Consider the following 52796-nt stretch of genomic DNA (forward strand, 5'->3'; position numbering starts at 1 on the left):
GTAGCAAAATTGGGAAAACAATTAAAAAAAGCAAGTTTATCTTGTAAATTTGTTTCTAATGCGGCTATTATTGAATCTTTAATTCTTAATAATTTCATCTCTTAATAATATTAAAACAAGTAGATCTACTTCTATTATGTAGTTTGGTTTAACTGCTAGTTGTATTAATCCTAAATGAATAAAGTTGAATCCATCTTTTTTATGTTTTTATATCAGTTGATCTTCTAATAATTGAATTTCTTTTCTGTTTTGAATTTCTAGATATGAATACTCAATTTTATGAATTTCCTCATGTTTATTAAAAGACCATAATGACTATGTTCTATAGACATTTTTTTCTTTGACAAATGGTATTAACCAATTATGTAAGGATTTTTCTATTTCATCTATTGTGATTTGTTGTGTTGTTGTATTCGATGTTGAAGCTTCATATTTAGACATTTCCCTTTTTATTATTTGATTATTATGTCCTAAGTTTAATGTATTCACAGTTCTTAATAATTTATCCATTCTAATAATTTAGATCCTTATGTGACGGGAACACCCTAACTGACCAACGAGTTCATTACCATTCTTATGGACTTAGTACCAAGACTACTATTTGAGCATACTAACGTCTAAACAGCTCTCATGCTAAACTTAGATCTAATTTATTATGAATAGTAAATTATCAAAACTATTAAAGCTTAAACTTAACAAATAATCTTCCTCCCCTCCCCCTCTAAATTAGAACCTATTTTTAGGCTCTAATACCAAACGAAACTGGATCGAGCATAACATTCTGATTTAAAGATAATAATAGTTTTTGATAATAAATAAGAATAATAATAATCATAGAAGAGATATATAGACTTTACAGAAATCTTGACTGATATTGATATTGAGATACAAAATATTGAAAGCTTGGCTTTGATACAAAGATAAAGAAAATACAAAAAAATATTAGAACTTCTCAAGATGATTCAAGAGTTGTTCGAGAGTGGTAGGATTGCTCATGCCTTCTTTTGATATTCTGTGATGCTTTTGTAGAGAGATTTTTTTACTGTTGGAAGATGCCTTCTGATCTTATCTTGCTGCTCCGAGATGCTTTTGGTCTTGTCTATCTTTTATTATTGTCCTGGTCAATCTCTATTTCAACTCAGATATACTTTTAGTCTTGGTTTTTTTTTAGTCACACACACACACACACACACACACACATATATATATATATATATATATATATGTATGTATAATAGATATATAAATAGAAGTAATAGTTAAAAAGGATAAATTTTTATTTTAAAATAACTTTCATAAGGAGGATAAAAAAGACCTTTATGTTAATTTATAACTTTTATTTAGAATGAGCAACAATTAGTCTATTTATATTAGTAGAAGAATAGATAAAAAAAAAAGTTAAGGATTATCCAAGATGCACAAAAATGATTGTAGTAGTATTTTACTTTTATATTATTAATACATTGTGTCTGTGTTAGGTGTCATACTTGACATGACACTTAAATATTCTTATAATTTTAAGAAAATAAGATTTATTTTTTATGAAGTTAGCAACATTTTTATCAATATAATGTTGTAGCAACATTATTATGTTGGCGCAATGCAGCCATTGGATGCCACTGCCACTACCATGCAAATGTTTTTTTCATCACTATGGTCACGCATTGTTTATGATCGGAATAAAACACACATCGCATGATATTGTGCCCCAAAGGGGAAACAATGAGAAACCTTTTTTTTTTCAAAATGCATTGTTTTAAACTTTTTTAAGGATAAAAAGGACATATTGTTCTTTATGAAAAATATACAAAAATGGAGAAGATTATAGGAACTCACTCATTCGTCATTTGTACAAAAAGCTAATGGCTTAAGCGATTAATTCCTTCCTCACCCACTCAATTTCACTGGAAAGATTGCCTTCTTTGGTGTCTAACCATTTTTTTAGTAATTGTGTAATAGTATTTGTTTGAGCAACTCTTTCTTTTTCTTTTTTTACACTTTTTTCTTTTTGGTCTTTTTCACTATAATCCACAATCCACACTTTGTTTTGTTATTCTAGTCCCCCTTCCATGGCATATTACTAGTAAGGAGCTTTTGTAACATTTGTTTGTGGCTTAGTGAAGTCAATTAAAGAAAATCTTGACATTTTTTTGGCAATGAAATAGCCTTAAATATATTAATAACTGAAGCATTCTTTGTGACTTCTATTTAAAAATCACAATAGAGGGAATTACAAGAGTAAAAAAAACACTAAATAGAGATAAGAGAATATGAGTGCTTGTAAGAAAATTCCATTAGAGATCAAGAAAAAGCTCATTAAAGCATACAAACAAAAAAAAAAGGCTGAAAATGAAGAGGATATAGCTACTTAGTTGAAGGAAAATTGAAGATAAGGTAGAATAGGTTTGAGAAATACACCTCATTCGAGTTTTTAAAAAATCATTTGAATTTGATACTCAAGAAGAAGCCAAAAGCGTAAATTAAATTGGAAAAAGTTCAAGGATACTTATGATAAAGAAGTAAGGGTAATAACAATCTAATGCATTGCAAAATTCTTCAATAGATATTCAACCTCATTTAATATGTAAAATTGAAACTTATGATTCCAACTTAAAGCTACCAAACTATCATAAAATAAGAGTTAATTTGTTAAAAATGGAATTGAAACTAACAAATGAGATGATAAAATATTTCAAGGTAGAACAATTGAGCTTTATTTGCTCTATTATGTTAGATGAACGAACAAATGAAAAGAATAGGACATCGATTAATTTCTTGGTAAATTATTCACATGACACAATATTCATAAAGAGTGTTAATGATTCTTCATTCATGAAAATTGGAAAAAAATTGTTTGAGCTTTTCAATTCCTTTGTAAATGAGATTAAAAAGGAAAATGTTGTCTAAGTAGTGACTAACAGCAGTAGTAACTATGTTTTGACCAATAAGAACCTAAACTTAAGTTCTTAAGTAGTATATACTATACACAAATATTTCTATTACCTTTGTCTTATATAAATTCTTTAAATATTTACAAATAAGTAGACTACCTATTTTAGACTCTTTATGTTGAAGGACATTGTGAAGATTCTAAAAGTCAAAAAGACCATACAAAGGGGTTGTTCTCTTATAGGACATCACCTCAAGAATTGGTTAGGCATGGAGTAACCACATTCTCAACACTATTCTTCACTTTGCAAAGGTTGCATAAACAAAAAAGCAACCTTAAAAAATGTTCACCTCAGATAATTGATGGAAATCAAAGACAACCAAAGAGACTAAGGGTAAGAAGGCAACAAACATTGTATTGATGCTTACATTTTGGAATGAAGTTTTATACATTCTTAAGGTGAGAATGTCAACTTCATAACCCATTACATGTTGTAGGCCATAACTTAAACCTTCAATTCTACTATTTTAATCAAAGTATTGAATTTAATAACAGACGTCATGTAATACACTATTTCACTATAGCAATTTTAAGGATTAACTGCTATTTGTTGCTATCCAAGATAAATAATTATGGCTAGCAAAGAACTTTAATTTGTTAAAGAGAAATGATAGCAACACACTTTCTAATATTTTTTATTTTTGTTAAAATTTATTGAAATTATAAAAATCTTTCACTATTAAATTAATGTTTCTCTCACATACTTTTGAAGTTTTTAGTAAATTTTAATGAATAATTAATAGTGCATTGTTAACATTAATATAAATTATTATTTACATTTATTTAAGTAAACCAAAAGCATGAAATTAAGGAGTGAAGTGGCAATTACAATCACCAATAAATGAACAATCAAACAACAAATTGTAGATTAATGTTTCTCAACCACACTTAAATTAATACAAATAATGATACTTGGCATGGAGGTGACATATCGATAAGCAAATCTTGGTTCAAAATGTCACAAAATTTTATAAGGTAGCAAAACCAAAGGTTGCATTAACTTCAAATTACGACATACAACATGATGAAATAACACACATGCAAACTTCAATACATGGATGAATTCTATGGTACACCAACGTTTGAGAAGGTTAACTAACTCTGCGGATATGGAGCAATTAAATTAGTCTATGTAATAATTGAATCCCATGTTGACAATTAATTAGAGAAAGGTCCTTAATGCTTAACAAACTTGATTGAAAGCAGTAACATTTAACCCTAACTTGCAATTGCATAGTTTTTAGAAGTGATAGATTGTTCCAATTTTATGTATTTTGATAAAGTGTTGAAGGAAGGTGAATGGTGAACTAAATTGTCATGCAATTTGGTAAAGGATGTGGTAGAAATCAATGTTGATATATAAATGTAAAGGCTTTGCAATTTCAAAATTGTAACATTCATGACATTGAATTATTGATAACGAAGGGTACTATATTTTGTAGGGTTGGATATGCAATAGAGATTGAACTCAATTGTCAGTTTTAGAGGCCTTGAAGGATCAATGGCCCATATATTTTTATTGTGTGGCTTAAATTTGATCCAAATGTTATGTTTAGTATTCTCAAAATCATTTTGTTATAAGATTGCTTATGGGCTATATGCTTTTATTGAAAAAGTTCTAATGAGTTTATCTTTGTTTGTGTTTTGTTCTCTTAGTATTAGATTTTGGAAAGATAACAAAGTCTACAGTTTGGATTTGCTTTTGTTGGGATGTACAAGCAAAATCCCACATTGATTAGAATTGAGGAGGATTAAGGGCTATAAGTATAGTAGATCTCCATTAATATGAGGCCTTTTGGTTGATGTCTAAAATCAAAATTATGAGAACTTAGACCCAAAGTAGACAATATCATACTACTATAGAGATATAGTAAAAAGTTCATAAACATAGGGCCAACTGCTTTCTTTATCTCGCTTGCCGTTAGTCCGTCTAGCACCTTTCTTTCAGTTGGGGTCCGTCCCGGGGACCGCTTGGGTTCTTTTTTTTCAAAGGCAGTCAACGTGTCAGCCATTCCTCTCCCATTAGACTTGTAAATCCTTTGCTCTTTTTCCTTCTCTCTTCCAGTTCTCTCCCTCTCATTTTTTTAACAGGGGCGGAGAAAGGAAAAATTCGAATATGAAATACAATCTTAGAAATACAGCATACCAATTTTTTTTCTACTTAAGGTTTCAATATATTTCAAAATCGAGAAATTTCAAGTGTAACGAGTGATATTCGAGAACAATTAGCCGAGATAATATAAGATGACATATTTTTTTAATTTCAAGTTAAAATAATATATTATTTATGATAATAAATGTAGGATTAATATATTAAATTTATGCCTTTTCTCTACCCTCTAAAATCTCTATTCCCAAACAACTCCCATAAAATATGCATGAGAAGTGAATTTTAAAATTTTAAAAGTAAAAAATATATTTTTTAATTTTAAATTAAAAAATTATCTATCATTTATAATAATAAATATATTAAATTTATATATTTTATTATAAAAATATTACTTTTGAATATATTTATTTAAAATACAACATTTGTATTCTCTTTCTCTTTAAAACCTTCTTTCCAAATAACTCCTTATAACTTTTAGTTAAACATGAAATCTAAACTTGATGGTGGTGATGATAGGCCATTAGGTGCAATATGGTAGATCTCTGTAAAAAGTTATTGAATATTATTATAAGAGGTGTGAAACTTTTTTTTATTATTCCTTTTATACTTTTCTAAAAATAATTCACTCACTATTATTCTTAAATATAATAATTTTTTAGCATTTAATGTTTTGTATTCATTTTCTGAAATTTTTCTATTTTTTAAATATTTAATATTAACAATTTTACTATAGTTAAATAAAATAATAAAAATTACATTATTAAAAACATTTAGAATGAATGAGTAAAATAAGAATTATAAAATATAAAAATATCATCGTCGATTTATAACTTGAATTTAAGTCCAAAATAATAATAATAATAATATATTTTTCTTAAAAATATTTATATATATATATATAAAATAAAAATTATTACTTTTTTTGCAAACTAAAAAAATTAAAATATAAATATGAAACTATTTTACCATTAAATTGAAAGACTAAAAAAAAGTATTACTTTTAACTAAATCTAAAAGGTAAAGTTAAAAAAATAGAAATATTAATTACAAAACAATAACAAAAGAAGCATCTAGTTAAATATGTCATTGATTAAGTGTAAAACTTGTTCCTAAAATCATGTAAGCTTAATTATGTTTTTTGTCCTTATAAATATAAATTGTTTTGTGATAAGTTTCTATAAAATTTTTTTGTTAGAATTGAGTCCCTGAAAAATAGAAAATTTTGAATTTAATCTTTGCCGTCAACTTCCATCTGTTAAGAAAATCAGCTCAATAGTCCTATGTGGCACCATATAATAGGCTATGTCATTTATTTTTTAATTTTTATTATTTAAAATTACATAAAAGTCATTCTATTTTCTTTTCCCACATCATTTCTCTCTCCTTCTCCATACCTTCTTCCCCGTTCACCTCTCCATCCCCTTCCAACATTCTTCCTCCACCCTCCACTCCCATTCTCCCAAACACATTCCCTCAACTCTAAACCTCTCCTATAGCCCATCTCCTAATCTCACTCCCTCGTGTCCAAACTTTCCCGTAACTCCTATCTATCCACTTCCCCTGATTTCACTCCTTCAACTCTAAACCTCTCTCTTTCCCATATTCCCTCTCCACCACCTCCACCTCCCCCAACCCTAAACCTCTCCTATAACCCTTCCCCAACTCCAGTTCCTCACCTCATATCCTTAATCCAAAACCTCTCTAGTAACCCCTTTTTTACTCTCATTCCTCGACCTCAAACTTCTCTTGTAACCTCTTTCCATTTACCTCTCGTAACCCTACTCCTTCAATTTCTTCTGTTTTCTCCATTCACCTCCCCCACCCCATCTCTTAACTCCACTTTCTCACCTCATAACCTAAACCTCTCCCATAATCTCTCTTCCACTCTATCACCCACAACTTCAAATCTCTCTTGTAACCCATTCCCCCTTCACCTCCCCTCACTCCTTTACCTTCAACCTCAAATTTCTCCCAAAACTCCTCCACCTCCCCATACCCTTTTCCTCCCTCTCTCGTAATCTCTCTCTTCCCACACACTTAACCCCACCCTGCACTCCTTTCTTTACTTTCCCTCCCAGCCCCACTTGACACCCCCACCCTTAACCCTAATTTCTCACCTAATTACATTAATTGAAAGAAAGTCAAAACTCTTATGTTTTGACCTATAATTTTGGTGGACTCCAATATTTAACGTATGGTGTATAAGTCATGACTTTCTTATCAGTAATATGCATTTAATAAACAAAATTTATAATCTTTCTACTTGTTTAGTATGTTATCTTCATGTTTTGAGCAAAATGTCTCAATGCTCACTACTTGGAGAAAGGGATGTCGGAGGGAGGTGTGGAAAGGGGTAAGATTGGGAGAAAGGGGAGGAAGCGAGAGAGAAGGGGAAGGGAGTGAGAGTGGAGGTTAGGGGGATGAGGAGTGAGTGGGGGTAAGGGTGATGGTGGAGGTTAGGGGTAGGGTGAGGTGGGATTGTCGGGGAGGAGATTGATAGAGGAAAAAGAAGATTTTATTTTAAATAATAAAATATTAAAATAAATGACATAACACGAGATAGTGCTAAATTTACTTTTTATTTGTCAGCTCAGCACTTAAGAGGAGTTAACAACATATATTAAATCCAAAATTTTTAATTTTTTAAGGATTTAATCATAACATATCCGAGAAAGCATATTAACAAATGAATACATGTCAATTTAAATTAAAAATATAAAAATATGCATAAAAATAATTAATATAACCTTAATTTTTAATGTATGTCTAAAAATATGTAATAAAACTTTATATATAATAGTTCTTTACTAAATTAAATGATATTATAAAAAATTTAATATATTAATAATATTAAATATTTAATTTTTAATAAGAAATTATTATTTATTCATCTTTTATTATATATCCTTAAAGATATATTAAAAGAATATTATAACGGTGGATCCCACCATTTTCTAGTTTGAGCAAATAGAAGGGCAAAATCATAATTTTAAAATCGAGATTTTCTTTCTCTCTCTAAATTTTCAACACGAGTAAACAATTATAGAAAACATTTTTCTCACATTTCAAAGTTCAAAACCCAAAATACGAGAGAACAGATTCTCTCTATATTTTCCTTCACTTCCTCTCTTCTTCTTTATCTTCTCCTTTGGTCATTTTTCGAACACTGAGAAGGAAGCAGAAGCTGGCACGAAACGACGTCGTAGAAAGAAGCTCGTGTCTCTCTTCGCCTCAACCCTTGTAAGTCCTCTTCTGGATCTAACCCTCACTGTCCCTATAAACGTTGTTCCCTTTTCAATCGGAAAGCCCAAACTCACTTCCTTTTTGGAATTTTCTCTAATTCGAAACCAACAAAATTTCGCATGTTATACAAAGGGGATAGAAGAAGAACATGTGTACTTTGTCAGAACGTATATTTAGCTTGTTTGTTTCAGCTTAATTTTGGGTATATAATCGTTTTTTCACTCCCAAAAGCTATATTATTGTTATTCTTATTGTCATCATGTAAGTCAATTCGAGCACGCAAGTTAATGTTAATACTGCAAATCCAAAAGTTGGGGATACTGTAGTGTGGGTATCTGAATCTTTATAGGTATGAATATGATTTTTATTTGACATTATAGGGTAGAGTTAGTGAAAACTGTATTATAGATAAAACAAGTGCGGGCATGTTTGAATACGGAAATAATCGTTTATTTCTCAAAAGCTGTGAGGAAGATAGTAAAATAAGCTGAATCAAACCTAGAGTCTACAGCTGTATGTTACTGAACTTGGGATGATGAAAAGTGAAGAGAAAAAAGCATAAAAAATTCTGCTGAGTGAAAACTTAGAATGATTTTTGTCTGAAATATCATTGAAAATGGAAAATCTTACTGCAATCCTCTATTTATAGAGGAGTATGATCAACTAACTGAATCCGCCAGATACAGTCATTGTAGCCTAACTGTAGATGCTGTTCAAACAATACAGCTAACTGCCGGTGCCAGCTACATTGGGTATACCATTAATATAACTAAACTGGTATAGTGCATACTGCATAGGTAACATAGCACGGTGAACTACATGAGTGAGTGAACTCCTTATTAAATGGTTTTTCATGATGAATTTTTATGATTCTGATTATACCATTTTGTTTCATTCTATGTGCATCAAATCCCTGATTCTGTAAATTATAGGAAATCTCCAGGATATGTGAAACTTGCAAAAAGCAGCATGGGGAATGACGTATTTGATGGGCAGATATTAGCAGAGAAGTTGTGGAAACTCAACAATTCTCAACAAAGCATTGAATGTATCCAGCATTGCACACTCTTTTGTTTGGTTGTTTTCATGACAAAGTTCCTTTCTGTTATTTCTGCATTATCTAGCTACCAGCAGGCATGTTATGGTGTTGAAATCTACCATGGAGCTATTGGTTCATTACAATGTATTCAGTTACAGTAAAACTGCACAGTGTTTTCTTTGGATATAAAAAAATATGTTTACAAAATGTCACCATATCCTGTACTTTTTATTTTCTTACTTGATGCTTGCCATCTCAACATTTAGTAAGTTTTCATTTCTTGTTTAACAAGTAAGATGGTATGTTTATTAATTTTTTATTTTTGAAAATGAAAGTGTAGTTATATAGATAGCATGTAAATAATCAAGTTCACTCATATCTTCCATTTTGCTAATTAATGAACATAACGCGAGAAAGTTCACTATGAAGCTAGTCTTTAGGTGTTAACCTTTTACTCTCTTCTTTTTCCTGTTTAAATGTAAAATATCTTGTTGCATCCAATAATTTGCAGTTGTATAAACATCCCTGTGTTGAAATAGCATCTCATCAGTGTACTGAATATGTATTCCTGTATAAACATAAAGAAGCTGCCTATAGAGTGGCCAAAACAATCTTTTTAAGGACTTGTTTGAGATGAGTAATGTTAACCTTCTGTGCCAGATTTATCAATTTATCAATATGATGGTTGCATGTTGTAATTTAGAAAATGGTAATAGACATTTTACCTGATTTTCCCCACCAGCTGAATAATTTCCGAAATTAATATTTTCTCAATATTGATGATGTGAATATGTGATTTAATTTTGTTGATCTGGTGGTTTTCACAGTTCCCCCTTCCCTTTTGGTTCGAGTTTGATTTGTGTATTGCAATATGTATTTCTTAAACATTCTATCAGCATTATCCCGCTTGTGTGTTTCTCACCGGAAGAGAGCAAAAGAGATAGTTGAAACATGGGATAAATTGTTCAGCTCTTCGCAGAAAGAGCAGCGCATCTCTTTTCTATACTTGGCGAATGACATATTGCAAAATAGTAGAAGGAAGGGCAGTGAATTCGTTAATGAATTCTGGAAAGTTCTTCCCACATCTCTCAGGCGTGTTTATGAAAGCGATGAGCTTGGAAAGAAAGTAGTAACCAGACTTGTAAGTCCTATTCTGACTCCTGAATCAATTTTATTATAATGCACAATATACTAAATGTTTTCCATTCTCTGCTTATATTTTAATGCTATATGGATTTGTGGGTTCCTGGCTTGGGTGATCTAAAAGAATGATTTGCTTACAGGTTGAAGAGCCAATTCTCTATGTATGTTGTATGATTTGTTTGATTAATATGATTTTGTCAATGATGTAGATTACTGGTGTAGCAACTGTGATTATTAAGCAGAGCAAAATTCTTGTTCTTCTAGATATGAAAATCTTTCCTGAAAAATTTTACACCTACCACCCAATAGGCTAATGCCTTTCCTGTATTTGTGAGACCTGAACTGAAATTCTGGTAATCCCTATGTCTGTGTTTGAAATAACACCCTTATTCTCATCTCTGTTCCTATTTAGCATGTTACAAGTGTAGAAGTTCAGCTCATTTAAAAATAGAACCAACATTGTTCTGTATAATAATCATGTGACTTAAACACAGGATATGAAGTGTCTTTATTAGTAGTATCTGGGTCTGAATCATTTTTGGCAGTGCTGTCAACATTGTTGTTTGGGTACATTCTCCAACCAATTTGAGTGTTAATATCCTAGCAAACCTCTATATAGCTGTGTGAAGAGCTCCATTCAAGGTTCTTTCATGTTTTCTGATATCTTAATTGTAATCAATGGTAATGGGAGATAATGGTAGAACGTATCTTTACTTTTTAGGGTTCTGATCTGCTATGGGATTAATTCTCTTTTACTGGCAATTTCTTTGCCAACAAACATCACTGTGGTTAATATGTCTTTGGCGTAGGCATATCATAACAATTATCTGCAGATTTCTGTTTTATCTAGCTATATTTGTGTGTGTGGGGGTATTATCGTGGTTGTAAGTTTGTAACAGTCCAACATTGTTTGTTGTAGTCATTGTAATTAGTGTAAATTATTTGATACTAAGATAGTTTAGTAGTTACTGTGTCTTTAACTTGGCTCTTATTCTACTAAGTCAGTAATTAGCATTTGCTTAGTTTTGCCTATATATTATACTGTAGTGTACAGCTATGAAATTATTTAGAAGTAATATTATTCTCTTCATTTAAGTTAGCATAAAAGCTTCAAATCTGGGAGTCTCTATTTCTGTGCCTTAACACTATTCTGCCTCCACAGCAACCTTCATTGCTGTTGCATTGGTTCCTTTCTTGTACCTTCATCGTGCTTGAGATCGTCTATTGTTACCACCATTGTCATTGTTGCCACTGTCAGTGTCACCACCTTCTTTTTGAATACCAACCCTACTTGAAGAACCGATGTTTGCAGAACTGCCAACCATTGTGAGCCCACCTCTAGTAGTCAGCACATGTGCTTTCATGCGTTGGTTTTCCTCTGTGTGTCAGTCCACATGCCTCACTTTCAGCACTACATAATGGCATGTTCGGTCACTGTCTAGCCTGCTGTTTGTTCAATTTATCTTGACTTTGATCTCTGCTATCTCTGTATCTTACCTTCAGTCCAAGCGACCCTACACCCCAAGTCCTCCTTCCAAACAGCTATTATGCACTAAAAAATCCTCGTGATCTGTATCCAATGATTCCAGCTATTTGACCTAGTTCCTTCAACCATCATGCTACCCGTCCATCCTATATACCTCCAAAGATTCTAACAAATTCTCCTAACTATTGCCACTCTGGCATTCCCATCATCCTCTAGTGCCTTCTTTCTTCTAGTATACACCTTCCAGACCTTGGGCCTTGTTGGCCCAATACTCAAAAACTCATCCACAGACTTATTGGACCTATTAGTGGCACGTAAGTCATTAAACTATCATGTGTATTGAAAAGCCATTTAATGGGTAAGCGAAGCAAGTCTTCTAAATCCAACTCCACCTTTGGCCTTGTTTCTCCTATTTCCCAATTTGTCTCTCTCAAAAGTCAAAAGTGTTCAGTTGCAACATGAAAGTCCTAACAACTGTACAAGAGGCACGGGCAAAAGAACTTGCTTCAAGCAATGAAAGAGGATGAGTGCATTGTAGAAGAATGAAACATGAGATATTGTTAAAAGACCAGGGGAGGATGAAAGACCTATGGGCTATAGATGGTTGTTCACTGTTAAAAATCAGTCACATGACACATTGGATTGCGATAAAGCTAGGTTGGTTGCAAAAAGATATACTCAGACTTATGGAACTGACTATTAGGGGGCATATGCTCTAGTGGCAGAGATTAACATTGTCAGAATTCTACTCTTGCTGCTCACCATGAGTGAGTTGTAATAGTTTGATCTTAAGAATTCTGTCCTACAAGGAGACTTGGGGAGGAAGTTTATTTGGAGGCTAGATATGATTTCCCAAGTAGAGGAAAAGAAAATGTGTAAATTAAAGAAGACTTTGTATGGACTAAAGTAGTGCCTTCACATGTGGTTTGGAAGATTCCTTTAGGCTTTGTTTGGATGTTTGGAGGGAGAAGGAAGGAAAGGGTTTGAAAGGGGAAGGAGGGGAGGAGAAGGGAGAGTTAAATCCCTCTCTTGTTTGGATGTTTAATATTGAGAGAGGAGGGTGATGGGGCGTTTAATCATATAAATGACATTTTATTCATATTTTTTATCTTTTTATTTTTTTCAAAAAATATAAAAAATTAAATATTTTTCTCTAAAAATTAATATTTTTATTTTTTATAAATCTTTTAAAAATTCTCACTTTAAAAACTAACATATTTAAAAAAAAATATTTTCTTGCTATTTTTTCTTTAAAATTAACAACACACTTTTTTAAAAATATTTATTTATTTTACTATTTCATTCATTTAATCAAATTGAAGAAAAAAATGATAGACCAAATGAAAGAAAGACATTTTAAGAAAGAAAGAAGGGATAAATTAGTAATTTTAAAATTTTATTTATAAAACCCCCCCAAAATGGGAGACATAAAAAAACCAACATTAGGAGGGTTTTGGGAGTTTAGGAAAACCCCCAAACCCTTCCCCTCATAATTAATTAACTTCCAAACAAGGGTTAAACCCCACTAACCCTTCCCTTCCCTCCCCTCCTAAACATGAAATCCAAACATAGCTTAAGGGGCTGTTTGGGAGGGGGAGGGGTGTTTTGGAGCGTAGGAAAGGGCAAATTTTCTATTTAAATATAAATTGAATATTTTTCGAAACAAAAGATATAAAATGATAGATTAACATAAATTTAATGTATTAATCATGCATTTATCATCATAAATGATAGATAATTCTTTTAATTTAAAATTAAGTTATGCCATCTCCTCCCTTTCCTCCAAAATCCCTCTCCCGATCAATCCCTAAAGCAATGATGTCTTGGGATATAGGCAGAGTGAGGAAGATCAGCCTATGTTTAAACCATCCACAAGACAGTAAACTCACTATTCTCCTTGTGTATGATGATGACTGTTTGTTCCAGTCCCATATGATTGAATCCTCTCCATGCTGCAATGCAACACTCCTCTCCTCTCCTCTCCTAAAAGGCAATCTGATGCTCATGTTAGTGGGAGAACAAGCAGAGAGACCTCAGAGAAAGGAAGGAATGCTTTGTACCTTCAGTGCATGTGTCACTATGATGTCTGTGACTCTGTTTATATGAGGATATTCTTCTTTTCATACTGTTGAATGGATGGGGTACGATCTCAACTTTGTGGTATGGATTTTAGCATTGTTTTAAAAACTGGATTGGACTGGCTAGTTTGACTGGGAGCCAGTCAAGTCATCGATCTGTACAAGGAAATTGGAATAGCAAAATATCAATCATGAACTGGCCAAAACTGGTAAAAGCCTGGCAAGAACCAGTCTAGAAAACCAATTTGAATTGGTTGTTTTAGATAAAATTCATTTTTTTTGGTTTTTTCTTAATATATTCGGAATATTTTAATTCTAAAACATTTTTAAAATAAGTAAAGGTTCATATATTCTAGTGGGATAAGACTTGGTTGTTGTTGTTGTTGTAAGTAAAGGTTCATAACTTCATATATGAGATCTATTTATGGATTATTGTTATTTAACTATTTATTATGATTTTTTTTGTTACATGACATTAAAATGATCTTCTATGTTAATTTAATATTTTACTTAGTTTATTTTTCTTATTATTTTATATTAGTTTATTACCAAATCATAGTAGTCAATTGCGGCCATAGCAGCTGCTATCGCGGAGGAGCAGAGCGGCAAGTTGCCGCTATAGGGAGCTTGTAGCGTAGCGTTTCAGTGGAGTGGCCATCACGCCGCGAATAGCAGCCAAATTGCGGGAGAATCGCAGCCATAATGGCCGCTATTTCATCCCTGGCCAAAACCTGACTCTGCCCTTCCTTTCTTAACGTTGGACATCTTTAAATAGGGGTAATTTTGGGATTTTGTCACCTTTTTACATTTCTGATATCTTCTTCCTAGCAAGCCCTATGTTTTCATTTTCATCTCTCAATTCTCCTCTTAGTTCTCTCTGGTTCGTTACTTCGTTCTTCCCGATCTTGGTTCTTTGCAACATTTTCTTGCTTAGTGTCCTTCTGCATCTTCGATGAGGTTTCTGACTTGACAGAGTTGTTCTCTGTTTATTTTCTTCATCTACAGCGAAGCTTCTGACGTCGTCTTCATCTCCGGTTGTCTTCTTCAACTCAGGTGTAGCTTCCGACGTGATCCAAATATTTCTGGTCATCTTCTTCATCTCTGATAAAGCATTCGACGAACCTGCATCCCACTAGTGATTGACCATTTCTCTCTTTCTTATTTCCTTCTCTGTTTTTTATTTCTCTCTGTTTTGGATATTAAATTTATATTAGGTATAATACTTAGAACTTCAGGATAGCAGCCATCCCGCTATCCGCTATGATGCTATAGCGTTTTTGAGGTCGGCCGTTCTGCACCACTATCCGGGATTGACTACTATATATCAAACATATTATATAGTATTAAAATATATATATTTAAGTATTATTGGTTTGATCTCATTTCAACCATATTTAAACCATTGAACCCCAAACCAGTGCTCTTAACGATTCAATGTGAGGTTTAATTTTAAAACTGTTAAGATGTCCCACATTAGTTAGGAATAAGGCCAAAATACTCCTTATAAAGCTTGGGTAGCTTTCTCCTTCGAGTTGGCTTTTGAGAGTGAGTTAGGCCTAGTTTTCTAATAAAATCCATTGGTTTTTAGTAACTTGTTATGATTTTTGGTGCTTGAGTGTGCACCTTAACTATGAGGATATTAGTTTTTCAATAATTGATTTGTTTATTGGCTTGGAACGTAAGGTTCATGAGTGAGATTTGGAATAATGATATTACTGTATCATGTCATGACTTAGCTAACAGACAATTAATGAAGGAAAGGTTAAAAACTGAATTTGAGATTAGAGATCTTGGAAAGCTAAAGTACTTTCTTGGGGATGATTGCTATAATGAAATTTATAGATAATTTATATTACACGACATATATACTTGTTAAAAAATGATAATATCTAAAATTATAGACATTCATAATTAATAATTAAAAGACAATTTTAAGCCAAACACAAAAATGAGTAAGAAGAGTCGAGTAATATAAAACAGTATGTGAATATAATAGAAACAACAGTACAATGTGCCTGAGTTCTGTAGGTTGTGGGTTGGCTGGAAATGCACTTTAGAGCTCTTAGTCAGAATTGTCAGATGGTTGATGCTGAACACAGGGGAGACCCGTGAGAGCAGTGTGCTATTTTTGAAAGGGTTTCGTACTATAACTATTGGTAAAAAAGGGAAAAATTAATAAATCTTCCCTATAAAGTTTAATGGACAACTTTCAGTTGGGGGCAAAGAAGTCCGTGTCTTGAATCACAGTTGCAACAACCTCAAAATCACTTGATTTGGGTGCAAAAGAGAGTGCAATAGCAGCTCTATGGAAAAACAATACTATGGCTTCCCTGTAGTGGTCTCCAGCTGCAAGGGACTATCATGCAGCAACTGTAGGCTACCAGTGTAAATTAGGTAAAATCATTGGATTACATTATGAAGAAAGTCCCAAGGTTGATAAAGCTTTTTATACTAGTTAGTCAATTAGTGTACTTGGCATGTATGAGACTAGATCTAGCATTTGCTGTTAGTGCTTTTGGCCAATTCATGCTTGACCTGAGTAACACACTTGCAAGCAGTCAACAAAATATCCAATACTTTGAATGCATTCTAGGCTGAGGATTACTATGTAATAGAGGTGGAAACCTATATATGGAAGTATTTATAAATGGTGGCTATGCAGGATCAATCATTTGATAGGAGATTGACCTTAGGCTACTTTGCGTTCTTGGATTCAAATTTAATTGCATTCCATGGAGGAGTAAGAAACAAAATGTGCTTGCTTAGTGATGTGTAGAGACTAGAGGCTGAGTTTCATGCTACGGCAGAAGGAATAGTTATTATGGTTGAAAATATCATTGGACGACCCCAGGTTAAGTATGAAACTCATTATTCAGCTACTTTTGTAAAACAAATTAGCAGTTAGCATTGCTTGTAATATTGTCCAGCATAATTATTAAACATCATATTCATTAAGCAGAAATTGGACTGTGGACTGATTAAATTTAACAGAGCATTCTTCTGGGGTTGCAATTGGCAAATGTATTTACAAAAAGACTATTTGTAGAGTGGTTTTAGGAATTGATTAGCAAGCTTCATTCACTGGATTATTGTGGGTGTCATTATAGTCCCACAGTATTTGTGGTGTAATGATTTTAATTAGTGTAAATTATTCTGATATAGCATAGTTTATTAATCATTCTTTTTTTGTGTGTGCGCCTTACTTATTCTAGGAAAGTTAGTAACTAGCCATACTTAGTTTTGCCTATGTATCTTATTGTGCTATACGGCTTTGAAATTATCCAGAAATAATCGAGTACAATTTGATTTAATTACATGACAACTCTGTAGTTGATACTTGATATGATCCTGTCAGTTAGAAAGTTTATTTTAATCAGCCACATGTTACTTTTCTTTCGCTTGATGAGCCTTGTTTTTCCTACTTATATAAGTGTCTTCTTAATTAAGTATTTTTCTTTCCTTATACTTGACCATTTCATTCTCTCATGTTTAGTTTGATGTATGGGAGGAGAGGAAGGTTTTTGGTTCACGCGGTCAGGTTCTTAAAGATGAAATAATGGGTAAGAATACACTTCCATCATCTACAAGCAACGGGAAAAGTTCAAATCCTATCAAGATAGTGAAGAGGGATGCCCACTCTGTGAGATTAGTAAGCAAGTTGCTGCAGCACTGTTTCATCTTTGATTTTATTTCTGATTTTGTTTTGTTTTGATATGTATGATCTTGAGATATGTTATATCTTTGTCATTTTCAATGCAGAAATTGGCTGTTGGGTGCTTACCAGAAAAGATACTCACATCATTGCATTCTATTCATGACAAACATCTTAGTGAGGAAGCTGCGCTGGACAAGTGTAATACTGTTGTACATCAAGTGGATAAACTTGTAGAAGATGCTGAAAATACATTGGCTCAAGGTAAGAGACTAGCATGCCGCTAGATGATTTCTGCCTTGGCATAAATTATTTGATGAAAAATCTTTCTTTCTATTTTTTAGTGTTATTATGCCATGCTATGCCATTTGTTAATGGTTACTGACATTAGGCAGCTGGATATAAGAATTCAAACATTGATTTTATAATTTAAAGGCTTAATTGTACTTTTATTCCTTCAATTATGGACAAAGTACGATTTTGGTCCCACTAAGTGAAACTATGGGGGAAAGGATAATTAATTCAATACTTATACCTAGTGTTTCAAATGATATTATTTACACTCTTATGGCTATGGGCCCTTTGTCCAAGTTCTTAGGCTGCCTGTTAATGGAAAAAGCCTACAGTGGATTACGTCTATGAAGCAATGGATAAGGTTAAAGAAGCTATTAAAAAATATTTAATGGAAGTAAGAAATTAAAAGGAGATATTTTTTTTTTATAATTGGTAGAAGACGAAAGTGTAGCCGACTTCATCTAGTGAGATAAAGCTTGATTGTTAATGCTGTTGTTGCTAGAAGACGAAAGTGACAACTTCATCATCCATTGCATGTAACAAGTCATTATCTCAATCCTACGATGTGGCAATCCAAGAAGTGAAAATGATCGAGAGTGACAAAGGGGCTACAGTTGCATAAATGCTTTGAGAGGTTGTTTGAAATGAAGAAGTGGTAGATATGACTTCTAATGAGTTGTTAATTTATAGAAGGATTGAAGACTTATTTGGTTGGAAAGCAATAATTAGACAAAAGACTATAGTGGCTTATGGTAAGTAAAGTGGATTCTTTTTTAATTATAATTTAATTACATGATGTAAATGGCAATGTTATAAGCTATTGCATTGCAGATGAATGGTGGAGGTTGTACAAACCACATATTCCATATTGGTGAAGGGTTGCCATTTAATGTTGAGCCTGACTTGACTTCATTTTATAGTGTTTCATGGATTGGAATATTAGTGAAACTAACATTAATATACATATATATATATATATATATATATATTGAGATTACCTTTATACAAATACAGTAATTAGGAACGTAATATTGGGATTAGATTTATTAGGCAATATTCTGTAATTAATATAGATCCTTGTACACTTGTATAAATTCAGACCTTTGGGTCAAATGTTATATAGAGAAAAAACTTTAATACATTTTCTCTGTATATAGTATCAATTTTGGTTGCTACAGTAATCACGTCATTGCCCAGCCTTGATCTTCATCGTCATTGACTTTTTCGATGATCTGTGGCTGCAACCAAAAGTGCCTCCTTTCGATAATCATGTCATTTTTCTTTTGTTAGCATGTTTGCATCTCACGCGATGCCAATGTTCGTGCATGTCTATCTTTTTTCAGTGCTGATCTTGCTCCAGTCACCTTTTTCAGCGTCTTCCTAATCTCTGACAACCCCCTTGGTATGGTTCTTGGTCACTTTTTCTCTTCTTCTCCTCCACACTGTTTGTTAGTTGAACTCGGAGAACATTGTTCCTGCTTTGGAGTATCAAGATTACCTTCATATCAAGGCTGCCATACAATCCACTTCACCTGTCACCTTTGTGGCTCAAATAGTTACTCTTGTTGCTTATGTTTCCAGTCTACTTCCTTTGACCCTTGGGTTCTTGATTTCAACGCTTCTGATCACAGGTTTGGTAATGCTATCATTTTCTCTTATCTTTCTTTTCTCAATTCTCTTCCTCCTGTCACTTTAGCTAATGGTTCTCAAACTGAAGTCACTGGCATTGGTACTTGGTACTACTACCCCGTTACTAGGTCTCTCTTTAGAGACAATTATTTTTGTTCCGGGCAATCTCATTTTTGTTAGCAAATTTACTTGCTCTTCTATATTTATTTCTTTTCACTGGCAACTCTGTTCAGGAGTGGACTACTGAAAAGATGATTAGAGTCAGATATGAATCTTAAGGATTATATTGTCTTTAATACATCGGCTCCAATTGCTCAGTCTTCAACTATATTCATCAACAATTGGACCTTCTGAACCTTTAAAAACTATGAGTCATGATTCTACATTTGTCCGAAGTGTCCACTTTAGATTGCAAGTTATGTCAATTAGAAAAACATATTAGGAGTTCCTTCCTTAGTGGTGTCAATGAACGAGCTATATTTCCTTTTTATTTGGTTCATTCATATATTTGGAGTCGGAGTCTAAAAGATTGTAAGAGAATGTAGAGAAAGAAAGCAAACTCTGTTAGGAGTTCGTCACAGAATTCATTAACCACCTTGAGACTATTACAGAGATGTATATAATAATACAAAATTGAAAGCTAACAGTTTTACAGAATCTGTTAACTGACTATTAAAACAGAAAAACTGATACAAAGTTTTAATACAAGAGTTGTAAACTCTAATATGCCCCCCGCAAGATCAAGAGGGGTTGGCAGAGAGTCTTTCAACGACTCTGAGCTTGGACCTGCAGAGGGTGAAAGTCGAGGGAGATAGAGCCTTGGTAAGAATGTTAGCTTTTTGATCAATAGTAGGCACATGGATGATCTCCAGATCTTTTTTAGAGTTGAATGCCACATGCTGCTATGCAAGATTGATAACTCATCTAGCTATACTGACTTAAATACAGATGGTGTATGCCGTGAAAGAATTCGTAGATTCAATACTTGACCTTGCCCCAACATTGTTTCATGCTTTCCCACAGGACAAGATTTCCCAAGACATAATAACCTGATGTAGATCTTTTGTTAATGGGGAACCAACCTAGTCTGCATTTGAGAAACTTTCCACAGTACTCTTCCACACATACTAAAAAATGCTTTGTCCTAGTGCTTTTTTTTTTTTTTCAAGTAACACAAAATATCAATGTGGTTTCCCAATGACCAATACAGGGAGAAGACATAAACTAACTGACTACATACATAGAATGATTTATCTCACCATAGTTGTTATTTTTCTGTCAAATAAATAGTAGCTTGGGCTTGGTACTTCTATTATCTTATCAAGTTAGATATTCACCCAATTTTGTAAGTAGTATGAGCCATAGCATGATGGTTTTGCATTTTACTATATCATGGCTCAATATTTTCCTTCAACACTTGACCTTATGACAACATTTTGTTTCTTGCTTTTTCAAGAAATTAAATTACTTTTAATCAATACACAGTACCTGGTAGTGGTTTTTCTTTGTCTATAGGTGAATCTGGTAAAATAATATTTGAATATCCAACATCTTGAGTATGACCAGAAGACGTTTTCTTCAAGTTCGCATAATGTTCTTGAGGATATAAAATTACTACATCTCACTATCATGCTCAGGGTGAGAATTTAGAAAATGAGTTACCGAGATCCATAATGTTCTTGAGGATATTAAATTACTACATCTCAGAATTGAGAATTTAGAAAATGAGTTGCCACACTAACTATAGGATATGTTTGGATGAGTAATGGTTAGAAAATTTGATTTTTTACCGAGTTTAATGACATCGTGTGATTTATGTAGCCTAGCCAAACTCACCTAGTGGGATAAAGCTTGGTTGTTGTTTTATATGCTGAAACGGTTCTTCTTGACTTGTCATAAGTTTCACATTTGGATCCATAGTAGTGTCATCTAATTTGGTATTCAACAATTATGTTTTCTCAAGAATGTTAGTGTCATATCATGGGAGATTATAATACCATCATTTGATTGAGCTTCTATTATTTAGAGGTATTGAAGTTTTCCTAAATTTGTTGTTTGAAAGTGTTGACAAAGATGTTTAACCTTAGTGAACCCATGGTGATTGTTGTCTATAATGATAATGTCATCTATGCATACAAAACAATTGATGCATTCTTGCGGAGTTATGCCAAAATGTTATTACAATGCTAAATCTATCAAATAAGGCTTGTGAGAGCTACTTAAGGCCAAGTTAGAAACAAACTAGTCCAAAAGACACTTGTCAGCAAGAAGCCTAAGAGGTTGCTCCATATGCACCTCTTTAGCAAGATTGTCATGGAGGAAGGTGTTTTTGATATCCAATTGATGAAGAGGCTAACAATGAATGGCAACTGAAGGTTGAAACACAAGGATGGAAGGCATTTTGGCTATAGGAGAGAATGTGTCATCATAATTCTACCCAAAAACTTGTGTGTATCCTTTGGTCACTAGACAGGTTTAGTTGGTTGACTTTATTATCACGACCACCCTCTCTTATGGAAATCTACTAACAACTTGCAGTAGACTTCCTTGGAGGATGAGGAACCTAGCAAGGGAGTGCAGACAAACTCCAATGTGGATGGTGTTGACTTAGAGAAAGGAGTGGACTTAAGGAAAGTGAAATTCATTTATGCTAGATGAGGACAAAGAATTGGATAGCTGATGTTGCTAGTGCACCTGTTGTCAAGAAGTAAAAAGTTATAGTCTTCACATGAATTATTTTGTTGAATACTGATTATTTTCAATTCAATTATCTAAAATGCATCCAATTAATAAAATAGGAAAATATAAAAATGACAGTACGAATTAAATGACACAATTAATTTAAATAGAACAAATTCAAATCTTAAGGAGCTCGACTTTGTTTCAAGATAAATGGGAATTTATAGCTGATGAGAACGAACTTTCTTGCTAATTCTTAATTTTTTTGAAAGAAAATTAACTTAAAGAAATTATTGTTTCCTTTCAAAATATAATAACGTATGTAATTAAACTAATTCTTACTTTTGTGGTAATTACATCTAATTAAACCCATCGAGAACTATGGTAATTGGATGATTTTTCAAGAAACCTAATTTACTTTCTTGGTTTAAAATTTCAGGTTCAAATTTGGGATTTCTAACATCAAAGTTCACCTTTAATTATTCTTATAATATCTAATATCATGCAAATAAGAAGACCAACAAATTTGAAAGCATTAAAAGCATTGGGAATTGAATCAAAACCGTGAAACTTAACAAGAGATCAAGAAAAATTTAGAACATTGTCATCAATTCTAATTTGGGCTACTCTCAATCCTTAGAATATAGAATAGAAATTACTTAATCATATCTAAATTATGATCCACCATCAATAATGTAGACAATGGAATCACAAGAACAAATAAAGAAAATAGGGAAGAATCATAGTAGTCAATCTCGGATAGTGGCGTGGAGTGACCAACCTCAAAAACGCTATTGCAGGGAGAGTAGTGGTGGGATGACTGCAATTCTAAAGTTTTAATACACACATATACATGCTGAAAAATATAAAATTAATACACAAATTTGGAACAAAATAGAAAAGGAAAACTCAAATTAGAGAAGGAAATAAATAACAGCAGCAAAGGGTGTAGGAGCAGCCATTGCTTCTACTTGAAGCTTTGAAATTTGAAACAAATCAGAGTAGGAGAATCAAAATAGAAAAAAAGATGTTCATTAACTGAAAAATGTGCAGGTTCGGTGGAGATGTAGAAGATGACCAGAAAGTGTCTAGGTGACGTAAGAAGCTTCACTGAACTTGAAAAATACGACCAAAGATGAAGATGATTCAAAACAATCTGGGTCATGTTAGAGGCTTCACCGAAAATGAAGAAGATTACCGGAAAACGTCCCTTTCGCATTAGAAGCCTCATCGGAGATGAAGGCCACTGGAAGCAGTGGAAATGTAGAGAACGAAGATGAAATGAGAGGGAGAGCTGAGAGATGAAATGAGAAGCTAGGGCTCATGAAAGAGGGAGGGAGAAGATAAGAAAATAAGGGGGGTGAAGTCGTAAGATTGTTCTCTTTAAAAGTCGCTCAACATTAAAAATTTGAGGGCAAGTTCAAAATTCCAAAGAAGATAGGATAATGGCTGTGATAGCTGCAATTTCTGCCATTTTTGGCTGCTATTCGCAGCATGACAACCAATCCTCTGAACTGCGACGCTATTGGGTCTCTATAGCAGCCTGCTTTGCTCCACTGTGATAGTGGCCGTTATTGACTACTATGGGAAGAACTACAAGAGAATCGTAATCTTTAGTCCTTAGACATGTTTTATCTCTGCAAATTAGCATAATAGTCAATCCCAAATAGTGGCTCAGAGTGGCTGACTTTAAAAATGTAGTAGTGGATAGCGGGTAGTGGGATGACTACTATTTTAAAGTTTTAAGATACACTTGACATAGATTACACACACACACACACATATATATATGCTAAAAAATAAAAAATATTTATAATTAATGATCTAAAGTTAAGAGTTTGAGAACTTAATAACACTGTTACAGAACTTGGGCCTAAGTCACTCCCAAAAACTAGCTCATAGGAGGACGACTGCCCTAGCCCTCATAAGGAGTATTTTGAATCTATTCCTAATTAATGTGGAACATTTTAATGCAGCCCCCTCACGCCCAAGACTGGACATCAGTGGGTAGCTCAACATTCAAATTGAATAGGCTCTGATATCATGTTAAAATACTTAGGCCTAATTCACTCCCAAAAGCTAGCTTGTGGTAGGAGGACTGCCCTAGTCCTTATAAAGAGTACTCTGTATCTATTCCTAATTAACGTGGGACATCTTAACAAACACAAATCAGTATAAATAAAAATAAAGGAATTGCCAAAAAAAAAAGGGCCAAACCAGTGTTGGGTGTTGCTGAAAATTGCCTGTTCATGTTAAAAAAACCTAAATAGAGCTGGGTCTCCCCAAAAAGTGCTCGAGCTTGCTGGAAAATGCCGGGTCCCATTGGAGATCTCAGGTAGGACCAAAAACCGGCTTGAAATGCAGAAAACTGCCAGATTCTGGCTGGAAAAGATGGAAAATCTCATTGACATGAGGTGGGTCTTGTTGAAGTTAATGGCTGCTAGGGTTGGAGACTTGGGAGTGCACAAAATAAGACCGTTAGGGTCTGCTGAGGTTGTAATATGTAAAACGGGGGCAAATTCCAAGATTCCCGCCCCCCCCCCCAACCCCTCCAAAACAGTTTCAGGCAGTTTAAAAATGATGCCACCAAAAGGGCCGCGTTTAGTGCCGCTCTAGGTGCGATGATGAAGTGCAATGCTACAGGCTGACCAGGAGCATTAGGTAGAGACTCCCTCATGATCTGCTCTGAAAAATCTTCACTTTTGTTTCAATTTCTTTAGGGAACTCGGAAGATGGGTTTCTAATGTGCAGAACCCCTACCTTTTGATTTTCTTGGGTTTAAATAGGTAGTGTTTTTAAAATGTAACTTTGCTCAATAATTTCTTTATAAAATGAATTTTCCAATGTGTCCTTGAGGCACTCAATAAGAAATAAAAAGTAGTTAGTTTGAATAAGAAATTGTAGCATTTAATGTTATTAATACATTAGATACTATGATATCTTGTGATTTTCAATAAAAGTTCACTGTATATGCTTCTTATTGTGCAGCCTTGGGCACTTTAATATGAAAACTGTTGATAAAAACTAGTATAAAACCTTAATGGTGTATCTAAATGTGTCAAATTTATCCAAATGTGGATTTGTTTTAACGCTACAAGTTATAGTTTTCTCGTTAAAACGTGGTTTAATGTGATTTTATTATATATCCAAACATGCACTAAGTAGTGCAAAGCCCAACTTGTTTTCAAACATAGGCTGGTTCTGTTTTTTTACTGACTTGAAATTCTGTTTTCTTGAACTAGAATGAAACAAAAGGCTGTATTTTCTTCTGATATGATTTTTTCTTCAAATTTTCAGCTCCAACAACAAGATTGTATAAGAGCCTATCGTAAATTCGATATTGGGCCAACAACAACAACCAGCCTTACCTCACTAGGTAAAATTGTCTATATGGATCACACAACGTCATTAAGCTTGTTCGAAAACTAAATTTTCAAAAATCTAATTAATTGAAAGGCCTACTTTAGTAACTCCATCTAAGGTTTTTTTGGGTCTCCCTCGACCCCATTTTCCTAGATTGATACTGGGCCACCCTTGACTGAATAAAAAAATGACTCCACATATTTTTCTAGTGCAATTAATTGGCCTTGTGGATTTTCCAGCGCAACCTACTTGGTCATGAAAGCTTTCCCAATATTACTTACCTGGCCTTGTGGCTTTTCTAGTGCAACACTAAAAAAATAAAATCAGTTTAAGACTTCTTATGCTCCAAATGTCTATTCTTGTTTTTGAACTAGTATATTGAAGAAGTTCTACATCAACAATAGATATGGCCAAATAAGAGTTTATAAAGGCTAAGCTAATTTTCACTCTACAAGCTAGCTTTTAAAGCTGAGTTAAATCAAAGTTCAAATTTTAAGATCCATCACCAAATAAGTAATGAATTGAAGTGTGGAGATGATAAAGTCGGGAGACTAACATTCAATGCTAATCATCTATATTGAATTCTAGTCCTACAGAAAGTGTTGTGTGAGAGAAATTTCACAATTAAGGCATCAGTTCTGTTAGAATGTAATTAGTCATTAGCCGTTATAAATTTGTAGAAAATTAACAGTTACATATTATAAGAAATTAGAATGATTGATTCCTGATTATTAAGTAGAAATTAATTGTATTTAATTTTATAAATTAATATAAATTTATATTGTGTGGACTACATTAGACACAACACATTCAGCAAATATACTCTTCTATATGGTATTAGTAGTTTAGGTTTTTCGATTTGCAATAACTTTTTTTTTTTTTTCGGGTGAACAATATCCGCGGCCACTGTGCCCTTGGGTTCCTCCATCACCGAGCGTCCCTTTCCTCTGGTGAGCACTGCGACCAAAACCATCTTCCCCCGGCGAGTACCAAGCTCCGTTCGCTGCTGTCCGCGCGTTAGGTTCCTCACTCTCTCTTATATCCAACACAAGATTTTTACTCTATCCTTATTCGAGTCTTTGGTTGTACATGCTTTGTCCATGACCTTACTCTAGGTAAAGATAAACTTTTTGTCAAATCTCTCAAGTGTATTTTTCTTGGTTACTCATGCCTTCAGAAGGGCTATTGTTGTTTTTGTCCTCAACTTCAATGATATATTATTTCTGCTAATGTCACCTTTTTTTAGACTACTTCCTTCTCCACTTCTATTGTATTGGATGCCAATTTTGCAACAGACTTTTTAGAAGTTTCATGCATTCCCCCTATTCCGGCTCAAGTAATTGCTTCTTCACCTCCATTGCTTCAATACCACATACGGTTTAAAAATTCAGTTGTGACTCACTCCACTGATCCTCAAGCATCATCTCCTGCTCGAACTGCTCCTCTGCCCATACCTCTTGCACCTGAACTTCCTATTGCGATACAAAAAGGTATTCGTTCCTCTTGTAATCCTAACCCTCTCTATGCTTTTATCATTAATTATGATCATTCGTCTCCATCCTATTTCTCCTTTGTTTCTTCTCTGGATTCTGTGTCTATTCCTAAGACTATAGGTGAAGCCATGGCTGATCCTGGATGGCGCTAGGCAATGGTAGAGGTGATGGCAGCCTTACATTCCAGTGGCACTTGGGAACTTGTTTCTTTACCTCCTGGCAATACAACTGTTGGCTGTCGTTGGATTTATACAGTGAAAATTAGACCTGATGGTCATGTTGATCGCTTAAAAGCTCGATTGTTCGCTAAAGGATATACACAGATTTTTGGTCTAGATTATGGGGACACCTTTTCCCTTGTGGCCAAAATAAGTTCTGTTCGTCTCTTTCTGGCTATGGCTGCTATTCGTCATTGGCCTCTTCATTAGCTAGATATTAAAAATGCCTTCTTACATGGTGAATTGCAGGAAGTTTATATGGATCAACCCCCTAGTTTTATGAATCTTGGTAATTCTGGTCTTGTTTGTAAGCTTCATCGGTCTCTCTATGGTTTGAAGCAATATCCTCGGGCATGGTTTGTTTGGCATGACTAGGTGTGAGGCTGATCATTCTGTCTTCTCCTTTCATTCTTCTTCTGGCAAGTGCATTTATCTCGTTTATGTTGATGACATTGTCATCATTGGTGATGATGCGACTGGAATTCAACTACTCAAAGAGCACCTTTCACATCAATTTCATACTAAAGATTTGGGCCCTTTCAAATATTTCTTAGGCATTGAAGTTGTCCAATCTTCTTCTAGCATTGTTATTAATCAACGTAAGTATGCCATGGACATTCTTACTGAAATTGGTATGCTTGAATGTCGTCTTTGGGATACTCCTATGGATCCTAATATCAAGCTTCTTCCAGGTCAGAAGGAGCCATTGAAAGACCCGAAAAGATATCGCTACCTGGTAGGTAGACTCAACTATCTCACCATCACCAGACCCGACATCACTTTCGTGGTTAGTGTGGTAAGCTAGTTCTAAATGCCCCTTGTGATAGCCATTAGGATGCTGTGACACGTATTCTTTGATACATAGAAAAAATGCTCTGGGACGAGGGTTATTGTATGAAGATAATGGCAATACTAAGATCACTTGTTATTTTGATGCGGATTGGGCAGGATTACCATTACATAAAAGATCCATTTCTGGGCACTGTGTTCTTATTGGAGAAAACCTGATCTCATGGAGAAACAAGAAGCAAAACATAGTTGTCAAATCCAATGTAGAAGTAGAATATCGTGCTATTGCAGCAGCCACTTGTGAGCTTACGTTGCTTAGGCAACTACTACTACAACTAAAAATAAGGGACATCCATGAAACAAAACTTAATTGTGACAATGAAACTGCACTTCACATTGCATCAAACCCGGTCTTTCATGAAAGAACCAAACACAAAGATTGATTGTCACTTTGTGAGAGAAAATGTGCTCTATGAAGAAATCACTATTGATTTTGTCAATTCTAGCGATCAACTGGCTGACATGTTCACTAAGTCTTTTAGAGGCCCTCGGATTGAGTACATTTGTAACAAGCTTAGTGCATATAACATATATACTCCAGCTTGAGGGGGAGTGTTAGAATGTAATTAGTTATTAGCCGTTACAGATTTGTAAGAAATTAACAGTTACATATTCTAGGAAATTAGGATGATTGATTCCTGATTATTAGATAAAAATTAATTGTTTTTAATTGGCTTAATTAGTATAAATTTATACTGTGTGGGCTGCATTAGACACACAACACATTCAGCAAATATACTTTTCTATAAGGTCAAATGACCAATGAACAATAAATTGAATGAATCACCGATAATATAAAAGCATTACCAGTAATGTGAAGTTTTGGAGATTGTGTTTAGGATTCATTAGCCACGGTAAAAAAAGTTAATAACTAAAAGTAAAAGATAGGAGAAAATAACCTTATTACTAATAATATGATCCATGGCCTCAACATCAAGGTCCAATTGACCAAGAGATGTTGAGCGGGTAAGACAAGCAAAAGAAGAACTACTCGTGTGCACAACAAAAGTAGTGGAAATTGATGCTTGATTCTTCTCAAACTACTTTAGGAGGTTAGCATTGGTAGTTGGTGGTGTAAGGCCAGAAGATGGTGCTTGGAAGTAGGTGGAGTAGTTTGTGCAATGTTGGTTGTTTGAAAAAAGAGAGGGGGGGGGGGTGTAAATGGGACCAGTCCAACACTTGTTAATGGTGTGCCCTACTTGATGGCTATGGTCACAAGAAGGATGAGTTTTGTTAGGCTTGCAGGACCAACAGTGAGTACCAATTTGAAATATTACAATGTAGAGGAGTCAACTATGGTCGAAGGCATGCAAATGTGAGAGGAGGATTTAGTGGGTAGCTGCAACAAATTGGGTCACATGATTAAAAGCTGATCCTAAAAAAATCTAGTTTGTAGGTGAACCATACCAGGCCAACAACATGAAGGTGTGTCTCTACTCTAGTTCCTAGTCAGGTGTTGCTGTAGGAGGGTGAAAATTCTTTGAAGTCATGTAAGGAACCATGAGCTTTGCCCATATAGGCAAACATTGAACTATTATGTTGCCATGGCAATGACATTTATGTGGTTTTAGTTATAAAGGCACTACATATCATTAATATAGGGAACCTTGGCATGCTCCCAAGCTAACTCCCAGATGCTGCACGCATGAAATATCTTCTTCAAATAGGGATGAATAGTTGGCTTGATGACATTGTAGAGCTATGCATTGATCTTACTCTCCCTAGAGCACTTGGTGGAGGCCACAAAACTAGCCTTCACGGTTAGATGGTCCACTTAATCTTGTCCTGTAAGCGAAAGTTTGAAGTCCAAGTGCCATCATTGCTCTCTTATAATTTAATAATGTAGAGAGGCATTGACTTACCAGGAGGCTCAATCATTGGAGTGTCCTTGGAATTTTTGGGGGCAGATCCAACACAATAGGTAAATAAGGAGTTAGTGTAACAGAGGCTAAAAAAGCATGGCAAAAAGTGCCCCAACCAAACCGAGGTCCGAATGGAGGAAACAACCAGAGATTCTATATGGGGATAGCAAGGCAAGGATGCTGCTACAATAGTTGGTCAGGTCACTTGGGTTATGCAGATATCTCTGATCTATGATAACCAAGTAATCTTAGACATCCTTGAATCTAGTACTTCATGAGAGTACCAAATACATTGAGATAGATTGTCAACTCAAATGATCAGCTATCATATGCTTCCATTAAGTCTTTGAGAGGCCTCAAATAAGTTACATATGTAACAAGCTTGGTGAATATGATTTATGTACTCTCTAGCTTGAGGGAACCTAGTGAGATATAACTTGGTTGTTGTTGGTGTTACTCTAGCTTGAGGGGTAGTATTGAAAAGAACGTGACTAAAAGGTAATTATAGCTGTACATTGTCTCGTATTTAAGGTAACTATAATCCTTGTATTTCCTGTCCCTCAACATAGTATGGTCAAGAAAATCATTTTTCAAATTCCTTTTTTTGGTAAATTGATAGATCTAATTTTCTGACCTATGTTTGAACTTAGCTCTTGATACATTGTAAAAAGGAATTAGGAGAGAGAAACAACGAAGAAAAAGTAAAAGAGAAAAAAAGGTACTGTAGTGGGATGCTCTAACTGGATTACAGTTGGTCTCTCCATGTGTGTATTTTAAATAGTAGTCATTTAATATTAGTACAAGAGTATTTCAACATGTACAATCCCTGCTGAAACTTAGTAATTCAGTTATTCTTTTATTGCAATACTTCTAAAAAAACTATCTTAAGTCCTTGTTGTAATCAATTGTGACTACTGCAAGAACTTAACTAATTAATTAATTTACTTGTATTGTTGTTATTGAATATTGTTTTGATATCATATCAGGAAATCAGCTGGGATCCACATTTGTAAATGACTTGCAAGAGCAGGAAGAGGAACTCAAACAATATATGGTGCATCTTGAAACTGCTGAGGCGGACAGGGCTAGTTTGCTTTCCCAACTTAAAGATGCACTGCAGGAACAGGTGCAATTATTTTTGTAAATATGCTTATGCATTTGATGACTACTTGCTAATGTCAAGTTTTTCAGGAATCAAGGCAACATCTTCTTCACAACCAGTTACTGGTAAGAATCTGTTTTTACTCTCTCTCCATGGATGTAAAACAATTTTCTTTTCCCTTAATATATTGTAATCCAATTGTATGTTGCTTCTTGACATACTACAGTACTTGTATATTAGTATTACATTGATAGATAATTGGCTTTACTTTTTGTAAATTTTCACCTTATGATACAGATCTGGGTTTTGGATTTTCTGAAAATAAGTTTGTTCACTGGTATGTTATTTGAATTTGAAATTATTTGTGCAGTGTGTTCAGAATGTTTTCCTGTGAGTTCATTGATATCTAAATAAATAGTGAATCAAATTCATTTTGTCTTTCTCGGTAAAGAAAGAATAAAAAATTAAGAATAACCAAGGATCACATTCCTTTGTCTTTTCAATTCATCAAAAGAAACTATTTCTCTGATATTGTTGTTTTTATTGTTATTATTATTACCTGCTCTGATGTCTTATAGTTTTACGGCAATAGTTAAACCCTGTAAATCTATTGTTCTGCATAATGGGCGATGCTATGTATGATCAACTTGTCTTCCTCTAACATACATTATAAAGGATAAGTTTACAAAGATATGTCTGTTTGATTTCTGTTTTGTCCCCACTATTTAACAGCTTCTGGTCTGCATCTGTTAGATTAGAATTAGAATACATGGAAATATGAAACAATATCTTATCTTATCTTCGATTATTCTCTAAGATTAATTTCCCTCATCTCTTAGGATTAATTTCTTATCTTATCGTGATTTTTGTTTGCTTAATTAATTAGGATTATAATTAGTAAAAATAAGAATTAGTCCTTAAGGCTCCACAAACATATCAACACATTGTAATAAATATCTATTAATATCATTTTTCTTCCTTCCTCTGTACTTAAAGCATCATAACTTCAACATGGTATTAGAGTGGTGCCATCCTCCATGACCGAACTCATCACTATTCTGCTGTAATTTCAACAAGTCTACCAAAAATCTTTTTTTTATTTCTATTTAAAATATACATTTGATTCTTATAGTTAACACTCATTTATGAATTAATTCCTATACTTTAAAAAACTTATGTTTTAGTTCCTGTACAAGTACTTTGTTACATTTTAGTCTCTACCATCATAAATTGTTGACCGTATGGACTAAAATGTAAACAAGAAGGACCGAAACGTAACAAAGCACTCATATAATGACAAATTTATTGAGATAAAGAGAGAGAATTACAAAGAGTAACGAGGACATGGAATCCATGTAAACTGAAGTAACAAATTAAAACAAACATTAAAGTAGGGAAGATCAATGTAACAAGCCTTTCCAATCCCTTAACAAATCTGTTGAAGAAACCCCAGAAAAAAGGCCATGAGCTTTGCACTAAATAGATGGCAGCTGCCTTATCTTATCCCAAGTTATTTTATGTACCGACAAAATTTTCTTAACGATATGAGAGTTCTGCTCCAACCAAATAAACTTTAGTGCAAAATAATTTTCTTTGAAAATTTTCATTGCTTATGGAGAAACTGTGTATAAAATAATGATCAGTTGCTTCTTCAACACCTGAGAAACAGTTTAAACTTTCTCGTTATTGAACATCGTAGATTTGGAAACCCACATATCCTGCAGCATATTTGCTTAAATTCTTGGATGGTTAAGTATTTGAAGTCTTGCATTGATGTCAATTAATGCTACTTATAATGGTCTGAATCTTTACTGTTGTGCAGGCTGCACGAGGCCTGATTGAGCAAGTAGCCAGTATCAGGAAGAGGCTTGGCCTAGCACCAGAAGGCACAAGGGTGTTGGAGCAAAATCTTCCTTCAGTTCAACAACCAAACAGTACTCCTCTTCAGCCTTCTTTTTCCCAACCTTCTATTTCTTTTGCTCCTCTTCAAACTACTGAAGAAGATAAGAAAGCAGCAGCAGCTGCTGTTGCTGCTAAGCTTGCTGCCTCTACATCCTCTGCCCTTATGCTCACATCTGTTCTTTCTTCCCTCGTTGCTGAAGAAGCTGCCTCTATGAATGGTAGCTTAAATTCTACTGGGTTTCCTGTTTTCAATCCAGAGAAAAGACCCAAACTTGAAAAACAAATACCTGTTTCTGAGGTTAATAGTAATGATACAGGGAGCTCTTCTTTTTTCAGCACTTTACAAAAATCATCAGTGGCAAATGTGTCACTAACACAATCAGCCAGCTTGCAACCCATATCGCAACCCAATCAATTACAAGCTGCATTTGCTTCAGGTCCCCCACCCCCTCCTCATTCCCCAGTGAGTCCACCAGCAAATCAGTATGTTCAATCTACTGGATTGATGGTTGGGGGAATTCCTTATGCATATGGATCAAACAACCTACCACCTCCACCTCCTTTACCTCCTCATGTGGCAATGGGGTTGTCGAGGCCCAGCACTCAGCCATCACAATCACAAGCTCAGCAAGCGCAGCAGCAACAGCAGTCATCGACTGGAGGATTTTACAGGCCTCCAGGCATAGGTTTTTATGGGCAAAGCCATTCATCAACATCAGCCGCGCCACTACCTAGACCGTGAGCATTATTCAAATGTTCAACAGCTATGATTGCTGCAATCTTTGTATCAAGTTCCTTTTGTGAAACTGCTGTACACAGGTTTTTCCTGGAGGCTGTGTAATAGTGTACATTAGTAGAAAGTTAGATGTGGCAAGGAAATTGTAACATTATGGGCCCCCCTCCCCCACACCGTAATCTCATGAATCTGAGTTTTAGGTTTTATTATCGTTTGCTGATACCTAAGATCTACTTGACCAGAGTTAGGTACTGTTTTAGTGAAAGAACCTGATGAAGCTTCATATTGGCATGGCATGAACATTCGTGGCTCGAGTTTTGCTTGGGTTGCATGAACATTAACATAGTGTCATTAGACAAGATGTGTTAGCTTTTTGTTTGGATTTTGCATGGTAAAGCCTTTATTTGTGCGAAGGATTTGAGATATTGTTATCAATTATCATACAGCGCAGCCCATCAACATTGAATGGCCTAGGTGTGGTCTTCTTCATGCAGGTCTCTTCCTCAAGACATCTTTACGTCTAGTTTTACCTTCCTTTTTCTTTTTCAGTGTGACTGTGGAAGGTTAATCTAAATAATGATTTCTTGTTGGCTTAACAAATTAAAAATGTAATCGTTGTGTATAGGGTGAGGATAAACTGATAGCAGTGACCTTCGATTTTGTTCAAAGTAATGACTTAAAATTGTATGTTTATTAAAGACAAAAAATTTGGGTTTAATCATGATAGAACTTTTGGCTTTAAAGAGATAAGATTGGATTTATTATTATTATTATTACTGTTATTATTATTATTACAGTCATGTAGAAAGGATGCTAATATAAAGCACCTTAAATAATGGAATTCATATTTTTATTTTTGAAAGTTCTCAGTAAAGATTTATTAACGTCCTTTTAATTTGTTTCATGTATTGTACATAAAAATTGATATCTCTAGAGTGATAATTTAAAGAACATTGTATACATAAAATAAAATATTTCAATAAAATGAAAACAATGGTATTTTTGTACTTTAAAGTGAAAATGGAAAATATTTTTTCAAACTAAATGAATTTAAATTCGTTTGTTATTTTTGTTGTGCGCATTTTGTTGCCTATAATGGCCAGTGTCTTTCTCCCACTAGTCCCACGAAGCTCACTGTTTTTTCACTTTGTTCTTTTTCTTTTTGAGCATTCATGACTTTAAGCGCATTAGTCCAGACACATTGCCTTGTCATCCTTGGAGAGTAAACACAAGTGTTGATCCCAAAAGCTTTTAATTTTCTTCAAACAACACGGCCTCCTTATATCAGACGACTAATTCCTTTAGGGAATGAATTAGGAGTTGGGTTTTAAAGAAAAAAAAAGGAAAGAAAGATAAATATTTTATTTTCAAATTTAAAGAGATATATAATATTTATAAAAATAAATAAAAGATTGACATATTAAATTTATACTAATCTATGTTGGCTTTTATTTTTAAAAATATCTGAAATTATAGAATGTTATTAGGAATTAAAAATTTGTCCTCCCTTCTCTAACAAATGAATTTAAATTCCTTTTCAGACAAATGTTCTTAGACTCAACACCATTTCATCAAAGGAAATGAGGATTGAAGAAATAAATTATTCTAATTGTCGAAATTTTACTTTGAAGAAGAATTCTATTATATTTAATGCTAATCGAAGCTAAATATTAACTTAAAAAAATATAAAAAGTTAAAATTTAATTTATTTTAGTAAATTAATTAATATTAATTTGATTTGATTTAATTTAATGTGAAAATTTATCACTCGTGTTATAACATATGAACTATGAATAACAAAAAGCATGATGTGACATCTTAAAAATAAAAAATGAGTTCTCAAATTTAATATATAAGTATGGATAAATGGTGAAGTAAAAAATTTAAGAAAAACGTTAATATTAATCCTTAATGTTGGTTTTGTCTAATTAAAAGTAAAAAAAAATATTAAAAATATTTTTTATATTTTTTCTTTTTAATATAATAAATATTAAAGGTTTGTTTGATGAATAGGATAGAATAAAAAGTAAAAAAATATAAGTTGGATAAAAATATGATAGAATAAAAGAAGGATAGAAATTTATTTTATTTTATGTTTAATGTACAATAAAACAAGATATAGATTACACCTAAATGAAATAATTATTTTATAACCATTAATATTTTTTAAAAATAATTTAAAGTTTTGAGTTTTCAATATATATGAACATTATTTTTAAATAAAAAATATATAATTAAAAACAATTTTTTTATAAATATTAAAATTTATCCATTAAATTATAATAATTTTCTTAAATTTTTTACAATTAAAGTTTATTTTTTTGTAATAAATTATAACTTGAAACAAAAATAAACTATAAAAATTTAAAACATATTATATAAATTGTGTAAAACATTTTTATAAAAATTATATTTCATGAAAATATATTTAAAATAGATATATATATTTTTATTTAAAATAATATTCATATAGTATTTTTTATGAAAATGTACTAAAAATATTTTAAAAATAATTAATTCTTTTAAGAAATATTGAAAAGAGTATGAAGTATTACTAAGAAGGGAAAAAGTTTGAAGAATGAAAATTCGTAATTCTCCTTTGAATATAATAATAATAATAATAATAATAATAATAATAATTTAAACTTTGAAGATAGAATAATACAACTCAACAGAATAAACTATTATTTTGTTGATAAATAAATACTAAATGTGATCAAAACGTTTTCTTTCCTAATAAAAATCTTCTTGTATTAGGTGCTCAAAATCATTAAATTAAAAAATTAAGTCAAACTTTTAAAACAATCAAGAATAAATGCAAAACAAAATAAACAATGAATTTAAATTAAAAACTGTGAGAGTGTAAATATATATTTTTTTCATTGCCATCCAAGCATGAATTATCGTATCAGTAAAGATTATTAATTTAGTAATGATTAATATAAAAATCATTTTTTATATATTTAAAATATATAATAGAATAAAAAAAAGTTATACTAACAGTGCACCAAAATTAAAGTCATAAATAATATGCATGTATAAATATATTAAAATCATGAACAATTTTGAAATTGGAGAAATCTTAACATCCAAAAAAGCTATAGTAAAATTAATTAAAAATATGAGTTGTTGGATCAATAAGAAGCAAACTAATGAGCGAAAGGAGAAGTTCTTCTTCTCATACTTTTTTATTCTTCTTGGCTCTCAACCACTGCCCATTTACTAATGCGATTTCTTGCTATCTCTACCTGTAAAATCCAATTACAACCTTTAATATGCTTCATCTAAACATGAAAATTCAATGACTAAAATATACTTTATTTGATTCTAGTTTCAATTTTTTAATGTACCTTATTATAGTCTTTTATTATTATACCTTTTTAATCATTAAACTCTTTAATTTAACTGTAATTGTAATTTTTTTATTTTTCTTAAATTTTAGGACAATTCATTGATATACAAATGTAAAAATATAATTTTCCAACATTCAATTCCAAATTGGTGAAACATGCAACAAATGACAAAGGACTAGTCAATGACCTGTTTGTCCCAGTCAGTTTTGAAAGTGATGATAACAAGTATTATGGTTTGAGCAAATATTCCAAACTGCATCCCAATCCAAACACCCTGTAAAAAACAATGTTCCAACACACAACTTGTTAAATACATCTATCATACATACACCGTGAAATCCATAATCAAATGTCAATATAAAAAGAGTTACATTATAATCAATACATTGTAATTAAATTATATATTTAAATGCAATTTTTTTCCTTAAATACAGATATAAACACATTTTAAGTATTCTAATATCATATTTATTGAGATCCCTATTGTCAATTTACTTGATAATTCTAATCATGACATAAGAAGAGAGGACAAAAGATAGAATAATTTTACCTTTACTTGCAAACCCAAAAAGATACTAATCACTACTCCAACGGGAACACCAACTACGTAATAACATGCTAAGTTTACATATGCTACAATGCTTTGCCATCCAGCTCCAATAGCAACTCCTATTCATAAGATTATCAAATATAAAATCTCTCTCTACAAAAATAATATAGTTTATGAATAATTTTAAATAAATAACAAGAAATAGGGGGAGGGATTAACTTAAATATAAGCATAATTTGAATGGTTTAGAGCCATTCTAGAAAGAGGAAAAGTAATAGAGATTACCAGAAAGCACAGGTTGGACACTGTTTAATAGCATTGAGACTGCTAGCAAAGGTGACAAGTCTCCAACTGCATCAGCCACATCAGGGTTTGAAGTGAAAACAAATGCAAGCCTTTCCCTCAGGATTAGGAACACCCAAAACAACACAAACCCAACGCCAAATGATGTTAGAGCTGTTATCACAATCGATAATTTTGCACCCTTTGAACTCCCTCTTCCAAGCTCATTTGAAACCCTCACACTGCAAATTCCAAAATTGCATTAAAAGTAGACCCAAAAAGATAAAAGATAAACGATTAAGCAAGCCTTATTGTTTTTCTATAAAATTACTCCTCATAAGGATATTTGCTGTTATGGTGAACTTGTTTGTTTTCACTATTCAACTTTCGTTGTGCCACAGCCAAAAAATGCTATTTTTTAAAATTAAAGAATGTGATGAGAATAAAGCACCTAGCTGCCGCATAAAAACCAAGGGTTATCATCAATTCCCATCCACATATGTTGAGGCTGCAAAAGAAGGATAATTTGTGCAGCGAGTGAGAACATTAATGTGAAATGTGGAGGCAAAAAGTAGAATAATGAGAGTGTTACCATATGGACAGAGCATCAATAGAAACCTCGGCATGTTTCATGTTCCCTGTTAGAAGAATCAAAACTGTGTTGTACCATATCTCAAGACTGTAAAATGCACCTTAATATTAGTCTCAAGCCTGTTTTATCTTTCCAATCATGCTTATAACAGGAAGATATCATCATTTTTATAAATCATGAAATATAGGCTTTATTTATGTAAATTTTTAAATCAGTATTTATATGAAATTGCCACATTGGATGGCTTGGTGAAATTACAGCCTATGTATAATAATTGAAATGGATGATTAAAAATGCTAAATTTCTTACCACAACATAGCCCCAGAGGACAGAGAAAGCTTGAAAACAGGCCAAAGATCTTTGAAGGCCAAAAATGAAAAGCCCTTCCATGTATCAGGGCATTTATGGATGATAAACATGAGCTGCCCCAAATTGGGTAACCAATATGCCAAGATTGTTGATGTCATAGCACCATTGAGGCCAAATTTGTACTTAACGGTCAAAAGCCATGACATGAAAAGGTGAATAGAGAGTGTAACTGCTGCTAGGTAGGAAATAATCATGTTCTTGCTCTGAGATTGTAGGAAAATTTGGCAGGTAAATGAAACAATGAAAGCAAATATGACACCTATACTCCATAGAGAAATACTTCCTGCTAATTGAGCAATGTGTTCATCTTGGCCTAGAGCCACTAAAATTGGGGTGGTAAATATGTAAATAGGAAGAAGCAGCAATGTAGTCAAGAACAACACTATCCATGATCTTTGTAGATACACTCCAAGCATGTCACACTGTTTTGCCCCATATGCTTGCCCACAAAGAGTTTCCAATGCACTTGCCATGCCAAGCTGCAATTTTCATATTCCAACCATTTGAAATTTGAACTTTGTAAAACATAGACACAACGACAATCATAATAAAGAAAATGCTTACCGGTGTCCTGAGAACTAAAGATAAGCAACAAAAGTGATAAATATTTATTAAAAAGGAAACTATTTTTTATCTTAAGAATATATAAAAAAATAAATGTTATATTTTTAAAAAGAAAATTTACTATTTATAGGTGATCAAACTCGGTCTTTAAGCGGTGAGGTTAATAAAACCGAAAAAAAGGCAACATAGTATCCAATAATTTAACCAAGTGAGGTCTAAAGAGGATAGATGCATACAGTTTTACTCTGCAAACAAGTTATTTCTAAAATTTGCTCCAAAGCTTGTTATCACCTATATCATTTTACTTGTATATAGAGAATGTAGACTCCAAAGCTTGATCTACATGAAACAAAGCGATCACTAGAAGTAGGGAAATACTAACCAATACACCATTAGCAAATCTGACTAGGACAGTCATGACAAGGGCATAAGCAGCAAGTTCAGTGGAGCCAATGTGGCCAATGAAGACTTGATTAATAACAGTGATACCAAATGTTGAAAACCTTGAGAATATGGCAGGGCCTGCCACTACCCACATCTTCTTGCTTTCCTTCCATACCCTTTTCCTCAATGGCACTTCCTCATCATCAACACTCTCCTCTGAATTGGTTGCCTTTTGCAAAAGCTTCTCCTTTGCCTCACCTTCCATTGCCACTAGCACCTTGGAACTACCAATTTTTAGTGACAATAATTCAAAAAATAGAAAAATGGCCCAAGACCTTATTAAGATTCAATATCTCGCATAAAGGGAAAATGGGGCCTAAGATCGGTTCTAGACTTCAAGAGGACTAGTCTATCACTTAATTACAATGGCTTTTTCTCTATAATATTGATACGCATGATCCTGCATCTCTGCTGCACTAATGCCACAGTAACAACATTGATTGATTGTCCATATATATAAACTGGCTTATCTTTAACTAAAGTCAATTTTAGTAATCTTTCTGAGAGTTTGGATGATGTAACAAGTTACCCTTCATTTATTTTTCTATTTTCAATAAAAGAAAGAAGAAAGAAACATTTTGATGATGAAAGAAGAATACCCTTTATACCAAAATTGCTATGTCAGAGAACATCCTTTCCAAAAGTGGGAGAGGAATTTAAATTATTCCTCGTATAGCAGAGTAGCACCACCTCACTTTTCGTCACTAAAAGTCTAAAATCACTACTTCGTTTGAATTTAATTTTTTACTGTTTTATTGGCAGATAGCACACTTGCACCATGTCAATTTATTTTATAAATTCTTCAAATTTTTAAAATAATCTTTTATCACTTAATAATGTGGTGGCATGTATTTGATTATGATGGTATCAAATAACATATATTTATTTATTTTTTATGATGAGTGTGTATAGAAAAGATAAAAATAAAAATAAAAATTTATAATATTATATACATAGTAATATTTTAGTAGTTTAAATATAAAAAATGGTGAATATTCAAGGAAAGGAATGGGAGGGACATTCAGAATAAAATATGGTGAATATTTTAGTAGTTATAAAGGGAAATGTCTTTCGTTTCGAAACTAGAAAGTGCAAGAAATTTACAGATCATATTTGATAAACATTTGACAGCCAAGCCACATAACATTTCTACACTATAAAACTACTTTTATGAATTAAATTATTTTTTTTCGTTTGTGTCCTCGTCCATGCTTTTCCCTTTTAAAAACAACATATTCCTAAATATATATAGTTAAAAAATGTCTGACCTTTTAAAAGTGTTGCTAAATATTTTTTAAAAAATTAAATAATCAAAATAGTTTTTAAAAATTTAAATAATTTTCACATTAAATTTTTAAATATTTTTCATCAAATTAATTCTTAAAAATTTAAAGTATTAATATAGTAGTCTTTACAAATAATTAAAATAATAAAAAATAATTTAATTTAGTGATAAATTAAATCTTAAAAAAATTTAAAACTTTACCAAATTAAGTTTTGTGAACGACTAAATAATGGCAAAAGACTAATTTAGTCACAAAATTTTTTTAAAACTAATATTGCAATAATTTAGAGCTTGTTTGTTTTTCTTTCTAAATAAAATTTTTTAAATAAAAAATAATAAATACTTTTTTGTGAACCTAAATTTTTTAAAAATAATTTTTCATATTTTCAGTTTTTAAAACTGAAAAATAAAAATAGACTCTAAAGTATTTTGGTTTAAGTTTTTTTCATCTTAATAACAGTTTTAAAAATTAAACTAATAAACAAGTTTATTTTTATTTTTTCCTTAAAAATAATTTTAATTTTTTTTAAAAATATAATTTTTAAAAATTAAAAACTAAAACCGAATCAAACAAGCCTTTAATCATTGAAGGATTTGGTTGTCCAAAATTCTTAAATCTTTAGAAAAACCTATCTAATGACACTTTCATTTAAAAAATCAAGTTCAAAGATGATTTATTTTCTCCAGTTAGATTTTTTAAACTAAGGTTATTTAATTAGAACGATAGGGAAGGGGGAAAAAAGTAACGAGTGATTTGATTCTTATTCTGTTTCCATTGAGTGAAAAAACTAAACTTCAAAGTTTTTTCTGAGAAAAACTTTTAAAAAAATCATAAAATAATAAACATTCATCCAAATCTTCATTTTCTAGCATGCAAATCATGGCATAAGAATAAGATTTTACCTTTATTTTCTTTAATTGATCTTCTTGCCAACCACCTTCTTATACAGCACAAATCAAAATAAGCATAGAGATATATATATGTTTTGATTCACCTGTAACTATACCAAAACATAAGAAACAATTAAACAAGATATATAACAAAGAACTGTACCAAGGCTCTAAGTTTTGCACCATAATATATACATAAATAAAGATATATAACAAAGAACTTGCCTATCAAAAAGAACAAGCATAAAGTAAAATGGGTCCTTGAAAACAGCCAAATTTAGGGGTAAAGCCAAAGTGGTGATGATGGTAGAGAATCAATTCTTCACTGGACATGGCACACACACTCGAAGGCACAAAACTGATACACAAGGTTATATACAGACAAGTTGTAGTGTAATTGTGTCATCTAGTACAATAGGCCTTTCTATTGAAAAGGGAAAGCATCATAAAATTTTGGAAGAAAATAATTAATGTATAAATTTGTGTTGATTTTTAAAGACTAAATGCTGCATATTTCGAAACTTGATCTTTGGAAAATAATTAATTTATTTTTCGGAAGTTGTTAAAAAAATCTTAACATGAATTTATTCAAATGGGTCAATTTTTTATTGTAATAAAGTCCCTTAAAATTATATTCTTTTCAATAAGATAGCGATAGAGAATGCCCTTTAACTCTTATAGGGAATGGACGACTATAAACTTTAATGAAGAGAGAGATTTAAACTTTAATTTGAAAATTAGTTATTATTTAATTATTAAATATAGTATACATGGAAAGCTTTAATTTTCAATAATTTAATAATCATTAGAATTTTAGCTAAAAAAATATAATTTTTAATTAATAAATTTTAAAATATAAAAGAACAAACATGAAAGATTGAGTGATACAATGTACATATTCATTTGTCAAAGTTCTTAAAACAATGTAATGGATATAGTTTTCTTAAAAATATTTGAATTTTTTTTAAATATGTTAAAAGAAAGACTACATGCTGAAAAGGTAAACAGAAAATGAACAAAAAAGTTAAATTGTATTTTTAACCATTTTTTAAAAACAGGCAATTTTCTTTCGCAAGAATAAATGGTCAAAATTATGTTTTGGAAACAATAAATTGTAAAATAATTTAAAATTTTATCAATCATCTGGTCAAGTCAAAAGATATAATCTTTACACTAGAAAAGGTTCATACTTATTATATATATATATATATATATATATATATATAATTTTACAGTTTTTTTTTTTGTTTTTCATGAATCTGATCTGAGTTGCACACTTAAATGTAGTTGGTGAGTTTGTTACTCAAGATTTTTTGTATACCCAAAGACTCAAAATCAGATCAACCTATGTTAATAATTAATTTTATTACTTTAGAACATAACTTCTTATTAACACATGTGAAGAAATAATAGAGAGATAAAGGTAAGGAATATAACACAAAATTTATCCTAATTTACCCATAACAAAATGAGTTATTTTAGTCCTTAACCAACTTTTTTTTTTTCCTCTATAACAAAAAGTATTTTGTAGATTGAAACCTCACAGCTTCATTGTTGGTTTTTTTAGCTTAATTAAGTATTTTATTTTATCTTTATAAAATTTAAATAATTTGAACTTAGTCTCGATAAAATATTTTTTAATATAATTTTTATTTTTTATGAATTATTATTTTTAATTCGTTTAACTGATGTTATGAAAAAAAAATTTGACACTTACTAATATCTAAGTGATTATACCTTAATTATTTTATAATTAGTTTCTCTAGGCCACAACTCAATTTTGTTTTTCTTATACATGTAGCAAACGAATTTGAGAGATGTTAGATATCATGTGCTTGTTCTATCAACGTTGTATACTTGTATTCTCAAACATTTTAAATATTGGAACGTGCATTTAATGCTAATAACGTTAATTTAGTTTCCATTCAAGAAAAGTATTTTTTTTTTTTAAAAAAAACTCATTTTATTCTTGAGACAAATTGCACAACAACAAAAGCATTTTTAATAAATGTTAATAACACATTTTTTTAACACTTTATAATACTCTCTCTATTATTAACTAAATTTTTTTAAAAATTATAAAATTATATGAATCTCACTCTTAATTTAATAAATTTTATTTATAATTTTGTGTTTTCAATTAAATTTTAACTAACAAAATACTACTCAAATATATTTTATTATAAAAAAAAACTAACAACATACTATCCCTAATACATTATTTATTATTGACTAAATTTATTAAAAACTAAAAAAGTACAAAAGAGAATTATTAATTTAAGAGTAACAAAAAGTAAGACTCATTTAAATTTTATAGTTTTCAATAAATTTTAATCATAGTAGAAAATATGTTAAAAAAATGTGTTAGAAAGTGTTGCTAGTATTTCTTTTGTTATAGTCTTTCTATTATTAACTGAAATTTATTAAAAATTATAAAATTATATAAATCTCATTTTTAATTTGATAAATTGTATTTATAATTTTATAGTTTCAATTAAATTTTAACTAATAAAATACAGCTCAAATATACCTTGTTGTATGTTCTTTTATGTGTTTGAAGTAGCTAGCAAGTTAAACTATGGCCCATAAAATGCTGACACGTGATGATTTGAATATTAGTCTATAGATTATATTTTGCCTTTTAAAGTATTTGAATTTGCTAAAACTATGTCTCTAGATATGTTTTTGCAATTATAAGGAAATAAAATAATAAAAATAAATCCTAATCATATTAACTATAAGAACTATTTTTATGGAGCCAACAACATCAAAAGGATTCAACATTCTGTTTATTGGTTTTCATCTGGTTTAATCTGGATTTGACCCAGATTGCGCATTTAGATATAGTGGGTGAGTTTACTACTAAAGACCCAAAACCTTGTTTAAGGCATATTGAACCTTGATTGGTAAATGATTCAATATTCTATTCTTTGCATACACAAAGACTCGAACCCGAGACTTTACTTAAGCAATACCGAACCGCTTGTCACTCAGATCAACCTCTATTGATAAAAGATTCAATGTTCTACCACAATAAAACATTATTAGAAATATGTGAATTACATATTAATTTTATAGATAATTTTTTTTGGTAATATAGACTAATTTATAGATGGAAAATTAAACAATTAGATTTTTTTATAAATTTTTTGGTAATTCATCTATAAATTTGTCTATATTTAGACAAAAAAAAAATCTATCCATAAAATTTGTCTGTAAATACGAATAAATTATTTTTGTTTGTATTACAAAAGATTTTTTTTATCTGTAATTTTATAGACAAACATTACAAATAGATATTTTTCTATATGCATTACAAACAATTTTTTTTTTCTGTCTATCTGATAGATAAATTTTTCCTTCTGTAATTTAAAACTACAATAGGAAATATTAGGTGAGAATTACAAATGGTAAAGTTAATCTGTAAGTCAATTAATGAAACACTACCTTTAATCAATGCACTTATAAAAGAAAAAAATCTATTTGCAATAAAAAAAACGTGTCTCTTCCTTTTTCTCTCTCATTTTTCTATTTTTCTATCTCCACATCTCTCTCTAGCATCTTCACTTCTTTGTGCATTATTAGTGCTTAGAGCCTCTATTTTGAAAACAAATTACTCCATTGTGCTTCTGGTATTATACTCTAACTTTTAATCAATTTTTTATTTTTACTTTTGATGTAGGATAGAGACTTTGAACATCTTGCGATTCAGATAGAGGATGTTGAAATCTGTGGTGGACTTAGCAAGAATGAAGGAGGGAGAGTCTCAGTGAAGGTATAAAATTAAAGAAATGTGGGGTTGTGGAGGGATAATGAGGTTAGAAGTGATGGAGAAGAAGTGTTGCAGTGTGAGGGATAGTGTGACAAGTGGGATGAGAAAAGTGGTAGAAGAATATGCGTTTGATGGGGTGGTATGAGAACTATGGACAAAAAAATTGTAATAAATTAATTTATTATAGACAAAAAAAATTATCTATAAATTTATAGGTGATAAAATTTATCTGTAATAAATATATTTAATACAGACAGAAAAATTTGTCTCTAAATTTACAAACAAAAAAACCTGTCTATATTTTGTTAACAAATTTTTTAGTCTATAAATTACAGACATAATTAAAAATTTGTCTATATGAATTACTAACGTATAAATTATAAACAAATTTTATCAGTATATAAATTCGCATGTAACACTAAAATCTGTCTATAATCATTTAAGATTCATCTATATAATGTGAAATTTTGGTAGTGAAAAGAAAGACAAAAAGATAAAGTAAAAAAAAGGTGAGGATGAAAAGGAAGAGAAGAGAACAATTGAAAATAGAGGTAAAAGATGAAAATGTAATGAGCTATGTGAAGAAAAGAAAATAATAATAAGAAAAGAAAAAAAAAGTAAAGAAAGAGAAGCAACATAGAAAAAATTATGAATTTATTATTTTAAAATGAAAATAAAAAAGAATTAAAATATTAAATTTTAATAACACTCAAAATTAAATATGTAAGATAATTTGAGTCTCATTTATTTTTTCTTTTAAATTTAACTACTTAAAAAATAGGTACTTAAACTATACAAAATTAAAAATAATAATAATAATAATATCAACAACATATTGTGATGGAATATAGAAAAGATAAACTAAGCAACTTAACAAAATATCATTCTTAAAAGTTTTTCTAAAATAATTTTGTAAGTGATTGTTTATACTAATTATGCTAAATTATAATTGCAATATTAAATAATCATATTAAATTTTTTTATATTCATAAAATAGTTGATACCACACTATTTTCTCTACCTTTCTCTCTTATTAATTATTTTATTTTATTTTTTTCTAATTATTTGTAGGAAGCCAATAATTCTTTTCAAACTAAATATGGAGAAAGATTTATCTTTCTCAAAGTAATATTTAATCGTCTTGTGCTTCTAGTTGTCATCTAATTTTAAAATTAATTAGTTTCTAGATCCTTTTATTTGGACCTACATTGATTTAGACTTTACTCATTAAGAAACAATATATTTGAAATCTTTCACTTTCTTAATCTTCTTTCTATATTATGGTAAGTGAGTTGGTTGTTTTGTTGCACTTTGTCTAAAGACCTTTTGAATGAAGATCACATAGTTTGTAAAATTATACAAGGACAAACTAACTTATGAAGACTATACTATTTGTGAGATAATAAAAAGACACGCCAACCTGTAAAAGATCACACAATCTATAAGACGATTGGAAGACAAACTAACCTATAAAGATCACTAGGTTTGTAAGACAATATAAGGACATCAATCTAATAGTATAATATTGTTTGTAAGACAATAAAAGGACTGGGTAGCCTATGGAGATCATATCATTTGTAAAATAATACAAGGATAAACCAACCTATGAAGATCATTAGTATTTGTAAGATAATGCAAAGATAGACATAAAAATTAAGAACACGTCTTTTGTAAGATAATGCAAGTCAACCTATGAAAAACACATTGTTTTAAAGACAATACAAGGATAAACCAACCTATGAAAATTATATCGTCTACAAGGATAGACCAACTTATAAAAAACACATTATCTTTAAAATATAAGAACAAACTAACTTATGAAAATGATGGATTATTTTAATAATCTATATAGTGACTTATGTAACTTATGGTATGTCTCTAATTAAAAATTTAATGTGAAGGTTGATAAATTGTTTATGGTATGCCAATAGTGACTCTGCATTATTTTCACAGTCTTATGGTAATCAAAAGGAACCTTTTCTCTCAACCATCAAAGAGAGACTTAAGTAGGAAGAAAGAGTTAGACAAAATACTAAGAGGTTAAGAATGTCACAAGGGAGATCACATCAAAATTAATGGATTCAGGTTAAGACTCTCTAAACCCTTAATTATGAGAGAACTTGTATGTAAGTGACAACTGTGACAATACCAAAGTTTCATTCTTGAATACTACTCAAGCATAAGGATATATCACTCTAAGAATGTCCACATTTAAAAATAGGAGAGTTAGTCTGAGTGACATTGGTAAGTACCATTCAACATAACAGTGATTTAAAACAACATATCAAGTAAGCTCTACAAAATCATTTGACTAATATGTTTGAGCACTATCATGGAGGATCCATCCTCATTTTCTCTCTAGTTCATGATGAAATATAAGCAATTTTTAAGGAAACTACATTCAATCATTTTCTCTTGCTCGGCTCAACGTCATTTGTGCCAGCTTTAACACCAACCCCAATCAAAATAAATGAGAACAGTTAATCGTTATCAATATAAAAAACATGGGAATCCCAACATACATTCTTTCTAACCATTCTAAATCATTTTTGGCACCTGTAGATCTCACTCATTTCAAGTGAGTCCTTGCAACATTCACCCTCCTTTTTTGCACATAATTCCAAATAATAAACAAGGACATGAATCCATATCAAGAAAATAAGATAAACAAAGATATCACCACACAATATTGAAATTGAAATATTGGAACGTAGGCATATAATTATAAAAAAGTGAAAGTTAAACATGTCCAATCCAAATCAAACTACCAAAGAGTGAGTATAAAGAAAATAACTCCCGACATACAGTATTTCAAAATGGATCAAAACAAACCCATCTTAGAAGCAATACCAATCCATGACCATATATATATTACTACATGTAAAACTCCAAAGGAAGGAAATCTTTGCTAGGATCAGATTCCATCCCATCAGAAGAGGGCAAGTCATTCCTCATTTGAGGCCAAGGGGAGGGCGGCAAGTTGTCGTCATCGCTGTCTATCCATCCAATGGTAAGAGGTGGCGAGCGTGATGCAGGTGGTGGTGGTGATGGACGTCACACGGAGAGTCCAGCTTCATCTGAAGGTGGAAGGGAGACTCTTACAGGGCGATGGGGTACATCTCGAATGAAGGACTTAACAACTCCTATATCCTTCCACTCAGGCTCAGGGGGTAACATTTGGTTTAGGAGTAGGTGGTGGTTCAGGACTCATAGGGGCCTTACCTTTGTCAAGATCTTTAGGGGGTTTAGTGGGTTATGTTTGATTTGGTGGTACTATTGGAGAGGTAGGAAGGGGAAATAAGGAGAAGGGTCCATTCTCTCGTAGGGGTGCAGAAATATTAGCAAAAAGACAGGCGCTCTAGTAGGGTTTCCAGCCATTATTAGCCATGGATCCTATGCTCATGTTGACTATTCCCTGAAAGACATATCGGTTGGTCAAAGGCTCGTATGCCCACATCTCTCCCCTGTGGTCTATCCCCCAAATCATCACCCGATGGGGGTCCATCTGAAATATAATCATACAAGCAAACAAGAGGAACAACCAAAGAAAAAATAAAACAAAACAGAAGGGTGAGTCCATCATAGTAAAGAATCAATCTCAATACAATTAAAATGAACACAGGAAAGAGATTAAGGAAGAGTCTCTATTCCAGGTGTCAAACATCAAAACATTACATAAGCACACCAAATTCTAATGCAAAATCAAACAAGTCCATGAGATGAAATGCATGCCGCTCAGAGATTTCATTTCCACTAATTTCCAATATCCCTCCAATCAAGGTGGTCGAAGGTCTTCACTCCCTACTAGCACAAGTTCAATATTCTTATTAATTTCAATATTTAACTTTCAGGAATGAGCATGTGATGTAACATATTTTAGGTTTATATTTATAATTTTATTTTAATTAATAAACACTTTTCATATACTTTATTTTTAGCAGTTTTATCATTTTCTAGTTTTTTTGAATAAATTGGGCTTGTTACAAATAAATGCTTTAATTTTGTATTTTTTGTTATTCTGATCTCTGACTACTCTTTTGACTATAAATTTTTCTACAGATATCATTTTTAGCTTATTCTAGTTGCATTGGATTCTACACATCCAGGGCTTCAAAATGCATATATGGATCGCTGGATTTAAAGGGTTTTTTTTTCTATTTTTTATGATTTTTTGAAGTTAAGGCAGATTTGCTGAATATTATTGCGAGATTGCATTTAGACCTTTATTATTTAATAATTATATTTAGGCTTTTAGATATTATTGAGGCCCGCATTTTGGCCACTTAATTTACCCTAATCAGAACCTATAAATAGACTAATAAAGTTCTGAATTGAGAGGTGATTCGACATTTTAAAATTTTGATACTTAACTGAAATAATAATCTTTATTTTTACTTTCTCTCAAACTCTCTTGTTCTTTTCTCATTCTTACGTAGGGTAAGCATTTTGATAGAATGCTAAACCTCTCATTCAATCTGTGGAATTCAAACGCCATAATTTTGACTTAAGTTCTGCGCTAAATTGCTCTGAGTACACTCTTTTCTCCCTGATCTTAGAGTTGTGTATTGCGATTGTAATTGACTTTTCCGTTGTTAGAATTTAAATTAGGACTTGATTGATGCTCTGATTTGATAATTAATGCGGATTAGGTTAAATGATTATTTGATTTAATTCGTAACTTTATTCAATTAGGATATTTGATTGAATTAATAATTGAACTAAGTGATTATTCAAACGCAGATTTAAATCTTTAAATACTATGATAGTCAGAGTTATACGCAATTAGTATTTTGTGGATTGATGTTTCTTAATTCATTTTTACTCACTTTAATTCTATCCATAATTTAATTTAATTAATTTACAATTTTTAAAATCCTAAGAAACCTTATTTGCATTCTTTAAAACAATACCTAAAATTGAATTTGATTGAACATATGTTTTCATGAATCGACCTAGGTTTGGCTCTATACTATAAAACCTTTAGAAAACTTAGTTGTTTTTATAGCGACTCGGCATTGTCTATCAGCCAACCACAATACTTGGTAATGGGTGCCCTTGTTAGGATTAGTAAGGTTTTGCTGGCGACGTGACCTAGTCGTGGTGAGCTACTCCACGCTGTTAAGTCATCCCCTCCTTCAGTATCCCTAAGGTCCTTCCATGGACCTAGACACAGGCATTCCTCAGTTGTGCCATAATGTTACCTTGACTCTTCTCATCCACTTCCATGTACGATGCAAATGAGTAATTGAACACACATTTTCCTTATTCTAAGTAGATGCACTTCTTGAAATAGTATTCAGATTCAAACAAGATAGTATCCATATATTTATTATGTTCATCTCGAACACCAGACTCCTTTCTCATTAACAATCAACTCAACAAAATGAAAATATATGTCTACTATATTAATTCCATGCGTCGTGCTACATTTACAATGACAATCAAGTTCATACAAGATATTACATAAAATACTATATATATAGGATTCCAACAGGTGTACTTAGAGTACACACTAAGACAGATCTAAAAGGTGACCACTTTCTCCATGCAAGTTATCTCATAACTCAAACCACAAATCTAATTGATCGGTTAGTTAATAAGTTTATCCTTACTAAATTTGAATTAGGCAAGGTACCTAAACTCAAGACTAAAAGGCGTAATAATTTTATTTATGATTATCGAGTTCCTTTTAATCCTCACACCAATCTACTTAATAAAACACGATTCTTAAAAATTCTTGCTCACAGTTATTCAATTTACCAAAGGTGTGGTTGCCACAAAAAATCTAAATATATCTTGATTGTATTCCTACATATTTGTAATAGTTCCTCCCATTTACATAATACATTCTTGTATCCAAAACATAAAACTAAACCTGGTCTGGGAAAAGGTAAAAATATCACGTGAGCCTTGATTCAAACATATGCACCGATTATATACATAAGAATAGAGAGTTGTACATCATGCATGGTTCCTATCTAAAAGTAATAATAATAATAAATAAAGTTGCATATTACAGAATGAAATATACACACTTCTAGCGAAGTATATAATGATATATTTACATATAACATACATAATTTCAACATGGCAAGGTATTATGATTGTATTTATAAAAGGGGTAATAAAATTCATATTCCAGCACATTATAAAGTAATGGAAAACTCAAAAACTGAGAACAGAACTAATTAGATAAAGCATATCACATAAGCTTATTTTGAAATTAGAAAGCATGCACTTCCATGGTTCAGCTACAGGAACATATTAACGCAATATACAATAATTTCACATACATCATAACAATCAATTAAATCTATTATTATATACGTAGCAGGAGGAATATAGAATATTGTATCTCTCAAATTTTTACTTAGTCATCAAAATGTTGTAATAAAATATTCACTTTCTTATCACATTGCATATTACTAATGATTTATCCGAACCAATGATTACAAGCATTTACTTTTCATCATTCGCACCAGAGAATAAGGAAAACAATGTAACATGGCAAACACTCTTGTTAACTTTCCGTATAGGTAGTCAGAATACCCAAAAAAAAAAAATCTAGCTTCATTGTGTCAGAAATCATGTTTTGATCTTTTAGGCCAAGCCGAAGAGAAAATAAAATAAAATTAATGAGTAACTTGCAGTACAGGTCTACTTAATATTATCTATTACAACTTGTAAGGAAGCATATTCACATAGGTAAAATGAAAACAACAGAATGTCAATGATATGCAGAGCAATCTATTCATAATCGCATCCATGCAAGCAACAAAATATCCATCCACTGACAAGGTTGATCAAAATACCGAGGGATAGAGAAGGAATTATCATGCATGCAGTTTTTACTAAAATCAAATAGT

General features: G+C 31.8%; 2 protein-coding genes across 3 annotated transcripts; one reads left to right on the forward strand and one right to left on the reverse strand.

Moving 5' to 3' along the window:
• Positions 1-8110: 8110 nt before the first annotated feature.
• LOC113867390 (regulation of nuclear pre-mRNA domain-containing protein 1B-like) lies at positions 8111-34299 on the forward strand. Of its 2 annotated transcripts, none has more exons than XM_027502684.1 (8): positions 8111-8300; positions 9236-9351; positions 10239-10483; positions 17543-17698; positions 17809-17965; positions 31075-31214; positions 31280-31315; positions 33013-34299. In XM_027502684.1, exons 2-8 carry the CDS (start codon positions 9273-9275, stop codon positions 33832-33834), a joined length of 1635 nt encoding a protein of 544 aa, XP_027358485.1. In that variant the 5' UTR covers positions 8111-8300; positions 9236-9272; the 3' UTR covers positions 33835-34299. The 2 variants fall into 2 exon arrangements, with proteins under 2 accessions (XP_027358485.1, XP_027358486.1); XM_027502685.1 differs by having other exon boundaries at positions 8119-8300; positions 9247-9351.
• A 2717-nt stretch (positions 34300-37016) lies between these two features.
• Positions 37017-40190, reverse strand: LOC113867959 (protein DETOXIFICATION 21-like). The gene is made up of 8 exons (XM_027503484.1): positions 39921-40190; positions 38915-39453; positions 38606-38692; positions 38465-38521; positions 38017-38255; positions 37732-37850; positions 37369-37455; positions 37017-37076 (listed from the first exon to the last, which is right to left on the reverse strand). The coding sequence occupies exons 1-8, from the start codon at positions 40185-40187 to the stop codon at positions 37017-37019; spliced, it is 1455 nt and encodes a 484-aa protein (XP_027359285.1). The 5' UTR covers positions 40188-40190.
• Positions 40191-52796: the final 12606 nt, after the last annotated feature.

The sequence above is a fragment of the Abrus precatorius genome, unplaced genomic scaffold (assembly GCF_003935025.1).
Source record: "Abrus precatorius isolate BTA unplaced genomic scaffold, Abrus_2018 Scaffold5, whole genome shotgun sequence".
NCBI classification, from domain to species: Eukaryota; Viridiplantae; Streptophyta; class Magnoliopsida; order Fabales; family Fabaceae; genus Abrus; species Abrus precatorius.

Excerpts from the sequence above, each read along its gene's own strand:
- LOC113867959 (XM_027503484.1), bottom strand. The coding sequence starts at position 40,187 with ATGGAAGGTGAGGCAAAGGAGAAGCTTTTGCAAAAGGCAACCAATTCA. Across the intron at positions 38,256-38,464 it reads GGTTTTTATGCGGCAGCTAG|TGTGAGGGTTTCAAATGAGC; the intron begins GTGCTTTATTCT and ends TGGAATTTGCAG. Across the intron at positions 37,851-38,016 it reads TGTCCAACCTGTGCTTTCTG|GAGTTGCTATTGGAGCTGGA; the intron begins GTAATCTCTATT and ends TCTTATGAATAG.
- LOC113867390 (XM_027502684.1), top strand. The coding sequence starts at position 9,273 with ATGGGGAATGACGTATTTGATGGGCAGATATTAGCAGAGAAGTTGTGG. Across the intron at positions 9,352-10,238 it reads TTCTCAACAAAGCATTGAAT|CATTATCCCGCTTGTGTGTT; the intron begins GTATCCAGCATT and ends ACATTCTATCAG. Across the intron at positions 10,484-17,542 it reads AGAAAGTAGTAACCAGACTT|TTTGATGTATGGGAGGAGAG; the intron begins GTAAGTCCTATT and ends TCTCATGTTTAG.